The sequence below is a fragment of the Lactuca virosa genome, chromosome 1 (assembly GCF_052849685.1).
Source record: "Lactuca virosa cultivar CGN04683 chromosome 1, Lactuca_virosa_CGN04683_v6, whole genome shotgun sequence".
Lineage (NCBI taxonomy): Eukaryota > Viridiplantae > Streptophyta > Magnoliopsida > Asterales > Asteraceae > Lactuca > Lactuca virosa.
Genome location: NC_136426.1, coordinates 108,497,273 through 108,569,361, shown reverse-complemented (window position 1 = coordinate 108,569,361; position 72,089 = coordinate 108,497,273). Strand labels below are relative to the sequence as shown.

The window sequence follows — 72,089 nt, the reverse complement described above, 5'->3', positions numbered from 1 at the left end:
TGTAAAGGATAGGAAAGTTAAACCCACCCATGCAGGTATTTACACTATATTGTCTAATAACTCATTGAAAACTAACTCTTGTGTGCTTGATACAGGTTGTGGTATTCACATTTGTACTGATTTGCAGGGCCTAAGAAGAAGTGAGAAAGTGGAGCAAGGGAAGATAAACTTAATCATGGGGAATAGGAAAGCATCACCTGTTACCAAGATAGGAGTTCATATCTAACTTCAAGACCATCATACAATGGAATGTGAGCAATCGACGTCAAACCACTTTATAGATATAGATCAGGCCATGTCACAAAAACACGATAAACTGATGTTTTTAACATGTTGGAGACTAGTAAAAAGTCTTTTCATGCAATATTTTTTTTTATTCTATAAAAGAGATTTTATGACTTGAATCTACAACCAGATAAGCTCATTTGTAACTTGTTGTACCTCGTACACAAATTTCATATTCATTGATTTAATTATAGATATTCTTGATCTATGGTTGGCCTTTACAAATCTAGAATTCGCAAGTGTTCGGAGATTGGAGAAGCATAACATTTGAATCAAATTCCATATCATTATGGGGCTTTAAACCTTTGCCCTTGTTTTCTTTTAGTTGCATTTGTCATTCTGTTTTTGGATAATTATTTATTTGCATAAATAGAAAGAGAAAAAATTGGTAGAAAATTACAAAGGCAACTGGTTAATTGCCAACTTGTGTAGCGTTCATAGTATAAATCAAAATTTATAGTGTTATTATGTTTGTGTCTCTATTATCAATGATTTGCAAAAAATATTCATATTACTAGGTGTTGTAATTATTCATATTATTAGGTGTGAGATTTATGTATTATATGAGTATATATATATATGTATATATATATATATATACATATATATATATATGAAATCTAAACATTTGAAAAGTTTGAATTTATAAAAAAATGAGAAAAATATTGAAATAATAAAATTAAAGTGTTTTTCTCTTCTAAATTTAAACAAATAATTTAGATAAATAAACAAAGAAAACTAATAAGACTTTAATGTAGTAATTTTGAAATTAGAAGGCAAGTCCATTGATAAAATTAATATACATTTATTATTACATTTAAATACCATGTGTATTTTAATAAAATGAAAAAAAAATCATAATATGACATGTGGATAAAAAAAATAAAGGGAAAATAATAAGAAAAAACCATGTGACATAATGCATTAGAAGATGACAAATCGCAAAATTATTTTCATTTATTAGGGAGAATTTATTTTAACAAAATTATTATATCTTGTCATCATCAAATGATATTAAGTAGTTTGTATTTGAAACATCCATATGATCAACTTTGGTTTCCATGGAAAGGGAACGGCCAATCTAATCTTCTGTTTTTTCAACTTAAGAAGTGATATAAATGTGTGATCTTTTATTCTATTGGATAAGTTTGCTTTAAAAAATTATAAATACATGCATTGTATGTATAACGTCCAGAAAATCCAAGGTAAAATTTTTATTTTTAACACAATAATTTATATAACAAATTGTTCTCAAAACCATTCAAGATAAAAATAGCATTTAAACATCAGAGTAAAATTTATCAATGCGAAATTAAACTATGGGGGATGTTGTGCAGTCACACCGGGTCATTCCCTTTCGAACCGGAAGTACCTGAAACCATAAACATAAACCGTAAGCCCAAAAATTAGTGAGTTCCCCAAAATACCACATACCATACATACCATTGGGCCTAGCCCTCACGTTGGGCCCATCCCACCATAATGGGCCTAGCCCTCATACAAATGGCCCAGCTCGACATACCATACAAGAGTAATAGAGACAACTAGCATCCTACATAACATACATTGGGCCTAGCCTTTCCTGGTCCATAGGCCCAGCCCATCATACAATGGGCCTAGCCCAACATACCATGCAAAAGTCACAAAGACAACTAGCATAACAAATCCTAGTAGGTCGACATTGGTGCCTTCGACCCACGAGTACAGTGAGGAGACTCCTCTCAATCCAAGATGACCAAAACACACGCGTTGTTGTTACCGGGATCCTCACACTGAACACAACCAATTATCCCTAATGAATACTTATGATAATTTTCCCAAAATCTAAGGTCCAATCCATATTCTATCATTCCGATGGGTAAAATACCATTTTCCCCTTCCCATATCTAACCCAACACCTCATGGCCCACTTCCCAAAAGACCCAAGGACCAAAAGTCCCAAAAGGAGTATCTCCAGAGTACGCCCTACATACCACACTCGTATGCAGTCACACCCCCAAACCGAAACGGCGGAAACGTTCGGGGGCGGAGGACGTCATGTTAAGTATCACAACACATGCATCATAGTAATCAAAGTAACAACAACCATTGTATTAATAATATAAAGTTTACATTATGTTCAAAACATTTCATGATTTACATTATAACAAAAGATAAGACGTAATGCTCCGTCTTCGCAACACTTGAGAGGGTACCTGTCTACTAACATTCCTGAGAATACAAGTGGTTTGAAAAAGTGTCAATATTAAAGTTGGTGAGTTCATAAGTATTTTTTTTATAAAAAGTATACTCTTTGTTCTTTGGAAAATTTCGCATGTTCCTCCAGAAAATCCTATATTTTCTTAATGAGTAATATGACCATAACCGTTCCTTCTGCGATCATTTAGTGAATACAAATTATATATAATATAGATCGAATAGACAGTTGAATGTGTGGATCTGCCCTAAGCCCACAACCAAACAAGGAACAGGAAGTAAGGCGGAAGTCACACATTCCACTGTCTACCGGATCTTCATTATATATAACTCTAGCGTATTCACCAAGTAATCACAGAATTAACATTAATGATTCTTTTAGATATGATGAATGTGTTTCTTTCACAAAATCCTATATTTTCTTGGTAAAATGGTAACCACAATAGTTCCTTCTACAATAACTTAGTTTATACTAACTATATATAATCTAATATCGAACGCACAGTTGAATGTGTAAATCTGCCCTAAGCCCACAACCAAACAAGGAACAAGAAGTAAGGCAGACGTCACACATTCCACTGCCTATTAGATATTATTTATATATAACTCTGATGTATAAACTAAGGAATTATAGAATTAACCATTAAAGGTCTTTTATGTTATACTAGTTTGTAAATAAGTGTTGAACCTTTTGTAAATATGTTCCTAGTTCCACTTACTCTATTGTAGAACATTGTTTTCAGTAATAATTGTTATTGTTTTCAGAAAGTTAAATCGAAAATTATTTACCTTTGAAATAACGATGTTTATCATAGAAAATCCTATATTTTCTATAAAACCAATTTGTAGTCTTTATCGTTCCAAGACCGAAAAGCACAAGTATAATTACTATGCTTTAATGATATCTAGTTTTGTTGATAAGTTAAACTAGCTGAAGATTTGTTTGCCTTGAAAACTCGATGCGACGATACTACCCTCCTATGATCACTTAGTGCATACGAGTTGTATATAACCGAGATCGAATACACAGTTGAATGGGTGAATCTTCCCTAAGCCCACAACCAAACAAGTAACAAGAAATAAGTCAGAAGTCACACATTCCACTGTCTACCGGACTTCAATTTTATCTAACCCTATTGTATATACTGAGTAATCACATAGTTAGTATCCCTTGAGACTGTTTAAGAAAAAGTATATCTTTACGTAAATAATTAGTTAATAATTATTGTGAATATTCATTATAACCATACTAATACATAGTATGAACTCACCTTATGTGTGGTTACAGTTTTGAATACGGAATAGAAACGGTGACCTTCGGGCTAGATTACGGGAATGATGTTGTGTTCCTAATAGTTTTAAACACATAATAATATATGTGAATAAGATGATCTTTGAAATATAAGTGTTTCATAAACACTAAATAATAATTATAATACTTACATAAGCTTGTAATTATGTTAAGTTGAAGATCTCCTGGAGCTTGAAATAGAAAGGATGGAGGAAATAGGTATGATACTTGAGAGAGAATTGCGAGGAAATAGTTTACTGAATGTGAGAAGTGTAACATATGATCTCTATTTTGTATCTTAAGTATGAAGGAACTCATGACGCGGTTGTAAGTTTTACGGATCTAATCTCATCAGGAAGCTAAATTAGATAAGCTATGATATATTTTAAGGGGTTTACGCCCAATATATGATCTTTGGTTTGTGTTCACGGTCACCTCTTGGCCGTGAACACCATTTAAACCATTAATTCAATCCGTGAACACTCATTTGATTTAATTCCCAAGCCGTGAACACATTATTTATTTAATTCCAATCCGTAAACATCAATTGTTCAAACCTTAAGGCCGTGAACTACATTTATTGATTCATTTTCCAACCGTGAACTCTTGTGGTGAATTTATTTCAACCGTGAACTCCATTTGGCATTAATTCCCTTTAACTACTTTGGGTGAAAACTCATTTAATGAGGTTTATTTATGTTTTAAACCCATAGACTTTTAACTTATGCTCATTTATAACACTCCAATTTAGTTTAAGTTTTTAATCCATACCTCTTTGTTAATTCTTTAAACAGGTCCTAAGGCTATAGATGATAAAATGCAACAAGGATTGCAATGAAGTTTCACTTGTACTAAGTTAGGGTTTAGACCTTATTAGCTCTAAAATTTTCGGATTGTGACATTATCCCCCCGTTAGAGGGAATTTTGTCCCGAAATTCGAATTCTAAGTGGCTATCAGTAACTAGGAAAGAGGTAGGTGTTGGATATAGTGTCTAAGTCCATAACTATATTTGGTATGTACTTGACCCGACACGACATGGTCCATTTGGGTTACATGGCATTGCAATACTTGGATAGACCAAAATGAGAGAAATGATACTTAAGGTTTATTAATATATTATAAGTACTAATATATTAATAATATTATTTAATTAGTATTGATCAAAGAATTAATCTTGAATTAATTAAGTGATCAAAAAGAGACTAATTAAATATATGGGGTTGATTATGTAAATTATCTATTCTTGTATAGTGGGCTAATGATCCATGGTTTGTATTGATTGGGTTAAAACCCATAAGGTGCTCCATGGATAGTCCATGGGGGTTACAAACCCATGGATCATGGAATATGGAAAGCCATGACAATTAGGGTTTACATGGTGTAACGGTTTACATGGTGTAACCCTAATTGTGTCACAACTATATAAGGACTCCTTGTCTAGCAAAATGGGCACTACTACAAGCAAGTAAGAGGGCTAGCCGAATTTTGAGTATAATGAACTTCTCTCAATGTTATTCCAAGAATTGTGGTGTTGTATGAAGCATTTGAGGCATCACATTTGGGGTGCTAGGCTCACAAAGTCATCAAGGAATCCAAGCTTCTAAAAGGTATGTTATTCTACTTGAATTTTGTATTACAAGTTCCCCATAACATGCTAGATAGGAAGTAAACCTTGGAAAATCAAATTTGCATGTATTTAGATAAAAAAAATCCAAGGTTTCTAGGGTTTCATGTACACCATAGGAGTGTTAGAATGCTCAAAACCCAACAGTGGTATCAAAGCCTAGGCTTGTTTTCTTGATACTTGATGCAAACTTGTTGAAAAAGCTCAAAAAACTAGACTCTGCAGCATGAACTCGCCGAGTCCATGGGGGGCTCGACGAGTCCATGAGGAAATTCATCCTAGTCGTCGAGTAGGTTCTTGCACTTGACGAGTAGGAGCCCCTGAATGCAGATTTTCGAGTTTTGCTGCTGGAAATGGACTAGAAACATTACCCTAAACTGTTTTGGTGTTTTAAAACTTGTTTTAGATGGTGTAATGCTTATGCTAATCCATTTACAATGGCTAATATCACAATTCCATGTTTTATATGTGTTAATATGATTCTTGAAATTTTGATATGAATGTTCATGTTCTTATGAGTTTTAGAAGATCATGGGAATTATGTGTAACTTGCTTGTAAGTATGATTATTGATCTTAATGGCTAATCATGGAGTCCATAACTTGTCCTCAAGTTATGGATAACCAAAAGTCACTTCTTTAAAAGTGTCATTAAAGAATAAGAGGTTAAATAAAAATGAAGAGTCTTCATTTTAATGAACCATTAAGCTCATAAGTTATGAAATGAAAGGTCTTGAATAGTTTCAATACTTGCCCTCAAGTTTTGGAATTTGTAAAGTCTTAAACCCTAATACTTTAATTTCCAAATTGAACCTTAGAATTTTAAAAGTTTAAAATTCAACCCTTATACTATTATTATATTAAAAGTTTAAATATATAGATATGTATAAGAATAAGTCAGTCTTACCGTTAGTAGGCCTCATTCACAAAGCCGGTCTATAAGGGGGGTATAAGGTCGTTTCCTATAAAATGGCAGCTTAATGAGTGTCCACTCTCACCCACCGCTTCCTTGACTGGTGGAGGGTCGTTAGCCGAACGGGTAGGACAAGGACTTTAAATCTTCATTACAAGTATAATGAAATTATAAAGTAACTACACTTTAATAATTCTCAATCTTAGTTACTTTAGGAAAATGTGAAATAGGTGTTAACCCATGAGATTACACTTTGTACCTTACCAAGTTGTTAGTGGAGCGCGTGTGGTTAACCGGCACACTAACAAGGACTAGTAAGAGTGACAAAGGGTAACTTAATTTTATCATAGATCGGTGGAGCGTGTGTGGTTAACCGGCACATCGATTAGGTGATAAAAAGTTAAGGGTACCAAGTTAATTTTCATGGTTATTCACACCTTGTTTGTGATCCTCGGCATCCCAGTCACAAACTTGAGAGGGCACAATCGAGATTCAAACATGCCATTGAAAGTTCAATGTATCTCAAAATATCTAGGAATTTCAAATCCAATAAAACTTAATAATCTATTTTGTTTTCGTGGTGGAAATTGGTAAATCGTCATTTACCTACCTTCAAATATTTTATAGCTTGGATTACGGCATCCCTCTTCCAACTATAAATAGTTTGTTGGGTCCTAACCTTAATACTTCATTTGGGTGACTTATTAAGGACTCTTTATCTAATAAAACTTGTCTTTCTTTCTTTTCAGATGTCTTCCAACACTGCTACTGGCTCAAACCCTAAAGGCTCCTTTTCCCTAATGAACTTGTGTGGGAAAATCATTTTTGATGGTTCAAATTTCAATGAATGGATTAGGAACATCAGAATGATTACTCGCTATGAGGGCAAAGAGTATGTCCTCGATAAGGAGCTAAAGGTTATCGATGAGTTAACTGCTACTCCTAAGGACATTGCTGAGTACACTACCCATGAGAAAGATGCCACTAAGGTGTCTTGCATCATGTTGGCCACAATGACAACAAAACTCCAGAAATCCTATGAAGATTTCTACCCTTTTGAGATGCACCTGGATCTAATGGATAGGTACCATCAGAGTGCTCGTCAGGAGAGGTATGAAATCATTTCCTCCATGATAACAGCTAGGATGAAAGAGGGAGAATCCCTCACCGGTCACTTGCAGAAAATGCAAAGGTTCGTGGACCGGTTATTAAAGCTTAATGTGGACTTTCCTGAGGACATGGCGATTGACATCATTCTCATTCCTTACCTCCAAGTTATGATCAGTTTCGTATGACTTATCATATGAACAAGGAGGAAGTCACACTAAGTAAGCTTCAAGGACTTTTAAGGACCACTGAAAGTGGCCTTAAATCAGCTATTACTCCTACTCCTACTACTGCTCCTGTCTTGGCAATTGGGCAGGGAAATGGGAAGAAGAGAAAGACCCATTTGAAGGGTACCAAGGGAAAGTCTCTTGATGGCTCATCTTCAAGTGGAACCAAGAAAGGTTCCATTCCTCCTTCTTCAAACCCAAAGGAAGGTCAATGCTTCTACTGCCAGGAAAAGGAGCACTGGAAGCGAAGCTGCCCCAAATACTTGCAGGATGTAAAGGATAGGAAAGTTAAACCCACCCATGCAGGTATTTACACTATATTGTCTAATAACTCATTGAAAACTAACTCTTGTGTGCTTGATACAGGTTGTGGTATTCACATTTGTACTGATTTGCAGGGCCTAAGAAGAAGTGAGAAAGTGGAGCAAGGGAAGATAAACTTAATCATGGGGAATAGGAAAGCATCACCTGTTACCAAGATAGGAGTTTATTCCTTATTGCTTAATAATGGGTTAATGTTAGATTTGAATAAATGTTGTTACTCGTCTGAAATGGCGAGAAATATTATTTCCTTTCATGGCTTGTACAAACAAGGGTTTTCCTTTTCATTTGATAATGATAATGGTGCTATTAATGTTTATTACAATGATGTATTTTACTTTAAAGCATTACCTTGTGATGGTGTATATGAAGCTGTAAATGTTGTAGATAATCTTGGAAATAATGTGTTGTGTATTGATTCAAATAGCTTAGACAAAGCATCCTTGTGGCATTGTCGTCTTGGACATGTCAACAAGAAGCGCATAGGCCAGCTCCAAAAGGCTGGAGTTTTGGAATCATTTGACCTAAAGTCGAATGACAGTTGCGAGTCTTGTTTTCTTGGAAAATGACAAAGTCACCCTTCACTGGTACTTGTGAGAGGGGTGAGGGTTTGTTGGACCTCATACACACTGATGTGTGTGGACCCTTCAAAATCGCCACAACAGATGTTAATCGGTATTATGTGACTTTTACTGATGATTATAGTAGATATGGATATATCTATTTAATCAAGCATAAGTCAGAGACCTTTGAGAAATTCAAAGATTTTAAGCAGGAAGTGGAGAATCAACTGGGCAGGAACATCAAGATGCTCTGATCCGATAGGGAAGGAGAGTATCTTAGTATCGAGTTCTTTGACTATCTTAAGGAATGTGGGATTGTCTCACAATTGACACCTCCTAGGGCACCACAGCTGAATGGTGTAGCTGAGAGGCGCAATCGAACCTTATTGGACATGGTTCGTTCCATGATGAGTCAAGCTTCGTTACCAATCTCATTCTGGGGGTATGCCTTAGAGACTGCCGCCCATATCCTGAATCTAGTCCCTACTAAAAAGGTTGCCAAAACACCTCGTGAGATGTGCACGGGGAAAGTTCCCAATTTGGACCACATCAATATTTGGGGTTGCGAGGCATCCGTGAGGCGCGAGTCTCATGATAAGCTCGAACCTCGAAGTGAGAGGTGTATTTTCATCGGCTACCCACAAAGATCCTTTGGTTACCTCTTCTACAGACCTAGTGAGAATGTGGTCTTTGTAGCTAGAAGATGAGTCTTTCGTAAGAGAGAGTTCATAAGCCAAGGAAACAGTGGGAAGCAAATTGACCTTGAATAAATTCAAGAGTCAAGTGGTGAAAGAACCTAAAACCCTAGTAATCAACCTAAGGAGGAAACTCCTGTTGATCCGACTGATGAGCCCATACCTCTGAGGCGTTCCACGAGAGTTAGGAATGCACCTGAGCATTACTATGGTTTCCATATTACTACAGAAGGTGATACACTTATCAGTGATAGTACACTGGTAGGTCTGGATGAACCTAACAGCTACACGGAAGCCATGGCAGGCCCTGAGGCGGCTAAATGGAAAGAGGCTATGGACAACGAGATACAATCCATGTATGACAATCAAGTTTGGAACTTGGTTGACAATGTACCAGGTCGTAAGACAGTCAGGTGCAAATGGATCTTCAAGAAGAAGACCGACATGGATGGTAATGTACACACTTATAAGGCGCGACTGGTTGCAAAGGGCTATTCTCAAACTCCGGGAGTTGATTATGGTGAGACCTTTTCACCAGTAGCAAAGATTAAGTCTATTAGGGTTATGTTAGCCATTGCTGCATTTCATGACTATGAAATATGGCAAATGGATGTCAAAACCGCTTTCCTTAATGGAAAGTTGGTTGAGGATGTTTACATGAGTCATCCAGAGGGTTTTGTCAGCACAGAGTACCCTAATAAGGTGTGTAAACTTGAGAAATCCATCTATGGATTGAAACAAGCACCTCGCAGATGGAATCTTTGCTTCGATGAGAAAGTCAAAGAGTTTGGCTTTTCAAAAAGTGAGGATGAGTCCTGTGTATATGTTAGGACTAGTGGGAGTATAGTTAGCTTCTTGGTGTTGTATGTGGATGACATACTACTCATAGAAAATGACATCCCAACCTTGCAGGAGGTTAAGTCCTGGCTTGGGAAGTGTTTCGCTATGAAGGACCTTGGGGAAGCTGCTTATATCCTAGGGATAAGGATATTGAGAGACATGAGTAAGAGACTAATTGGACTTAGTCAGAGTACTTACTTGGATAAGGTACTGAACAGGTTCAGTATGCAGGATTCCAAGAAAAGGGAATTACCAATCCAGAGTAACGCCAAACGGAGTAAGACTCAGAGTCCGAGTATAGAGGTTGAGATAGCTGAGATGAGTCATGTACCATATGCTTCTGCTGTGGGCTCAATCATGTATGCTATGACTTGTACTCGCCCTAATGTGGCCTTTGCCTTGAGCATAGTCAGTAGATATCAAGGGAACCCTGGCAAGGCTCACTGGACTGTGGTAAAGAACATTCTCAAGTATCTGCGAAGGACTAAGGACTGGGTCCTTACCCTTGGTTGCAGTGATGACTTGAGAGTGGTAGGATATAGCGATGCTAGCTTTCAGACTGATAGGGATAACTTCCGCTCTCAGTCAGGCTGGGTCTTTATCCTAAATGGAGGAGCAATTACTTGGAAAAGTTCCAAGCAGGAGACGGTAGCTGATTCAACGTGCGAATCAGAGTATATAGCAGCAAGCGAGGCAGCAAAGGAGGCAATATGGCTAAAGAACTTCATTGGAGACATTGGAGTTGTACCAGCTATAAAAGAGCCAATGGAAATTTTCTGTGATAGTGAAAATGTGGTTGCCTTAGCTAAGGAACCAAGGGATCACGGGAGATCCAGACACATTGACAGAAAATACCATTTCATTAGACATCGTATAGAAGAAGGACTCATCGTGGCTAAGAGGGTATCATCAGATGAGAACCCAGCAGATCCCCTCACGAAGGGACTGACTAGGGTTAAGCATTTACAGCATGCGAGGCACATCGGGCTGAAGGATGATATTAGTTTTAATAATTAGATAGTTTTGAAACTTTTAAAATGTAATTGACATTTGATGATTAAATAAAAGTTGTTGTTTATTTATGAGTAAAGTGTTACTATCTTATGTTAATCGTTTACTATTGTTTCAATTTTGCATGTTTTGACTTCCAGGATAATTATATTATCCAAACTCTCCACAGTCAGTCATAGTTTGGAAGTAGGTATTGAATTAATATTATCACTTGTATCACTTCATGAAATTTATCTTGAGTGATCGTGAGACGGTAATATCATATAAATCTTCAAACCTAGAGATATGAGTTGTTGACTATGAATTGGTTATACATTGATCGTACGAAAACGCATTGGTAACTCGATGTTATAAAACGTGCTTTTGTGCATAATTCAATAAGTAGTCAGTACAAGCATATGAGTCGAAGTTTATCTGTTCCATCTAGGATTAGAAGCGATATCTGGGCCCCTCGATGATTTTGTTTTCACCTATGTACCGGGCCCGGTCAGAACTAATTGATGTGTTCAATTTAGTTCTATGTCAAACAGATCAGAGATCGAGAAACAACTGCTGGACAATAAGTATGACATTGTTCCATGTATTTGTCCGGCTGATATCTTGAGAGCAAAGGATTATATGATCACTTATCTTAAATGGCGTATCATCATCATCATCTTAGTTCCAAGAGACTTTGAAAGAGCTACGATTGCTAGTCGGATTCTGAAGTCATATTTGCAACTATAGTTATTAGACTTATCCAAGTGGGAGACTGTTGGATATAGTGTCTAAGTCCATAACTATATTTGGTATGTACTTGACCCGACCCGACATGGTCCATTTGGGTTGCATGGCATTGCAATACTTGGATAGACCAAAATGAGAGAAAGGAAACTTAAGATTTATTAATATATTATAAGTACTAATATGCTAATAATATTATTTAATTAGTATTGATCAAAGAATTAGTCTTGAATTAATTAAGTGATCAAAAAGAGACTAATTAAATATATGGGGTTGATTATGTAAATTATCTATTCTTGTATAGTGGGCTAATGATCCATGGTTTGTATGGATTGGGTTAAAACCCATAAGGTGCTCCATGGATAGTCCATGGGGGTTACAAGCCCATGGATCATGGAATTGTTGGATTAATGTCTAAGTCCATAACTATTATTGGTAAGACTTGACCCGACCCGGCATGGTCCATTTGGGTTGCATGGCATCATGCATTTGGATAGACTATAATGAGAGAAATAACACTTAAGGTTGGTTAATATATTATAAGTTCTAATATATTAATAAGGTTATTTAATTAGTATTGATCAAGAATTAATTTGGAATTAATTAAGTGATCAAAAGGAGACTAATTAAATATATGGGTTGATTGTGTAAATCATTCATTCTTATATATGTGGGCTTGTGATCCAAGATTCCTTATGTTGGACTAAGTCCATGGGGTGACCCATGGATACTCCATGGAGGTTAAAATCCATGGAGCATAAGGAATGGGTAAAGTTATGAGTTACATGGTGTAACCCTAATAGCCACCATATAAAAGAATCCCATGGCTCAAGAAATCGTGCACTAATGCGTGAGTGTGAGGGCTAGACGATTTCAAGGAGTGTTCAAGTTTCTCTCAAGTTATTCCAAGTGTATTTGGTGTTGTGTGAACCATTTGAGGTGTCACACTTGGGGCACTAGGCACTCAAGCTTCATGAAGACATTCTACATCAAAGTGGTATGTATTCTATCTTGTTATATTTATTATTTTGTATGCTAGATTAGGATAATACCTTGGATGTTCATAATTGTATGTATAATAGAGAAAACATAGATCCAAGGTATTTAGGGTTGCATGTACACTTAAGAGTGTTAGAATGCTCATAACCCAACAGTGGTATCAGAGCCAGGTTTGTTTTCTTGTTATACTTGCAAAAGTAGCTGAAAAATCGAGTTGGATGCATATATTCGATTGTTTTGGCTGGAATTGGACTAGGAACATTACCCTAAGATGTTTTTGGACTTATAAACTTGTTTTTGATGTGGTAATGTTCATGCTAATCCAATTTCTAAGATAATTGTCATAATTTCAAGATTTGTATTAGTTTGTATGTTCATGCTAATTTCTTGAAGATTGATGATTTGAATTATCTTGTTCTTATGAGGTTCTTAGATTAATAGAAAAGTTGTGTGAAATAGTTGTTTTCAATCCATTTTAATCTAAGAGTTGATTCCAAAGTGTGTTTTTGTAACTTGTCCTCAAGTTATATGAAAAGTCACATTTAAGAATCATAAAACTCATAAAAGTTGGCAAAGGTTACAAAATGAAGAGTCTAGTTCTAATTAAATGGTTTTATGACTCCATAACTTGTCCTCAAGTTATGGAGGTTCAAGAGTCTCTTCATTAAATTAAAAAAAAAAAGTGTAACCTTAATTAGTTCCATAAGTTACAATAAAAAAAAGTTATTTTTTTTATTAATTAGTTTAAAGTCTTCCATAACTTGTCCTCAAGTTATGGAACTTGAAGAGTTTTTTTTTAATTAAAACTACTTTAAACTCATAAGTTATGGAATTAATTAGTTTTGAATAGTTTCAAAACTTGCCCTCAAGTTTTGGAATTTAAAAAGTTTTCACTTATGAATACTTTAATTCCAAGTTAGCCCTTAGAATTTTAAAAGTTAAAATTCAACCCTTATACTTTATAATATTATAAGTTAATAATATTTATATATATGTATAAGAGTAAAGTCAGTCTTACCGTTAGTAGGCCTCATTCACGAAGCCGGTCTATAAGGGGGGTATAAGGTTACTGCCTATAAAATGGCAGTTTAATGGGTGTCCACTCTCACCCACCGCTTCCTTGACTGGTGGAGGGTCGTTAGCCGAACGGGTAGGACAAGGACTATAATTCTCCTTTCATTAAAAGTATTAATGATAAATACTAAGTAACTAAACTCTTATTAATACCCAATCTTAGTTACTTAGGAAAATGTGAATTTGGTGCTAACCCATGAAATTACACTTTGCACTTTGCTTAAGTCGTTAGTGGAGCGTGTGTGGTTAACCGGCATACTAACCTGGACTTAACAAGGTAGGCAAAGGGTAACTTAATATTTATCATAGTATCGGTGGAGCGTGTGTGGTTAACCGGCACACTGATTAAGGGGTAAATATTAAGGGTACCAAGTATATTTGCATGGTTATTCACACCTTGTTTTGTGATCCTCGGCATCCCAGTCACAAAACCTGAAGGGCACACTCGAGATTGAAACATGCCTTTGAACAGTTCAATGAATCTCAAAGATCTAGGACTTTCAAATCCAATTAAAACCTAATAAATTATTTCGTTTTTCATGGTGGAAATTGGTGAATCGTCATTCACCTACCTTCAAATATTTTATAGCTTGGATTACGGCATCCCTCTTCTAAGTTATAAAATAGTTTGTTGGGTCCTAGCCTTAATATTTCATATTGGGTGTCATATTAAGGACTTTAAATCAACTATCTTGAATATCTCCCAAAAAGATGTCTGGTCTAGACATTTATGATCTTCCCAAATCTCTTGAAACAAGCTTTCCTAAATGAAGATGATGTCCCATGGATATCATACTTCTTTCACCTCCTCCAATTATTCTCCCTAACCCACAAGTTCCTAAAAAGTTTAAGGTCACTCAAGCCCTATTGGCAAGGCAAGGTCTAGGTGTGATCACATCTTGGAGATGTAGTCACATATTGACAAGCGGGGAGAGTTGGGTGTCAAAGTCTTGAGAAAGTTGGTGGCTCAACTACTTTCTAAGTCACATAGTGAGTTCTTTTGGGAATCCTATGAAACAGACTAAGACAAGACCCTTAATGATCTTATCTATTTGCTAAGATCAACTTCCTAAAACGCTATGGACATTGACAATGATGACATTGGATATCCAGTAAAGCTCTCTCTTCCCAATGGAAAGGGATCGGCCATAGTCAACTCGGTTGACCCAATGGTAAAGAGAGAGGCGAAGTCTGAGATAGTCCCATTATCAAGGGTCCATAGGTAACTATTGCCAAAGGAAGGGGCATTGGTTACGAAGCTGCCAAATTTACCTAAGGATGTTAAAGTCAATAAGTTTGGCTCTACTTCAGGTAAAGTCCATTGTCTAACTCTATTAAGTACATGCTGATTCTGATCGCGAAGATGGATTTCAATCGCATGGTTCGGTGATCAGAATTTTGGGCTATTACTTAAGAGTTATGATATTTATATTGCTTAGGAATAGATAACAACAAGGTTTTCATATGGATTGTAAGGATATGTTTTTCCGCAAAGTTTTAAAATAAAAGAAAAAGGTTTTTATTTTATTTATTTTAAGTATCCTTACAATGGCATTTGTGAAAAGTTGTTGCTTATAAGATTCCATTGATAGCAATATTGGAAAAATGGATTTGATTCTTTCGGTTGTGGTAGTGTCTAATATTACCAAATAAGGAAAGATTCTCATCACCCAAGGTTCAATTGGACCGAAATTTGGAGTCATGCAAGTTGTATAGTATGATGAATGAGAACTTTCAGTTTGGAAAATTAAGACTAATTCCTTATGTGAATAAGGAAAGGACTAAGGGATCGAGTACACATTCTTGTGCACTGGTCAAGTCCACCACAAAAGATCAAGAAGACTATTCGTCATGATTTACTTAAGTTCAGTAAATATGGTTATACTTATAAGTTTAAGTATAAGTTTGTAGCATTGGAGAAGTTTCAATGTGAGACAGAACGAATAAGAAGAATCAAAGTATGGCAGAAAGATAAAAGTTTCTCAAATCTAAAAAGATGGGAGAGTACTTTAGTATCATGTTTATGATCATCTTAATGATTAAGATACCATATCACAATTGGTCCTCTAAAGTGATCTTAGTGCATTCTTATGACTAAGAAGAGGAGTCATGAATTGTTGAAATGGTTAAATCAAAAAGATGAGTCATACTTCGTTCCAAAACAATTCTTAGAGTCATACTCCAAGATTGTAACTTGAGTGACATATCTTAGATAGGGTTTGTTAACACTAGTCAAATGTAAGAGTAAAAGGTTATCTACTCTTGTACATTTGAAATTGGTAAGTTGTGATGTTTTGGATAAAACAGAGACCAACTTAGGCCAGTTGTGTAAAGTGTTAGTCTTGATAAAGAATCCGCACTATCTCTTGAATATTTGACAAGGGAGTCTTATATGTCAAGAGGACAGTGGGAGTCTTAAAGCTCTTGAAAGTTTCAAGACTTAATCAAGAATAAAACCTAAAGTCCTTCACTAGCACACGACTTGAGGTTTATAACCTATCGTGTTGAAATTTTTGTGCCTATTCAAGTTGGCTTTGCATAGGAGTTCTGAGAGATCTCAATTGGTTGCACAACTACTTGGAAGCAATGGCAGGCACCTGAGCTGCCAAATGGCAAGAATTTAAGATTGCACAAGTTTAATCAATATGAGTTTGGATTTGTCACTAACCTTGTCTTGTGATTATGGTTTTGACAAATTCACATGGATAAGAACACATACACTATTAAATCTAAGTGTCATAAGGTTTCTCTCCGATTCATGAAAATGATGGTGAGGAAACACTTTCACTAAGTAGATTTTAGCTAGATAGAAATTGTGATATTTGCATTCTCAAAGTCGTTAGTGGAGCGTGTGTGGTTTACCGGCACACTAACATGGACTTGTGAGAAGTGGCAAAGGTCTAAACAATTGAGACTATGATTACGACATCCCTTTTCATAGTTCTAAAATTGTTTAGACACACATGTGAGCTATCTAAGAGAGGTGTATGATTTTGATAAAGTTTTATCAAAACAATCTAGTATCAGAAATCTGAACTTTGGTAAGAAAGTCAGCTGATTTCTGAGTACATGTCAAAGCTAGTGGGAGCATAAGTGTTATGCTAATAATCATCATGTTAGTGGTAGCATGATAATTATGACAAATGTTGCAAGTTAGCAATGTTAATTATAGAAAACAAAAGTTTCAATTCGTGAGGTTGCAGGGGTTGAAAAAGTTGTTTTTCTATAATTAAGGGAGAGGAAATTATACTTCATTTCAATTCTAAAAGCTTAGATTGAGATTTTAATCGTATTTAATCAAGGATATATATATGAATTTCATGTTGGAATGGCTCAACATAAGGAAATTCTATATATGGGTCCATTATTTGCGTTCTAAAATTCGATTATGATTACGGCATCCCTTTTCATAATCTGAATTTTGAGAACTTGGCAAATTGAAATGGAAATATTATAGCAAAAGACTGGTTTAGTCTTTATGTGAGACATCATGAATCGTGTCCCATATGCTTCGGATATAGGATCGATTACATGTGCTATATTCATCCTTTCTAAAATTTTCCAAATGCCTGGGGCATTATGAAGGGAAAAGGTCTAGAATTGGATATGACTAAAATGATTAAGCAATTGTCGAGGACAATCTAAGGTTTACCAAAGATTGGTTGCTCAAGGACAGTTGGAAGTATAATGTTAATTCTGGAAGGACCATATTGACATAATCTGTAAGGAGGCAACTCTTGTTCAGAAGTGATAGTCAAAATGGAATATGGAAATGTTTCAAAGTTAGAAATTATTCAATCTGTGTAAGATTAGGAAACTTAATGAAAGAAGGATGTTTCCAAGGAGCTGATCTCCTTTGGAATGCTCTGTAATGATTGTTGTCAAGTCTTTCTGACTTCGTGCATAATCATTAAGAGGATCAATGCATATAAGTTTAGAATCTAACAGATTTCAGTAAATGGCATGAATTTGGAATTCTTGCATTTGCAGTAAGGATTTGGGACTCTGAAAAGAGGATCATTGGAGTGATGTTCAATTGATCTATTTTACAAAGTAAAGATCATAGAAAAACATAGTATGCATACTTGGTGTATGGCATGACTAGTGTTTAGAAAACATAGTGTACATGCTTGGAGCATGGGACAACTATTGTTTTAAATTCAAGTATAAAGTTGATAAAACTGAAACAATGAATAATGAGTAATCAGTATGGTGATAAATAAAAGTGTTTATTTATATTCATAGGGTTTGATACCATATTTGATTCATTTATTCTTGTGTTTCACTTTGCATGTTATGACTTCCAGAATAACTAAGTCGCTCTTCCTGAATGATTAAGTTATTCAAACCATCCACAGTCGGTCATATGTTGGAAGTAGATATGAATCAAGACTGTCATGGGTTGGTTTGTAGAGGTCCAAGTTGGTGGACAAAGTGGTGCTACAACACTCATGAGTGCTCATAAGTTCTGAGTATTGGATTCAACCCGTGCTCATTTGAATCACTTCATGGATTTTATCACGAGTGATCATGAGACGATAATATCTTATATTCTTCAAACCTAGAGATATGAGTTGTTACTATGAGTTGGTTATACATTTATTGCACGAAAACGCATTTGTACTCGATGTTATAAAACGTGCCTTTGTGTATGATTCAACAAGTAGTAGAACAAGCCATATTAGTTGAAGTTTATCCATTCCTTTTACCTTCAGGATAAAAGCGATATCTGTGGGCCCCTCGATGATTTAAAGATGATACATGTGAGTGCTTGGCCAAGCCAGGACTGATTTGATTTGTTCAATCAGTCAGTCACCATGAATCGGAAATCGGGAAACAACAAATGGACAGAGAGAATGATTGATAATCCATGTCTCAGTCCATATGATATCTAGAATAGAGGAATATATGATCCCTTATCTAATGGATAAGTCATTGACAAAGGTCAGAGTTCATCGACAAGGTCAGAGTTCGACAGAAGCTTTTGAGAGCTACGATTGCTGATCGGTTCCTGAAGTCATACGCAATAATAGTTTTAGACTTATCCAAGTGGGAGACTGTTGGATTAATGTCTAAGTCCATAACTATTATTGGTAAGACTTGACCCGACCCGGCATGGTCCATTTGGGTTGCATGGCATCATGCATTTGGATAGACTATAATGAGAGAAATAACACTTAAGGTTGGTTAATATATTATAAGTTCTAATATATTAATAAGGTTATTTAATTAGCATTGATCAAGAATTAATTTGGAATTAATTAAGTGATCAAAAGGAGACTAATTAAATATATGGGTTGATTGTGTAAATCATTCATTCTTATATATGTGGGCTTGTGATCCAAGATTCCTTATGTTGGACTAAGTCCATGGGGTGACCCATGGATACTCCATGGAGGTTAAAATCCATGGAGCATAAGGAATAGGTAAAGTTATGAGTTACATGGTGTAACCCTAATAGCCACCATATAAAAGAATCCCATGGCTCAAGAAATCGTGCACTAATGTGTGAGTGTGAGGGCTAGACGATTTCAAGGAGTGTTCAAGTTTCTCTCAAGTTATTCCAAGTGTATTTGGTGTTGTGTGAACCATTTGAGGTGTCACACTTGGGGCACTAGGCACTCAAGCTTCATGAAGACATTCTACATCAAAGAGGTATGTATTCTATCTTGTTATATTTATTATTTTGTATGCTAGATTAGGATAATACCTTGGATGTTCGTAATTGTATGTATAATAGAGAAAACATAGATCCAAGGTATTTAGGGTTGCATGTACACTTAGGAGTGTTAGAATGCTCATAACCCAACAGGAATATGGAAAGCCATGACAATTAAGGTTTACATGGTGTAACCCTAATTGTGTCACAACTATATAAGGACTCCTTGTCTAGCAAAATGGGCACTACTACAAGCAAGTAAGAGGGCTAACCGAATTTTGAGTATAGTGAACTTCTCTCAATGTTATTCCAAGAATTGTGGTGTTGTGTTAAGCATTTGAGGCATCACATTTGGGGTGCTAGGCTCACAAAGTCATCAAGGAATCCAAGCTTCTAAAAGGTATGTTATTCTACTTGAATTTTGTATTATAAGTTCCCCATAACATGCTAGATAGGAAGTAAACCTTGGAAAATCAAATTTGCATGTATTTAGAGAAAACATAGATCCAAGGTTTCTAGGGATGCATGTACACCATAGGAGTGTTAGAATGCTCAAAACCCAACAGTAGGTACTTCGGTTCTATCTGATCTTCTGTTATGTTTGGTAGAGAGTGTGCGAGTTTGGCTTACTTGACTACGTTTATCCAACTCGTAGGATGTCCACTCGTAGATCTAGGCAGCTTTTGTCCTGAAGTTCATGGTAGAAGTCATACTTGGATCATCTACCATCACCTTATGTATACAAGTCGTATATAATTAAGATTGAAAAGACATTCGGATGGGTGGATCTTCCCCAAGTCCACAACCAGACAAAGAACAGGAGGTAGGGAGGAATCATACATCCTAAATCTGATGAATCTTAATTATATACCACCCTTGCGTATACACTTAGCAGTGATAGGTTAACCGCATGGGTCTTTAGTCTCTATTCTCGAACTTGACTTGATGTACGAGTGGTACTCCTGGGAGATCTATTGGAGATACTTCGGGAGGTTACGAACTTTTGAAATATCATCGGTGTGTTTCACTTTAAGTTTCTTGTCTATGGAGTAAGCTTAGAAAGGCGTGGTACCCCTCGCATGGGTACTTCTGGGTTTTAAAATGAGAGACGATATGGAGGTTCATGTTGGGTTTGTCGTTTAAGGCGAAGGGTCTTTTCGTAGCACAGGAAGTTAGTATGGTGAGGAACAAGCCAATCCATTTTCAAAGATGACATCGGAACTTCTTATCGTAACAAATGTTAAGTCGATTTGGAAGAAGTGATGGTTAGAACGATGAACTATTCTATGTAAATGTTTTCAGTGCCTTCCAGTTTTACCCTTGTTATTACTACTGCGAAAATTTTATACCGCATTTAGCGAGTATTAGCAGTACGAGTGTTCTGATAATCGAAAATAATTAACTTTCATAATATAATCCCTACCAGGTCCTTGTATAATTGCTTGGTGTATACAAGTCATGTATAATTAAGATTGGAAAGACAATCGATTGAGTGACTCTTTCTTAAATCCACAACCAGACAAGGAACAGGAAATAAGGCGGAATCACTCACTCTAAGACTACAAATCTTAATTATAAATGACCCTAGTGCATACATTAAGCCATCAAAGCTCACGTGCAAGGGTTCTTAGTTTTTATATGAATGATATGTTTTGTTCGAACGAAAGTGTAATTTATAATTATTTATAAATAGTTTTAAGTTTTAAATATTTTTATTGGGAAATCGTACCGCTGTTCACAGGGGTTCCGGGACAGTCTCTCCTGCGGTAATCATTAACACTCTTCCATCTCCGCCAACATTCTTTGTTATTGGACAATCCCTCTTGAAGTGTCCAATTTCACCGCACTCATAACATACCGAGTTTACTCGAATACCGGGGAGTTGGTTGAGGGGTTGTGTTGGTGCTCTATAGAAACGGGTAGTGTTCCCCTTCCTGTTACAATTTCTGCAGTGTAACTCTCGGCAGGCTCCATAATGATGGAAGTTACACTTGTTGCATTTTGGGCGAATCCCCGCATATTGTCGTGATGGCGTTGGCATGGCAGGTGTTGTAACAGCATGAACAGCAACAATTTGTTGTTTCTTCGAGGGTTCTTGAGTTGGTTGTCCCTTTTTCCTACTCTCAGAGCTTCGTTTATGGTCTCCCCCTTTTGGTGGTCCAGGAACGGGGGTCATTATTCGTTGGTGAATCCCATGGTCCACGAGTGTCTGTGCCAAACACTTGCCACTGTCAAACGTGAGAGATTTTGTAGCTATTGCTTTCCGGGGCAACCATCCCGGGGCATAGTATCGCTAGATCACTAAATTTATTAGTGTAGGCTACTATGTCTGAACCTGTCATGGTAAGCTCCCACAATTCTTGCTCCAGTTTTTTCACTTCGCCTCCCCGGGCAGTACTCCTCTAGCATCATTGTTTTTAGGCTTTCCCAGCCTATTGAGTTAGCCACTGCAAGGGTCAGTGACTTGACATAGCCATTCCACCATGTCAGGGCCCTATCGGAGAAAGTGCAGGCATCAAACTTGACTTTGCTCTCTTCTGAGCACGTGCAAATTTCGAAAACTGATTCTGTTTTCTCGAACCATTGCATTAGAGCAATGACTTCTCCATTTCTACTAAAGGATTTGGGTTTTCAATTCATGAAATCTTTATATGTACACTCCCTAGGATGTATGTGGCTATTTCCGTGGTTAGATGGGTTGACACCACTTCCCGTCCCGTTAGTACCACTTGCGTGGATATGAGACATGGCGGCTGCTACGGTGGCAGTCACCGCAGCCTGGAACATAACTGGGTCATATTGTGGAGGTGGCGGTGGTGGATTTGTTGTCGTGTTGTTATTATGCCTGATATATCTACGATGTGGCATCTTTCTGTCATAAAGTTTAAAGATGAAAGATTGGTAAGATATCGGTAGTGGTTATAAATCAAATGTCATACAGACTAGTTTATTGTAGTTTGAGTGTATCATGCTTCGAAAGTGTTGTGTAATCAATTCATAATAGAAGTTTATGTGAAAAATAAACTTATGAATTTTCAATAGAGACTACCCTCACTGAAATTTTGTGACTTGATTTGTAGTTATTAGTTATGATGAAAGACATGCTAAACCTAACACATAGTGTGAGTAGTGTAGTCACTAACTCACTAGGTTATATCAGTTTCTTAGTTATTAGTGTGATGCATACGTTACTCTCTAGTTCGTTTCTGATAGGGTAAGTTTTGTTAACGATGTATCTAGTGCCTTTCTCTTCGTCTGATTCTTTCTCAGAATCCTCCTTGTGAACCCTCTTTTGGTTATGCCTCGAATCCTCTATTGGCTGTTTGCGATATCTAGGTGATTCGGTTTTCCGACAATGGGAGTGTCTAAAGAATCTATGAGACTAATAAAACATTTCTATTAAAAAATATTTTTACGAAGATGATCCTTACCGGGTCTTTCTATAATCACGTAGCGTATACAGATTATATATAACCAAGATCAAATAGACCTTCGAATATGTGTTCCTACTCTAAGTCCACAACCAAACAAGGAACAGGAAGTAGAGCGAAGATCACAAATTCTAAGTCTATAAAATCTCAATTATATATAACCTTAACGTATACACTCAGCAACTATAGACCTACCAGTAAAGGTCTTTTAGTTTTCACAAAAGTTATTTATAGTACCTAAAATACTCCTATAGTATTTTAAACTTTATGTTTGGTTCTAGTATTCCTTTGTATATAGGGTTGGTAAGTTTTAGACTTGTTGTAACACCACTATCACTCCCAAACACATGTTGGTCGTATCTCAGATAAATATAGTTGATCAGGCTATATTTATCCCAGATATGATTACATAACTGTCTAGGTTTGACTGTAGTGTCCAACATCCAAATACTCTTATTTTGTTCTTCTTGTGATACTTGTTCTAGTATATATATATATATATATATATATATATATATATATATATATACTTTTATAAAATATTGTTATATTTTAAAGTATAATTCTTGGTAGAGTGTTTTAGTCCCATTGTATATATAGTTGTATATCTTTTATTGGTTGATATACTTAGTTCACTATAAACAGTGCTCTGATACCAATCTGTCACACCCCAAACCGGAACGATGGAAACGTTCGGGGGCGGAGGACGTCATGTTAAGTATCACAACACATGCATCATAGTAATCAAAGTAACAACAACCATCGTATTAATAATATAAAGTTTACATTATGTTCAAAACATTTCATGATTTACATTATAACAAAAGATAAGACGTAATGCTCCGTCTTAGCAACACTTGAGAGGGTACCTGTCTACTAACATTCCTGAGAATACAAGTGTTTTGAAAAAGTGTCAACATTAAAGTTGGTGAGTTCATAAGTATTTTTCTTATAAAAAGTATGCTCTTTGTTCTTTCGAAAAGTTCGCATGTTCCTCCAGAAAATCCTATATTTTCTTAATGAGTAATATGACCATAACCGTTCCTTCTGCGATCATTTAGTGAATACAAATTATATATAATACAGATCGAATAGACAGTTGAATGTGTGGATCTGCCCTAAGCCGACAACCAAACAAGCAACAGGAAGTAAGGCGGAAGTCACACATTCCACTGTCTGCTGGATCTTCATTATATATAACTCTAGCGTATTCACCAAGTAATCACAGAATTAACATTAATGATTCTTTTAGATATGATGAATGTGTTTCTTTCAGAAAATCCTATATTTTATTGGTAAAATGGTAACCACAATAGTTCCTTCTACAATCACTTAGTTTATACTAACTATATATAATCTAATATCGAACGCACAGTTGAATGTGTGAATCTGCCTTAAGCCCACACCAAACAAGGAACAGGAAGTAAGGCGGAAGTCACACATTCCACTGCCTATCAGATATTATTTATATATAACTCTGATGTATAAACTAATGAATTATAGAATTAACCATTAAAGTTCTTTTATGTTATACTAGTTTGTAAATAAGTGTTGAACCTTTTGTAAATATGTTCCTAGTTCCACTTACTCTATTGTAAAACATTGTTTTCAGTAATAATTGTTATTGTTTTCAGAAAGTTAAAAATTTAAAACTGTTTACCTTTGAAATAACGATGTTTATCATAGAAAATCCTATATTTTCTATAAAACTGATTTGTAGTCTTTATCATTCCAAGACCGAAAAACACAATTATAATTACTATACTTTAATGATATCTAGTTTTGTTTAGAAGTTAAACTAGCTGAAGATTTGTTTGCCCTGAAAACTCGATGCGACAATACTACCCTCCTATGATCACTTAGTACATACGAGTTATATATAACCGAGATCGAACAGACAGTTGAATGGGTGAATCTGCCCTAAGCCCACAACCAAACAAGGAACAGGAAATAAGGCGGAAGTCACACATTCCACTATCTACCGGACTTCAATTTTATCTAACCCTTGTATATACTGAGTAATCTTATAGTTAGTATCCATTGAGACTGTTTAAGAAAAAGTATATCTTTACGTAAATAATTAGTTAATACTTATTGTGAATATTCATTATAACCATACTAATACATAGTCAGTCCCGTATAGATCTATACACAAACTCACGCTCTCCCTTAAGGAGCTCTGGTTATGATTAGGATTCTAACGGGTACCATGAGTGGTACATCAAGCGGTTCACAATCCTGTATTAATTAGTTTACATAAAGTGAAAACCTTTTTGTAAATGACATATGATTTTGTAAAAAGATCCCTTTGTTCCATAACCTATACCTATTATAGTTTATAAGTTTGTTTTCATGTTTTAACAAAGTTTCGTGTTTAAAAACATATTGACGGTAAGAAAACAAAATAAGTAAAACTATATTTTTAAACACAAGATTTCTTGTGTTTTACTTGTATCCCCCCCCCCTCTAAAAACATTTAAAAAGCTTGGAAAAATATGGGGGTATGAACTCACCTTATGTGTGGTAATAGTTTTGAATACGGAATAGAAACGGTGACCTTCGGGCTAGATTACGGGAATGATGTCGTATTCCTAATAGTTTTAAACACATAATTGAAGGGTTTTGAGCATTCTAACACTCCTAAGGTGTACATACAACCCTAGAAACCTTGGATCTATGTTTTACTAAGATACATGCAAATTTGATTTCCAAGGTTCTTAACCTATATAGCATAGCATGGGGAACTTTTAAACATAAATGCTAGAAGAGGAACATACCTTATTGTTGTTTGGATTCCTTGAGAAGCTTGTGAGCCTAGCACCTCAAGTGTGATGCCTCAAATGTCTCACACAACACCACAACACTTGGAATAACCATGAGAGAAGTTCACTAGCACTCGAAATTCGGCTAGCCCTCTTTACTTGCTTGTAGTAGTGCCAATTTTGCTAGACAAGGGGTCTTTATATAGTTTTGACACAAGTAGGGTTACACCATGTAAGCCCTAATTGTCATGGCTTTCCATATTCCATGATCCATGGGTTTGTAACCTCCATGGACTATCCATGGAGCACCTTATGGGTTTTATCCCAATCCATACAAACCATAGATCATTAGCCCACTATACAAGAATAGCTGATTTACACAATCAACCCCATATATTTAATTAGTCTCCTTTTGATCACTTAATTAATTCCAAATTAATTCTTTGATCAATACTAATTAAATAATATTATTAATATATTAGAACTTATAATATATTAATAATCCTTAAGTGTCCTTTCTCTCATTTAGTCTATCCAAGTGTTGCAATTCCATGCAACCCAAATGAACCATGCGAACCGGGTCAAGTACATACCAGAAATAGTTATGGACTTAGACACCTTATCCAACAGTCTCCCACTTGGATAAGTCTAATAACTATAACTGGAAGTATGATTTCAGGAACCGATCAGCAATCGTAGCTCTTTCAAGGTCTCGCGGAACTGAGATGATGATGATACACCATTTAAGATAAGTGATCATATAATCCTCTGTTCTGGATATTAGCCGGACAAATACATGGAACAATGTCTTACTTATTGTCCAACAGTTTGTTTCCCGATTTATGATTTGTCTGACATAGAACTTAATCGAACAAATCAATTTAGTTCTGACCGGGCCCGGTACATAGGTCACAACAAAATCATCGAGGGGCCTAGATATCGCTTCTAATCCAAGAAGGAACAGATAAACTTCGACTCATATGCTTGTTCTACTACTTGTTGAATTATACACAAAGGCACGTTTTATAACATCGATTTACCAATCCGTTTTCATACAATCAATGTATAACCAACTCATAGTCAACAACTCATATCTCTAGGTTTGAAGACTTATATAATATTACCGTCTCACGATCACTCGAGATAAATTCCATGAAGTGATACAAGTGAGCGTGGGTTGAATCCAATACTCAGAACTTATGAGCACTCATGAATGTTGTAGCAACCCTTTGCTATGTCAAACACTTTAGACATCTACAAGCCAGCTTCATGATAGTCTTGATTCATATCTACTTCCAACATATGACCGACTGCGGAGAATTTGAATAATATGATATACCATAACATAATTATTCTGGAAGTCAAAACATGCAAAATGAAATGATAGTAAACGATTGACAGAAGATAGCAACACTTTACTTATAAATAAACAACAACTTTTATTTATCATCAAATGTCAATTACACTTTACACATTTCAAAGCTATCTAACTACTAAAACTAATATCATCCTTCAGCCCTATGCGCCTCGCATGCTGGAGATGCTTAACCCTACCCAGTCCCTTCGTGAGGGGATCTGTCGGGTTCTCATCCGATGATACCCTCTTTGCCACGAGTAGTCCTTCAATTTGATGTATGATGAAATGGTATTTTCCGTCGATGTGTCTGGATCTCCCGTGATCCCTTGGTTCCTTGGCTAAGGCAACTGCACTTTCACTATCACAGAAAATCTCCATAGGCTCCTTTATAGCTGGTACAACCCCAAGGTCTCCAATGAAGTTCTTTAGCCATATAGCCTCCTTTTCTGCCTCGCTTGCCGCTATATACTCTGATTCGCAAGTTGAATCAGCCACTGTCTCCTGCTTGGAACTTTTCCAAGAAATTGCTCCTCCATTTAAGGTAAAGACCCAGCCTGACTGAGAGCGGAAATTATCCCTATCAATCTGAAAGCTAGCATCACTATACCCTACTACTCTCAAGTCATCACTCCCACCGAGGGTAAGGACCCAGTCCTTAGTCCTCCACAGGTACTTGAGAATATTCTTTACCGCAGTCCAGTGAGCCTTGCCAGGGTTCCCCTGATATCTGTTGGCCATGCTCAATGCAAAGGCCACATCAGGACGAGTACAAGTCATAGCATACATGATCGAGCCTACAGCGGAAGCATACGGTACTCGACTCATCTCTGCTATCTCAGCCTCTGTACTCGGGCTCTGAGTCTTACTCAATCTGGCGTTACTCTGGATTGGTAACTCTCCTTTCTTGGAATTCTGCATGCTGAACCTATTCAGCACCTTATCCAAGTAGGTACTCTGACTAAGTCCAATTAGACTTTTACTCCTGTCTCTCAAAATCCTTATCCCTAGGATATAGGCAGCTTCTCCAAGGTCCTTAATAGCGAAACACTTCCCAAGCAAGGACTTCACTTCCTGCAAACTTGGGATGTCATTTCCTATGAGTAATATGTCATCCACATACAATACCAAAAAGCTAACTATACTCCCACTAGCCTCGATATATACACAGGACTCATCTTCGCTCCTCAAAAAGCCAAACTCTTTGACATTCTCATCGAAACAAAGATTCCATCTGCGAGGTGCTTGTTTCAATCCATAGATGGATTTTTCAAGCTTACACACTCTATTCGGGCACTCTGTGCTGACAAAACCCTCTGGCTGACTCATGTAAACATCCTCAGCCAATTTCTATTAAGGAAAGCGGTTTTGACATCCATTTTCCATATTTCATAATCATGAAATGCAGCAATGGCTAGCATAACCCTAATAGCCTTAATCTTTGCTACTGGTGAAAAGGTCTCATCATAATCAACTCCCGGTGTTTGAGAAAATCCCTTTGCAACCAGTTGCGCCTTATATGTGTGTACATTACCATCCATGTCAGTCTTCTTTTTGAAGATCCATTTGCACTCGACTGTCTTACGACCTGGTACATTGTCAACCAAGTTCCAGACTTGATTGTCATACATGGACTGTATCTCGCTATCCATAGCCTCTTTCCATTTAGCAGCCTCAGGGCTTCCGTGTAGCTGTTAGTTTCATCCAAACTTACCAGTGTGCTACCACTGATAAGTGTATCACCTTCCGCAGTAATATGGAAACCATAGTAATGCTCAGGTTCATTCCTAACTCTCGTGGAACGCCTCAGAGGTATGGGCTCATCTGTCGGATCAACAGGAGTTTCCTCCTCAGGTTGATTGCTAGGGTTTGAGGTTCCTTCACCACTTGACTCTTGAATTTCTTCAAGATTAATTTGCCTCCCATTGTTTCCTTGGCTTATGAACTCTCTCTCACGAAAGACTCCTCTCTTTGCTACAAAGACCACATTATCATTGGGTCTGTAGAAGAGGTAACCAAAGGATCTCTGTGGGTAGCCGATGAAAATACACCTCTCACTTAGAGGTTCGAGCTTATTGTGAGTCGCGCGCCTCACGAAAGCCTCGTAACCCCAAATCTTGATGTGGTCCAAATTGGGAACTTTTCTAGTCCACATCTCGTGAGGTGTTTTGGCAACCTTTTTTGTAGATACTAGATTAAGGACATGGGCGGAAGTCTCTAAGGCATACCCCCAAAATGAGATTGGTAGCGAAGCTCGACTCATCATGGAACGAACCATATCCAACAAGGTCCGATTACGCCTCTCAGCCACACCATTCAACTGCGGTGTCCTGGGAGGTGTCAATTATGAGACAATCCCACATTCCTTAAGATAGTCAAGAAACTCTGTACTAAGATACTCACCACCTCGATCGGATCAAAGCATCTTAATGTTCCTGCCCAACTGATTCTACACTTCCTGTTTAAACTCCTTCAACTTTTCAAAAGTTTCTGACTTATGCTTGATTAAGTAGACATATCCATATCTAGTAAAATCATCAGCAAAAGTCACATAGAAGCAGTTAGCATCCCTTGTGGCGGTTCTGAAGGGTCCACACACATCAGTATGTATGAGGTCCAACCAACCCTCACCCCTAGCACAAGTACCAGTGAAGGGTGACTTTGTCATTTTCCGAAGCAAACAAGATTCACAACTATCATCTGACGTTAGGTCAAATGACTCCAAGACTCCATCCTTTTGGAGTTGGCCTATGCGTTTCTTGCTTACATGTCCAAGACGACAATGCCATAATGATGCTTTATCCAAGCTAGAGGAAGAATCGATACACAATACATTATTTCCTAGGTTATCTACAACCGACACAGTTTCATACACACCATCACAAGGTAATGCTTTAAAATAAAGGACATTATTAAAGAAAGCATTAATACCACCACCTTCATTATCAAATGAAAAGGTAAAACCTTGTTTGTACAAACTATGAAAGGAAATAATATTTCTCGCCATTTCAGACGAGTAACAACATTTATTCAAATCTAATGTTAAACCACTACTTAGCAACAAAGAATAAACTCCAATCTTGGTGAAAGGTGTAACTTTCCTATTCCCCATGATCAAGTTTATCTTCTCATGCTCCACATTCTCACTTCTTCTTAGTCCCTGCAAATCAGAACATATGTGAAGACCACAACCTGTATCAAGGACCCAAGAGTTAGAATAGGGTGAGTTATTAGACAATATAGTGTAAATACCTACATGGTTGGGTTTCACTTTCCCATCCTTAACATCTTGCAAGTACTTTGGGTATTTTCGCTTCCAGTGCGACTTTTCATGGCAATAGAAGCATTCAGCCTCTTTAGGGTTGGCAGAAGGAGTGACGAAACCTTTCTTGGTTCCACTTGAAGAGGAGCCATCAAGGGATTTTCCCTTGGTACCCTTCGAAGGGCTCTTCCTATTCTTTCCTTTGCCTTGCCCGATTTCCAAGACAGGGGCCACGGTAGGAGTAAGAGTAGTAACAACCGACTTACCTTTAAGACTACTTTCTGCGGTCTTCAAAAGTCCTTGAAGCTTGCTGAGTGTAACTTCCTCCTTGTTCATGTGGTATGTCATTCGGAATTGATCATAGCACGAAGGTAAGGAGTGCAAAATGATATCAATTGCCAACTCCTCTGGGAAGTTCACATTCAGTTTCAGCAAACGGTCCACATACCTTTGCATTTTCTGCATGTGGCCCGTGATGGGTTCACCATCCTTCATCCGGGTTGTTATCATGGAGGAGATGATTTCATACCGCTCTTGACGAGCACTCTGATGGTAGCGGTCCATCAAGTCCTAGTACATCTCAAAAGGGTAATGGTCCTCATAGGACTTTTGGAGCTTAGCTGTCATTGTGGCCAACATGATACATGCCACTTTGGTGGCATCTCTCTCATGTGCCTGGTATTCAGCGATCTCCTCAGGAGTAGCAGACGACTCATCAAGTTCCTTAAGCTCCTTATCGAGGACATATTCTTTGTCCTCATACCGAGTGACCATCTTGATGTTCCTGATCCAATCCATAAAGTTGGATCCATCAAAGATGACTCTCCCACAAAGGTTCATGAGAGAGAATGAGCCTGTAGGGTTTGAGCCAGAAGCAGAATTGTTGGAAGACATCTGAAAAGAAGAAAGACAAGTTTAGATTAGATATAAAGCTAGTCCTTAATAAGACACCCAAATGTAATATTAAGGCTAGGACCCAACACAATATTTTATAACTTAGAAGAGGGATGCCGTAATCCAAGCTATAAAATATTTGAAGGTATGTGAATGACAATTCACCAATTTCCACCATGAAAAATGAAATAGATTATTAGGTTTTAATTGGTTTTGAAACTCCTAGATTCTTTGAGATTCGTTGAATTTTTCAATGACATGTTTCAATCTCGAGTGTGCCCTTCAAGTTTTGTGACTGGGATGCCGAGGATCACAAAACAAGGTGTGAAGTAACCATGCAAATTACTTGGTACTCTTAATGTTTATCACTCAATCGATGTGCCGGTTAAGCACACGCGCTCCACCGACCAATGATAAACCTTAAGCCACCTTTTGCCTACCTTGTTAAGTACATGTTAGTGTGCCGATTAACCACACACGCTCCACTGACGACTTAAGCAAAGTGCAAAGTGTAATTTCATGGGTTAGCACCTTATTCACATTTTCCTAAAGTAACTAAGATTCGGAATTTATAAAAACATTTAGTTACTTTACATTCATCATACTTTTAATGAGGATTAAAGTCATTGTCCTACCCATTCGGCTAACGACCCTCCACCAGTCAAGGAAGCGGTGGGTGAGAGTGGACGCCCATTAAGTTGCCATTTTATAGGCAATAACCTTATACCCCCTTATAGACTGGCTTCGTGAATGAGGCCTACTAATGGTAAAACGACTTGATCTTATACATATATAATTATTATTAAACTTATAATATTATAAAGTATAAGGGTTGAATTTTAACTTTTAAAATTCAAAGGGTTGGAACTAAAGTTTTAAGGTGACTTTACATGTTCCAAAACTTGAGGGCATGTTTTATAACTTTCAAAACTTTTCATCTTTCATAACTTATGAGTTAAATGGTTTATTAAAATGAGAGACTTTTCATTTTATGTAACCTATGTGTTTCATAATGGACTTTAAAAGAGTGAGTTTTGGTAATCCATAACTTGAGGACAAATTATGGATTCCATTAAAACACATAATGATCAAGAATTAAACTAACAAGCAAGTTACAAATAATTCCTATGATCTTCTAAACTCGTAAGTTTATGAACATGCATATCAACAATTTCAAGAATTATAAATAAACCATATAAAAGTTGAAATTTTGATAATAGCCATTGAAAATGGATTAGCATAACCATTACACCATCTAAAACAAGTATTATAAGACCAAAACAGTTTAGGGTAATGTTTCTAGTCTATTTCCAGCAGCACAACACGAAAAACTGCTCACTAGATGACAAACTCGTCGAGTTCTCAAAGGAACTCGTCGAGTTCATGTATTAACTCATGAACTCGGCGAGTTTTTGGCCAGAACTCGTCGAGTTTTCTCGTCTGCGCAGTTTTTGGCTTTTGAAAAACAAGTTTGCTTCAAGTATCAAGTAAACAAGCCTAGGCTCTGATACCACTAAAGGGTTTTGAACATTCTAACACTCCTAAGGTGTACATACAACCCTAGAAACCTTGGATCTATGTTTTACTAAGATACATGCAAATTTGATTTCCAAGGTTCTTAACCTATATAGCATAGCATGGGGAACTTTTAAACATAAATGCTAGAAGAGGAACATACCTTATTGTTGTTTGGATTCCTTGAGAAGCTTGTGAGCCTAGCACCTCAAGTGTGATGCCTCAAATGTCTCACACAACACCACAACACTTGGAATAACCATGAGAGAAGTTCACTAGCACTCGAAATTCGGCTAGCCCTCTTTACTTGCTTGTAGTAGTGCCAATTTTGCTAGACAAGGGGTCTTTATATAGTTTTGACACAAGTAGGGTTACACCATGTAAGCCCTAATTGTCATGGCTTTCCATATTCCATGATCCATGGGTTTGTAACCTCCATGGACTATCCATGGAGCACCTTATGGGTTTTATCCCAATCCATACAAACCATAGATCATTAGCCCACTATACAAGAATAGCTGATTTACACAATCAACCCCATATATTTAATTAGTCTCCTTTTGATCACTTAATTAATTCCAAATTAATTCTTTGATCAATACTAATTAAATAATATTATTAATATATTAGAACTTATAATATATTAATAATCCTTAAGTGTCCTTTCTCTCATTTAGCCTATCCAAGTGTTGCAATGCCATGCAACCCAAATGGAGCATGCCAACCGGGTCAAGTACATACCAGAAATAGTTATGGACTTAGACACCTTATCCAACAATAATAATATGTGTGAATAAGATGATCTTTGAAATATAAGTGTTTCATAAACACTAAATAATAATTATAATACTTACTTAAGCTTGTAACTATGTTAAGTTGAAGATCACCTGGAGCTTGAAATAGAAAGGATGGAGGAAATGGGTTTGATACTTGAGAGAGAATTGTGAGGAAGTAGTTTACTGAATGTGAGAAGTGTAACATATGATCTCTATTTTGTATCTTAAGTATGAAGGAACTCATGAGGCGATTGTAAGGTTTACGAATCTAATCTCATTGGGAAGCTAAATTGGATAAGCTATGAGATATTTAAAGGGGTTGACGCCCAATATATGAGTTTTGGTTTGTGTTAATGGTCACCTCTTGGCCGTGAACACCATTTAAATCATTAATTCAATCCGTGAACACTCATTTGATTTAATTCCCAAACCGTGAATGCATTATTGCTTTAATTCCAATACGTAAACATCAATTGTTCAAACTTTAAGGCCGTGAACTACATTTATTGATTCATTTTCCAACCGTGAACTCTTGTGGTGAATTGATTTCAACCGTGAACTCTTGTGGTGAATTGATTTCAACCGTGAACTCCATTTGGAATTAATTCCCTTTAATTAATTTGGGTGAAAACACATTTAATGAGGTTTATTTATGTCTTAAACCCCTAGAATTTTAACTTATGCTCATTTATAACACTCCAATTTAGTTTAAGTTTTCAATCCATACCTCTTTGTTAATTCTTTAAACAAGTCCTAAGGCTATAGATGATAAAATGCAACAAGGATTGCAATGAAGTTTCACTTGTACTAAGTTAGGGTTTAGACCTTGTTGACTCTAAAATTTTCGGATTGTGACATACGCCCCGCGTAGGGCTCGCCGATGCATAAGGTACAACTTGTCGAAGCCTAAAATGGGGAATCCATGCATTACGTTTAGCATACGCATACGTACACCCAGCATATGCCGCATGTGTCCATTTCCCATATTAAGTACTTAATGTTTAATACCAAACCGTCCAAACTAACATCTAACCTCTAGATAAGGTCTTAATCCATAAAGTTTCCAACTTTAACCCTTTGCATGACTTAATGGGACCCAAAACCCGTTTTTAACCACCTAAGTCCATAATATAAACACCAACTCTAACATGATTCATCAAAACCCATCAAGATGACATTTTTATGCACCAAAAACCTCATAAATGCTAAGATCTAACATTCTAAGCTCCTGGAGTAGCTCATACTCATAAGGATGACTCAAGAGACCATAATAAACCCAAAACAAGCCCTAGACTAGATCTAACACCAAGATTCATCAAGTTAGAAGCTTTATACCTCCTGGAAGTTGATGAAGATGATTAGAGCTTGGATCCACAAGCTTCAAGCCATGCAATGCTTCTTACAATATCTCATTCTTCTCCAAGGCACACCAAAAATCACACCAAGGCTTGAAATTTACACATGAGAGGATAGGGGTTTCAAATTTAGGGTTAGATGGGATGGAAGCTAAAGATAAGAGGGTTTGAAAATGATTTAAGGCCTTTAAATAGGGTCCAAAACCCTAAATTATTCCAGTACACCCAACGTACTCAATAGTGCATCCACGATCACTTAGTCCAGTACACCCAGCGTACACCTCTATATGCCCAACGTACTAGACTAACCCATAATCCTCCTAACTTCCAAAGGCCATAACTTCTTCATTCTAACTATGATTTCGATGATCCTTATATCCACAGAAAGGTAATGAGAAGCTCTACAATCCTATCAACTCTCCTTTTCCTTAAAACTTTCCGAACTTAAATCCAAAATTAATGAAAGGACTAAACCATCACTTTACTATTATATATTTGGGATCCAAAGCACAAACCGAACTCTCGGTACCCACAACCGACATTATCCACAACCAAATATATCTAAATATATTTTTCACCAAGACCCAAAGCCTTATGATAATTGATATTCGGATCAAACGATTCGAAACAAGGTGTTACATTGTATATATGGGCTCACAAGTATAGATAATGATCAGTTATAGTAAAGCATCTCATAGAAGATGAGATTTAAATACAATATTACTTCTTACTAAGCATAATTACTCATATTTATATATTAAAAATATGTTCATTACTTATCATTTAAGTTACTAATAATCAATCATCTAATATAATATTCGAACAAAAAATTTATAAATAGAGTATATAAGAAATTATCATTTTCCTGTAAATATTATGCATTCCGGTATGGATGCCACAATACATTTTTTCCTTTCTTTACTACACAAATCATAATATATTTACATACAATTTCTTACTCCCTACCATGGAACAATTTCCACAACCATCAAATTTCCAAACCGAACAACCTAGGGAGAAAAAGGAAGAAACTGGTTTAGCTCCCTACCATGTAACGACCCAAGTTTTTCCTTCTAAAAATTCTAGAGATATCAGAGTTTTCTAAACAAATGGGGAATTTTACTCTTAGAAAAACACTTTACATCCCAGGGTTAATCTTAGGTTTAGGATAAAATCATAATATAAAGCAAAAAAAGATATACTAAAAATAAAACTACTTCTAGTCCAAGTTCTTGTGCTCCTATCTCCTCTTGTACGAAGGATACTACCTGAACCTTTAAAACATGAAAATATCTACGACGTCATACCAAAGGACCGGTGAGTTATATTCTATATGTTTTCATGTTATCATAATCTTCTTCGAATCTTTCTATCTTTCCATACTCTATCTTTCTGTTTTTCTATTCCTCACACTCTATTCTGTTCTCATTCTTTCTCATCTATCACTTTTATTCTCTTCTCATGTCATCTATCTCCTCTTCTCCTTACTCATCATTTCTCTTCTCGTATATCTCATCTTATGCCTTCTCATCTTTTCTCATACTAATTTTATGCTCTATCTTCTTCTCTTCTCATCTATCTCTTTTCATGCCTTCTCCTCTCTTCTCATACTCTATCTTTACCTCTCCTCATATACATTTCTCTTTATGTCTTAACCTCTTCTCAGGTTCATCTATGTTTCTTTCTTAAAGTCTTCCAGGCTTATCTCTCTACATTTATTCTCTTGTCCCATACGCTTCTCTCATCTCGTCTTTTTATTTTTATCATAATTTTTACATACCCTTCTCATACTCTTACTTTGTTCTTCACATATCTCAGACTCTTAGCATGAATTTCTCATACTCTACTTACTATGCTTACCTCTATATTCTCAACTTCTTATGCCTTAGAATTCTATTTTCGTCTAGATCCAACGGTCCCATCTTATATGATAGCCTCATGTATCATCTAGGGGAACCAACATCACACTAAAGTTACTTGGTATACTCATCCGGACTTAATCCCCTTCCTTTGATCCCTCGTGGATCCTTCCACATTCTTATTCTCTTAAATCCCTCACGGGTTCCTTACTCTTACTCCCCTACAAATTATATCTAAGTTCTTAAAAGAACTCTATTGCTTTGTTCCATTAATGGAACCCTTTCTTACCTTCTTTAACCTCACACAATATCATTCCTGCATGAGACTTCTATATATATTCCCGAAGGAATAATAATCTTCTTCCTGTAGGAATCATATCTTATTCCCGTAGGAATCTCTATCTTATTCACGAAGGAATCATCTTTCCACTCTTCTTTAAATCTTTCTCAACGCTTGTCCCATGGACATTCTATCTCTTTATCTCATCAAGAGATCTTTCCTACTCGTATAGTATTTAACTCATTAAGTACTTAATCTCTATCTTCATCTAATAACATATATGTATTCTCCACAATACCATTACCATCTAGCATACACACGTACATTTAAACATATATATATATATATATATATATATATATATATATATATATATATATATATATATATATATATATTCATACACAAGGATATAAAGCATATAAACATTATCTAGAAAGAGAGTGAGAGCTATAACTCACCTTGTTAGTTAGTGAAGAACAACTACAAATTTCTCTTTAATTCTTCCATTGATGCATCTTGATCCATCTTCTTTGCTCAAGGCATATCCATACAAAACATCAAGTTCCTTAGAACTTGTCTTAGCCTATTATGAGCATAATCCCTAACTTATTTCAAAATGACCTCTCAGTGGATCATAATTCTATCTTTCTATTTTTTATCTCGAAAACTAGTCCAACAAATGGATTAAGAACCCCATAATACCTAATTTAGTATACTCTAATCTCTAATGCATCAATCATCATCCTCTCTAGTTAGGGTTTCAACCCTAAATCTCAATGGATTGATTTCACCATGAAAATCACTTCCAAAGCTTATTCAAAGCTTCTAGAGACTCTCAATAGCATCATAATCGATCTATAAGTCGATCAATTCAATCATTCTAACCAAACTTACATATTCACCATTAAAGCTCAAAGCTTAATAAAATGGAGAAATCTTTAGTTTAATGTGGAGAGGATGACAATCCTACAAACCCACCGTCTCTAGCTTGTCTTAGCATCACCTTGGCACCAAAATCACTGCTCTTCAGCTCCCAAACAATTTGGGAGAGTTTTGGTTCGAGAATGATTCATTAATTCTTTTAATTATGTTCTCTGATCTGCCTAACAGCGCCGTGGTGACTTTTCTACTACGTCGTGATGTGCGTAAGTAAGTTGCAGTCATCCTCTAACAGAATTGCGGTGCCCTTCCCCCATAGCAACCTACTTTGGCCACCGTGTCATGGTACCCACATACCACGCCGTGGTGCTAAATACATTGCATTTCACTTACAACGACACTCTCGTCTAAATCACCATCTCACTTCACCACGTCGTGGAAATCTCTTCACCATGCCACGGTGGATGCATATCAGCAGCCTCCTTAGGTGATTCCATTCCAGTTTTGGGACGTTTTCTTCCAACCTTCATGTAATACCGTGCTTTTTCACCCAAAATTTTCTTTTTATTTAAAATATTTTTTAAGTATAATACATTAGTGGAAGTCCTATTTTAAATAGTATGAAAACATCACTAATGTTACTTTATTACCAAAAACAACCTTCATCAAAATTAAAGTTTATAAACCAACCCAAAACAAGTTCTAGTACCATTGCAAGGCAAAAACAATAAGCAAAAGGACAATTGTCAGCATACGCTAAGTGAGTCAGTCATAGTACAATGTTATTATGGAATGCACATATCTCAAACGGGTCAAAATAGGGGTACAAACGAGCCAAGTTACTCATGAGCTACTCGGGATCGGCTCGTTAAAAGCTCGACTCAAAATCGATTTTAAACAAGCTCAATCCGAGATTGAGTTTAATATTAAGCTTGTTTATTACACGAGCTCGGGCTCGAGCCTATGTCACTAACCTTGATCAGGCTCACGAGCCTAAACGAGCCTATATATAATATAGTTTATTATTATTTTTATATATTAAATAAAAACATATTTGGGGAATTAGAGATTTAGGTATTAGTAAACGGGCTTCTTAAAGAGCTCGAACCGAGCTTAATCTTATTTAGACACGCTAGACAAAAAACGAACCGAGCTCGAGCCCAATCTAAGCTTGTATAATTCTTGACAAGCTCGAGCCAAGATTAATACAATAAAGCTCGAATCGATCTGAGCTCGAGCACAAGCCTCTTATAACTTAAACGAGCCCGAGCCAATCCTGGCCAGGCTCGATCTCAAATCGGCTTGTTTGCACCCCTAGGGTCAAATGAAACATCATATAAACATGCATTCAACCACTCACATAGCCTGATATCAAATACATCACATAACCATCACAATAATGCTCATTAATATATAATTCTGTGTTAGAGACTTTTAGTTACTTTTCATCATTCATCTTTATAACTAATTATTACTACATTCATCACTATAATATTATTGAATAATATTAATCTTCGTTTTCATCATTAATAATTACACTACTCTATCACCTTTATAATCATCATAATAATACTTCCTATGACAGGTCTATATGTTCTTCGCTAACCCCAAGACAAGTATCTCATTCGCTACTAACGTGACCGACATGACCCAACGCACTAAGTGAGCTGCGAATCTCACCCATAACACTGCTCCCGGTTTGTTAAGTTCTACTCTGACGTTGCATATACTAGTACACGTGTTGTCGTTAAGGATCGGTACAAGCAGTTCCAATTCCACCATGTTACTAAACATGTTGAAGTGGATTTTCAATTTGTTCATGAACGAGTGGCTTCTTGTCAAGTACATGTTCAATTTATCTCCACTACTAATACGTTGATGTCTTTACAAAGCTGTTTCCCTCTTAAATATTTATCTTTTTGCGTTCCAATCTGTAGGTCGCTCCATTCCCTCAGCTTGCGGGGGAATGATAGACTAAGTTTAGTATAAAATATTACATTTTTTATATTAAAGGATAACTAATTGTATTTCTCTAGTATTAAATATACAGGATCATGTGTAATCGTTTACTTAATAATAGAATCGCGGTTTATCCGAGTAAAATAGGTTTGATGCAAGATCAAATAGCATAGAAAGTGGATTGAGGTTAGATGCTAGCAATCTCACCGAGTGAGTACATATGACATTTTCCTACTTTTGGGGGGTACATGGAAAAATGATTTCTATATGATTTTGAATGATACATGTTGTACGTGTCTTATGAATGCTTTGAGCACTTATATGATAATACTTTTGTTTGTCAAAAGTTATGTATATGGTTTTTATGCAAGTAAACAAATGTGTTATAAGTTATGGTTATAGCTAATACATATCATGACATTGTGTGTGAATGACTTGCATAAAAGAAAAGCGGTGATCATGCATACGTGTAGAAAGGATAGGAAGTAGCAAGCAAAAAGCTTTTGTAATATTTTTCAAGCAAGGTCCGGACATGTCTCCGTAATGGGACAAGAAGACTCTACCAGGATGGTACCTCACTTCACAATGTAGATGTCTTAAATGGAAAAGATAGCCAAGATGGGTTGATTTGTTCCTCCCATTTGGTCTGGACTTGGAGTATCACTAAAAGTGATTAGAATCTAAGTATAAAAAAACTAGAATTCACAGTTAACTGATAGTACGTACAAAAAGAGTATAAATGAAAAGCGCTACTGTTATAACATGCATTACATATATAATATTTGCATGATTTGCAAAGTAAAGTAAATGGGGTTGGTAAAAGCTTTTTGAAAGTAATGTATATTGTTTGTAATTTCATTTGAAAGTAAAGTTTTGAAAATATAGTAAAGTATATTGCTTGTAATAGCATTTGAAGGTAAAGTTTTGAAAAGATAGTAAAGCTTTGGAAGTAAAGGATATTGCTTGTTATAGCATTTGAAAGTAAAGTTTTGAAAAGATAGTAAAGTCTTGGAAGTAAAGTATATTACTTGTAATAACATTTGAAAGTAAAGTTTTGAAAAGAAAAGTAAAGTACGTTACAAGTTATTAGATGAAGTTTTGTTTCTAAACCAATATAGCTTATGAGACGTTTTCGTCTTTTGCATTTTATTCCATGTATCATGTACTCAAGATTATAAGATGATAGTTGAAATATTATGTGCACACTAGAAAAAAGATGGAGTGGAGTTCTTATTGACTCCGATCTTTGTTAAATTCTCATTTTCTTGTTATGGTTTGTGTTGATATGAATTTGGTAACACCTATTTATAAGAATACAAAAAAAATTATTTATGACCATTTTTGCAAAACATAACCAAGTCTCATCAAGTGTTTTTAATAAAACCATAGCATAAAAACAAAGAAAAGTTTGGGTGTTACACAAAATGCTCACCTATAAATACATCCACTTTCTTACTTACTCTCGAACTCCTCACTATGCTCTTACTTAGCACTAGGGATGACAAAAAAAACCCTTCCCTGATGAGGAACCCTATATTGGAACCTGTTTTCACTAGGGATTTCTTGGATTTTTTATCAAAAAAAAAGATTTTAATAAACAAATCTAGCAAGAAGCTAGGAAACAATTACAAAAGAGTGTTCAAAATTAAGTTTTGTAACCAAGAAACCCATTTAATCGAAACTTTTATATTTCTACTAGTATGCCACTTAAAATATTTATCAATTATAACTTCCATAATCTACTTATTATACTTTCCTCTATTTGAAAAAACAATCGAGTTTTGATGTTTCCACAACGCATAACATGTGATCATACAAATTGAATCCAACACCAACTTCTTGTTCCATGAAATTTGTTGGTTATCCACCCATTGAAATACCTCATCAATCGAATGTAAAAGAGGGGGCTGCAGGTCCACCCATCTAAAAACCTCATGACAAGTCCTAGTTGCCACCTCGTATTTAAGAAATATATGTTTTCTAAACTCCAAATATTTCATGACAATTGGAAAAAGAAGGCTCGTGATTTCCAAGCCATTTTTCGATAAATTTAGATATGTGGGGATTCTATCCAAACAAGCTCTCCACATGAAGATATTTAATTTACGTAGGACAAAGTGATTCCATCTAGTAATCACTTGAGTAGATGGAAGACTAACATCATCAATATAATGTATAATCTCCTTGACTGTAAACTCATGATCCCCATTTAGGCACCATCTCCAATAATTCATCTCATTATTCAACATAACATCTCTTAAAAGATCACATAAACCCTCGAATTGCAAGGCCCTCTCATCCCATATATTGTAGATCTCCAACCCCAATGCCACCCATTATTTCATCTTTCTGAAACATTACAATGAGGATCTCTATCCAAGTAATATAACCGAGGAAATCTGTTCTTCAACATCTCATCACCAATCCAATTTTCCTGCCAAAACTTTGCAGTATCGCCCTTTCTGCCTTTTTTTGGAACTAAGGAAAGGTTAATAACATTTTTTTTCATGCATAGTATTAATAGGGGTTGTTTCCATAAAAAAACTTATATTTTGATTTTTTTTTCTTTTTAGACCTAAAACTTTTAGTTTTTCTGAAAAAGACCCAAAGTTTACTGGAAACTTGTTATTTCGGACCCTAACAGGTCACCAACAGGTAAACTAACTAATTTTTTTTTCATAAAAGACCCTACATTTTGTATTTTTTTCCGGTTTAGACCTAAAATGTGTGTTTCTTTTTCAAATTAATCTCAAATACTATTGTTTTTGCTTTATCAAGTTGTCTCCATGAAATGTTATGTGCTCATTAAAAGTCGTATTTCATTGGATTTGGATGATCATTTCGATTCTCTGTTGGAGTTATGTCATTTGTCTAAATTTTTTATGGTTCGAAGAATAAAAAATTCGAACCCTCCTCGCTATGATCCTAAGTAACATCTATGAACTAAATTTGTACATTTCTCATTAACTAGACATATTGGGGATTAAGACTCAATAATAAAAGATTTAAAAATGCATCATTTATAACAACTTTCTAGAAAACATTTATCGATGAAGTAGTGACGTTGTTAATGTAATATAATTTAATTAAAACTTCATTTTAAAATAAATTAGATGAGGTAAGAATAAAAATTAAAGAATAGAGAGAGTACCCTTTCAGAAACATCATGATATGATCAAAACAGGTAAATCACCTACACTCTTCGAGTGAGTGCCGACAGAATAAAGAGAGAAGATGATGACTTAATTTTCCAAAACCTTTATTAACAAAAACTAGTCTACCTCTCTAATAAAAGAATCATTTATAGCCACGTGTCACTTTTCTAAACCCATTAAATGTCACATGTCATTCTCATATGATCCCTCAATTTTTTATTTTCTGCTCATATTTATTATCTCAATCTCAATTTGGATACAAGTCATATCCCGAAAAATCAGCTAACAAATTTGAATTTCATTTATATTAGTTATTCAAAAAACGTAGAATCCTAATTTCAAATTTAAACAAAGTTAGAGTAAGGTTTTTAGTTCCATCTTACTCTAACTTTGTTTAAATTTGAAATTAGGATTCTACATTTTTTGAATGACTAATATAAATGAAATTCAAATTTGTTAGCTGATTTTTCGGAATATGACTTGTATCCAAATTGAGATTGAGATGATGAATATGAGTAGAAAATAAAAATTGAGGGATCATATGATAATGACATGTGGCGTTTAATGGGTTTAGAAAAGTGACACATGGCTATAAATGATTCTTTTATTAGAAAGGTAGACTAGTTTTGTTAATAAAGGTTTTGGAAAATTAAGTCATCATCTTCTCTCTTTCTTCTGTCGGCACTCACTCGAAGAGTGTAGGTGATTTACCTGTTTTGATCATATCACGATGTTTCAGAAATGGTACTCTCTCTATTCTTTAATTTCTATTCTTACCTCATCTAATTTATTTTAAAATAAAGTTTTAATTAAATTATATTATATTAACAACGACACTACTTCATCGATAAATGTTTTCTAGAAAGTTGTTATAAATGATGCATTTTTAAATCTTTTATTATTGAGTCTTAATCCCCAATATGTCTAGTTAATGAGAAATGTACAAATCTAATTCATAGATGTTACTTAGGACCATAACGAGGAGGGTTCGAATTCTTGATTCTTCGAACCATAAAATTTTTAGACAAATGACATAACTCCAATAGAGAATCGAAATGATCATCCAAATCCAATGAAATACGGCTTTTAATGAGCACATAACATTTCATGGAGACAACTTGATAAAGCAAAAACAATAGTATTTGAGATTAATTTGAAAAGAAAAAAACACACATTTTAGGTCTAAAGTGTAAAAAAAATACAAAATGTAGGGTCTTTTATGAAAAAAAATCAGTTAGTTTACATGTTGGTGACCTGTTAGGGTCCGAAATAACAAGTTTCCAGTAAACTTTGGGTCTTTTTCGAAAAAACTAAAAGTTTTAGGTCTAAAAAGAAAAAAAAAATCAAAATATAAGGTTTTTATTGGAAAAAACCCTATTAATAGAGCCAACAATCCTAGCCAAAACACCTTGACCATTTTTACACAACCCACCACTCAACTTCCATATATGCCATTTATCACTTTGACCCAAAGTGGCTCCAGCTTAGTCACATATCTCCAACGCCATTTTCGAAATAAAGATAATTTTAATTCTTTAAGAGCAATGAAGCCCAACTTTCCTTTACCTTTTGAAGCCAACACTAAATTCGAACTAACCCAAAGTATTTACAAGTCATATCTACCCCCCTCCCTAAAAAAAGAGTTTGGCCTGAAGAGATTCAAGCAGTTTTTTAATTTTTTAACTGGCATTCGAAAAATTGACATATAGAATATACCCATCGAGCCCAAGACTGAGGTAATCAGAGTCGAATGACCACCAATGAAAAGCATGTTAACTTTCCATTTAGATAGTTTTTTTCGAAATTGATCTATAAGAGGATTCCAAGAAGTGACTCTCTTCATGTTAGAACCTATTGGAAACCATGAAACTTATATGGTTTACATCCCATGAAGAGCGCCATATTTCGAACCTCAGCCTTAGTAACTCCAACGACATAAATATTAGATATACTAAGATTATTATTCAATACGGAGACATAATAAAACAATTTAGCACTCGAATGGGAACTGAAATGTTTTCTTTTGAACACACCCCAAACAATAACATCATCTACATTCAAAATGTGAGAAATCATACAACCTCCGATTGACACCCCTGGAAAGAAACCCGCTACCATCAAATCTTAAATAGCTACATGTAACCCCTCCATTTCCAATATAAATAAGAATGGGGACAAGTGATCTCCTTGACGTACCCCTTGTCCATGCAAAATCCTTAGAAGGAAACCTATTTATTAAAATTGAATTTGTAGCATATTTCAACCACCTATAAATCCTTTTACACAATTTATTTCCAAACTCCATAATCATTATCACTTGCTGGAGGTAACTCCAACTCAAAGAGTCATATTCTTTGGCAAAATCAATTTTGTTGATGAGAAGCTTCTTCCTATTTTTCTTGAACCAGTCAATCAACTCACTAACCATTAAATGCCCATTTAAAATCTGCATGTTCTTCAAAAAAGCATATTGTTCGGGGCTTACGAATACATCAACCACACGAGTAAGCCTTACTGATAAAATTTTAGCAATCATTATTGGCTTGATTAGGGATGGGGAATATTCGAATTGACGGGGATACCCTAGGTATAAATGGCCCCAAACTAAGGCCGGGATATTTATATATATCTGGTATACAAAAATAAATATAGATTATATTAGAATACCCAAAATTCGACCCGCCACATAGTGACATTTTTTCCTGATTTCACTTTATGGTTTGAGGAGGGTTTTTCATCTAGTCATCTTCTACACCAATGAACTTATACACCAATTACATAGTACTCGACGTCGTTTATTGTTAGCCAACTACACAACTGAACGTACTCAATGATTCGTGATAACTACTTAGTTTCGTACTTACACAGTTACATGAAGATTTCATCGATAATTACAACTCGGCTCCAAATCGCTTTGTGATACTTTATTTGGTAAGAGGATGATAAGAAGTTCGTGAAGGAATTGTGAAGATAACATGAGGTTAGACCGAAAGGAGTTGGCTCTTATCGAGGACAAAACCTCATATAAGAGGGTATATATGCATGTTAACATTAGGGTAGTAAAGTAGTGTATGAGTAGTCTAGGTGCTTGTTTTCATTCAACTCTTTGTGCTTGTCATACAATATTTACAATGTTACTATTGTCCCCTTGATGTTATGGCTACTACCACTTTCTGTTTTATTGATAATATCCATTTTAATTGTTTGCGTTATTTGGAAAATATCCTACCCTTTTACTTTCAAGTTATGTCTAGTATATTTTGCTTCTTTAGAGTACACACTAGTGATTATTTTACATTGCAGTCTGACATTTTATATAAAGGAGATCTAGTGTAGTATTGCATTTTACTTATGCCAAAGGTCATCAATATGTCATTAGTGGAAGCAGTGTTCCTATCCTCAGTAGATGATCCACCTCAGTGTATACAATTTACACCCCTTACCCCATTATTATGTGACTAAGATATTGTTGTTGATTAGAACATTATGAAATTGAAATTTGTTTTGATGATGATCATTCAATTGGTTAATTCTAATTTCGATAAGATTCATTAGTTGCTCCAAATGAGAAACAAGATAGTGGTTGATAGTCACCACTGAGATGATTATTCGGTTTTTTTTTTGTGATCATTGAATTGAGTTTGTTAAGATTAAATTTGTGATTTTTTGAAGTAACCATGCTTACCTTAGTATGTGTTTGTTCCAAATGAAAAATAGTCAAATTTTCCTTTTCATTCTGCGTGTTTGATTTTTTTTCGTGGAAATATACTATTTCAAATCATATTAATTGAAGCTAAAAATGATATATTAATTATCTTTTGTCTTTGTTAGACATATTATATGTATTGTATGTCGTTAGCCCACTTTAGTTGTTAGCCCATGTACTTTTTGGTATCCTATTTTGTATCATTATGTATATATTTCTTTGGAAAGGCTATATGCCAGTTATGGGAAATATACATTTGACATCGTATCAATCTTGTTAGAACGTTTAGTTAATTAATTATAATTATGATAAACAGAGGGTACTTAATTGTAATATTCATCTCTATATATAGAGATCATATGCAATCCTTTTCTGGTAATACAAACTCGCGTATTTACTTAGTATCAAAACCAAGTTTCAGCTGCCCCAAAATCCTAACCCTAATCCATCCAAACACAAAGTTGCAATTGCTTCAATCGATCATGGAAACTATCATCACCTTCACTGCTGCAAAGAAAACAAGTCATAATACCCACAAGTTTTCCTTTACCCTTTCTCCTATTAATTATGGATTTTGGAAAGAAATGGTTGAACCATTCCTTATCACTAATCATCTGATCAGTTATGTGGATGGTACTATCCAATGTCCAAAACCGAAAAGTACCACAAAAATTGTTGTAACAGATAACCCTAGTTATCATCGCTGGGTTGCCAATGATGCACATGTTAGGATATTAATTCTATCAATCATCTCTGAAGCTTCTTTTCAACATGTTCAACGTACGTCTTCTAGAGACTTGTTGTTGTCGTTAGAACGTGCATATGTCACCAATACCACCTCAAGTGAATACACCTTAAAAACCTAGCTTATTCGAATAGATATGAAAAGTGACGAAACACTACTTAAATATCTTAGTTGCGCAATGGAATACGTATCTGCTTTGGCCAATATCGGGCAACCCATGAAGGACAAGGATCTGGTAATGATTACCATCTCAGACTTACGAGATGAATACAACGGTTTAAAATCATACCTTTGGCTCGACAACCACTTGTCACCATCAATGATCTGCATGGTCCATCATCTAAGCATGATTATATGATCAACAAATCAGACTCGTTGCCCACTTCTGCATCACCACAAGTGTTCACTGCCCATTCAGGAGGAAATTTAACTAATCCTTTACCTGATCTTACAACAATCCAGTTACAATTCAGCAGTATACATTGTTGGGTTTTGAGCATATCTGCATTCCTATGTGATTATGCAACCCTAGTTGCTTTGGATCTAAGTTTTTCTCTATTGAACATAAAAATTGAATACCAAAGCAATAATCCTATATACTAGCATACAATTTCGAAATTCACATATGAAATAGGATTAGAATATTACCTCACTTGTTATATTATAATAACAAGACAATCCTTGACGTCCTTGACTTTTGAAAGCTTAGTGCTCCAAGTGTTGCACCTCTAATGGAGTCACAAACACCCAATGCAAAGGATGAGTTGGAGAGACAAGGAAATCGGCCACACTAGGGTTTCATAAGCATTGGCCGAAATCCGTATGCCTAGGGGGTTCCTTATATAGCTATGGGCTACCAGGGTTTCTACAGGAAACCCTAATTCCTACTTAAGGCTTAAGCAGCCCATGGACTCCTCCTTGAGAGGCCTTGGACGAAATCTATAGGGCTTCCCCATAGGATTTCGTCCACTCCTAACTAAGGAGTCCAATAGCCCAGTTCTGCAATTATCAGTCATTTGCAAAACAGCCCCTTCAATTATTAATCAGTTCCTTTAATCCCAAAATTAATTTCAAATTAATTTCTGACTAATTACTAATTAATAATATGATTTCCAAATAATATATTAATCTTGTAATATATTAATAAAATCATTTTGAGTATCAATGTAACGTCCGTAGATCCGGGCTAGTCAATTTAGAGATAATAGAGGGTCGAAAACGACTTTTCGACAAAAGATTATTTAGAATAAATAATCTTAAACAAGTTGTAGAATATGTCTCAAGGGTTCCGTACATATAAAGAACGCATAAATCCGAGTTATAACGAAGAAGTTATGACCCGTCGAAGTTTCGCGACGGAACCGGCACGGCATCGGGAAGCGTAAATAGCGAATTTGCGATAGAGGACTTTTTGGCCTTAGTAATATAAACGAAAGTCATAGAATATGTTAAACCGAGAACATCCATAAAAAGAACGCCCAAATCTGACTTCGTATGAGGAAGTTATGATTTTTCTAAGATTCGGCTTAGCAGTGCAAGACCCGAAACTCGAATTTTAGTTCGAGCGGTTTTTGGCTTACGCGACCTAAATGAGAGTTGAAGATCCCATTAATAGGAACTCAACGGTAAAAAGGCAAACGAAAACGGATTCCATATGAAGGAGTTACGAATTCTCCGCGGTCATTTAACAATCTAAACTCCTCCTACTGTTAAATTTAAGATCGGTTGAGAATTAGCCGACGGAGTCTAAATGAAAGTTTTAGATCTTGTTTTTACCTACGCGTGGATATAAATAATGTCGAGAGTAGAGCTCGTATGTTAAAGATATGGACGAAACTTGGTCCCTACTCTTCGAGCGCGATAAATTCGATACAGTTTTGTAAATCTGAGATAGAATGAGAATTAGCTGACGGCGTCTAAATGAAAGTTGTAGTACTCGTAAATACCAACGCGTGGATATAAAGAACGTCAAAAATGGAGTTTGTATGAACGAGTTACAAATTATAATAGCATATTTACGTATTAAAATAAAGTATAAATCATATATACGTACACATATATATACAAATGTATATATCATTAGAAAGGTATCGACGATGCGGTTATTATAAGACTAGTGCTGAGTACTTTCGATATTAGTTTAGTACAAATATCATTAAATCTATTTAAAATGGTATTATGAAGGGGTGTTTAGTCGTTTATATAACTATAAGGTCATTAAGTAATTATGGAGGGTAGTTTTTGTAAATTCAATTACTATAAATAAGATGTTTGGGCTCTCATATTTCTTGCACCATTCACTTGATTCAAGAGTCTTTCTCTTCTTATCCCCCGAGCATTTCGGTCCCTTGTGATTCGACTTCTCTTTCTGTAGTTTTAGTATAGCAAGGTGAGCATTGAAGCGCTGCACGAATCTTTCTTAGAAAGATTCAGCGACGAAGTTCTGCCCCTGCAGAGCCCGACTCGTAGCTAAAACCCCCTTGTAAGTAAGTTATGTTTACCTATTTTAATATAGCTTATATTAAAAATTAGTATTGTTATTATGAACTTATAATAAATATTTGAGCTATTATTATGACTTATATAAGTGTCGTTATAATATCTTTTTAACTACTCGCGGTACGAGGAATCTGGTTTAAAGGGCCGCATAGGGTTGTTGGATTTCAGAAGTGTTATATGCCAAAATGGTCCTGCCCTCCGGTGTTTTATGTATGGCCCCTGTCTGTACATAGTGGTTGGAAAGTATTGTTTAAACGCCTATATAATAATAATAATAATAAGACTAATAATTAGTCACGGTAAATATTAGACTAAAATCTAGTGGTAATAATACTAGGTTTCGTCGAAGGAAATTATTTTAAAGTAAACGAAGCGTTGTCCGAGTACCGAGTCACCACCTTATCAAGTGAGTGCATAGTTACTTTCATCTTACACATAGATATGAAGTATTTTATATAAACTACGTGCTATGTGTGCATATTATCTGAGTACTTGCTGTCTATGTTGGATGAACGATTTTATACATGTTTTAAATGATTTAAACTGTATATATATATATATATATATATATATATATATATATATATATATATATATATCTACGATAATATGTTGGGTAAAACATGGGTAGATGTAATAGATGGAATATAAGTTGGATGATGAGTTGAGAGGTGTTATAGACCACGAGGTGAGTGTGAGAGGTGGACGATGTGAGAAGCCTTTCCCAAATGATGGCCCCGTCATCTAGCAGAGTATGGATGACAACCACAGATTATTCTAGACAGTCCAGTGGAACACTAGTAGGCTTGCAACCTGTAGGTGTTGTGAACGATGTGTTCACCCGGTGTACTCTAAACCCTGGCGATCATGCAGACTTGGTGCCTAAACCTTGGCGATCATGCAGACTTGGTGCCAAAACCCTGGCGACTATGCGGACTTAGTGCCTGTTGTATAAACCCTGGACACTATGCATACTTAGTGCCAAAAACCTAGCGACTATGCAGACTTAGTGTCTGTTGTATAAACCCTGGCGACTATGCAGACTTAGTGCCTAAACCCTGGCGACTATGCAGACTTAGTGCATGTTGTATAAATCCTGGCGACTATGCAGACTTAGTGCCTAAATCCCGGTGACGATGGACTTCGTGCCGATTCCTTAGGATGATCCTTAGGAATGAATGAACGAGGAATAGTTGATTCTTAGGGTAGATCCTTAAGAGTAAAGAAGATAATGGGGATGGGTAATTGGGTTGATTGTTTGATGTTTAAACATAATAATTATATTATTGTGGGTTGAAAACCCTATGTACTCACCAGGTTTTCCAACCTGACCCACTCCAGCTTATTTCTATCACAGGTGTCGATATGAAGTTACATTACACTAAGAGATTAAAGAGGTGTAGATCACTAGTGATAATGAATGTAAGTTCTGTTTATGCTTATGTTTCTGTATTGACGATGGCATCCCAAATGTTTTAAAATGAATAAAAATACATTTCTTCGGAAATGCTTTGATAACGTATTTATTATGTTTTACTGGGAACAAATTCCGCAACATTTTTATCAAAAGAAGTACTCTAATTTTTATAAAGCATAAACAAAATCGGTCTTTTCTGGCCGTGAAAATGGGGATGTCACAACCAATTTATTGTTTCATATAATAAATTTTACTCTCTCTCCACTTGTCATCCTATCAAGTTGCATGATTGAAGGCAACCCAAAAGGACCATGCTACATATCAAATCAAGTACATACCAATTATAGTTATGAGCTTAGACACCTAATCCAACATATTTGTTAACCTCTCAGTTAGGGTATCAACTAAACCCCGTTGGCTCACAAAACACTCGACCACAAGCCAATTATGTCTCCCGGCCTTCAAACAACCGAAACAATCAAGGAAATTATCGTGGGAACTCACGAGGTAACTTCTCTAACCGTGATCGTGACAAGAACTCCTCAAGTCGCCAATTTCAATGGGCTTCAACTCAGAATATAGTATATGGGCATTGCATGCGATGTGGTATATGTCACCTGCTGTCTCAGTGCCCAAATCAGTCCCGGTCTAACCCTTAAGCTAATTTTGCCAACTGTTCAAAATGTGGATCCACTTCAGTAACTACTTGGTGTCCCAATATTGGCACTAGTAATCATGTTACTCCTGACTTATCAAATCTTGACAAATACGATGCATATCATGGTAATGAATCACTTCATGTTGGTGACGGTAATCCTCTCCCTATTTTCATATTGGTTCATCAAAAGTATTCTCACCCACCAAAACTCATAATCTTATGAATATTCTTCATGTACCTCAAATTCAAAAGAACCTTTTATCTATTAAACAATATTGTCGCGACAACAATGTTTATTTTGAATTTCACTCTTCTTATTTTATTGTGAAGGATAAGTCTACCCACACTATCCTTCTTTCGGGTCCAACTGACAACGGCCTCTATTCACTCTGTCTTCCCCAACTCAAGTCCATTCCCAAGATTGCCTTCACAACATCCATAATCTCTTCAACTGTCTGGCACCAATGCCTTGGTCATCCACACCAATGTGTCTTCAATAATATTATTTCTAGTTGTTCTTTATCTGCTTCATCTAAACTTAGTTCTTTATATACCTCTTGTCAGTTGCGCAAATCTTCAGAACCTCCATTATATAGCTCTACTATTTGTAACAATAAAATTTTGGATTTAGTTTATTGTGATGTGTGGGGACCCTCTGCCACTGTTTCTTTTGATGGTTATCGCTTTTTTCGATGTGTGGATCATTATTCTCAGTACACGTGGTTTTATCCTCTTACTCACAAATCTGATGTTTACTCCACCTTTACAAATTTCACCACCATGGTCAAACGTCAATTCAACACCAAACTCAAAAATGTTCAATCTGATTGGGGTGGAGAATTTTGCTCTCTCACTCCTTTTTTTCACCAAACTTGGCATTGTTCCTCAATGCTTCTGTCCTCATACAAGTGAACAAAAAGGGATCGTTGAGCATCATCACCGTCATGTTGTGGAAACTGGCCTAGCCTTACTTCCCCAATCTTACCTTCCCCCAGCGCTTCTGGTCATTTGCTTTTGGCACTGTTATTTATCTCATCAATCGTTTACCGTCCTGAATTTCCTCAAACAAGTCCCTATTTTAGCAAGTTTACAATTGGAAACCCAATTATTTCTTTCTTCGGGTTTTTGATTGTCAATGTTTCCCTCCTCTTCGTCCATACAATTGTCACAAGCTCAATTTTCATGCCACACCATGCATCTTCCTTGGATGTATCCTTATCCATCATGGCTACCACTGCTTCGACCCTCAAACCGAATGCGTATATATCGTTCATCATGTTCGCTTCAATGAACACGTTTTTCCATTTCAAACCCCTTCACCACCAACACCCAACCCCTCTACTACTCCTTATATTTCTGTATTCCCTAACCCACCACCAATTGTGGTTCCTGATCCCCTTCCTTCAAATACCTCACCTTTATCATCTTCGCTCCACCACATCATCCTCCATCACCTCCACCTCCACCTACCTTTAGACCTCGGCCTCCTAATCTTTGTCCTAATCCTACATGCACCTCTCGATTCGACCCTTCTTCCTACACTTCTACCCGTGCTCCTACCCTTCCCACCGAACCCACTTCCTTTGTTGTTGCTAACAAATCTCTTAAGTGGCGTATTGCCATGAGTGAGGAGTTTCAAGCTCTTGAAAAGAATGGAACATGGTCATTAGTCTCGTACATTGTGAATACTAATCTGGTTGATTGTAAGTGGGTGTACAAGTTAAAGAAGGATCCACAAGGCCATATTACTCACTACAAAGCACGTATTGTGGAAAAAGGGTTTCATCAATGATTGTATGTTGACTATCATGAGACCATTAGTCCAGTAGTCAAATTCACTACCATTCGGTTCATTCTGTCTCTTGATGTGACCAACAACTGGGATCTCCGACAATTGGACATGCAAAACACATTTTTATACGGTGACCTACAATAGACTGTCTACATTAAACAACCTCCTGGTTTTGTTGATCCAACTAAACCGAACCATGTCTGCCTCCTGCACAAGTCACTTTATGGTCTTAAACAAGCTCCTCGGGAATGGTTTTATCGGTTGTCCACGGACCTCCTTCGACTTGATTTTTTAGGGTCCAAAATTGATCCTTCATTGTTTATCTTCAACTCTGGCGGTATTCTCATATATGTGCTTATCTATGTCGACGATATTATCATCACAAGAAACAACCAGCCAGCCATTGATCGTGTCATACATAGATTGAGCTCCACCTTTGCCATCAAATATCTCGTTCACCTTCACTATTTCTTGGGCATTGAAGTTGTTCATCATCAACGAAATCTGGTGCTTTCTAAAAAAAATATTATTGACATTCTACATCGGTCAGGCCTATCAGACTGCAAGCCTGTTAGCTCTCCGATGAGCTCTTCTCATCCATTAACCATTGATGACAACCCACATTATCACGATCGGACATTTCCTTCACTACATCGGATCCTACCATATATCGCCAGACTGTTGGAGCCTTGCAATATGCCACATTATCACGACCGGACATTGCCTTTGTTGTGAATCGTGTATGCCAATTCATGCATGCTCCAACTAAAAACCATTGGTCCGTTGTTAAACGCATCCTACGTTACTTAAAAGAAACAAACGACCTTGGCCTCTTTCTTCTTCATCAATCTGACTCCTCTCTACAGGCCTTCACTGATGCTTATTGGCAAAACTCGGCCACATCTCCCGTTCAAGCTTATTCTGGCTCCGATTGGGCTGGCTTCCCAGTCGATCGACGATCCACCGGGGGGGGGGGGGGGATTTCCCATCTATTTGGGATCGAATCTTGTCTCCTGGACTGCATGCAAAAAAAAAACGGTTTCAAGATTGTCTATTGAATCTGAGTATAAAGCCCTTATTGATACTATTGCAGAACTAATTTGGTTAAAGGCTCTTTTACATAAACTAGGGACAATAGTCACATCCCCTCTTGTTCTCTGGTGTGACAACCTAGGAGCCACCTATCTCTCAGCCAATCATGTGTTTCATCCCTACACTAAACACGTTGAGGTTGATTTCCACTTTGTTCGTAAGCAGGTAGCAAAAGGTCATTTGAATATTCAACTCATATCTACGAATGATCAGATTGCGGATATTTTTACGAAGCCTTTATCTTCTTAGCGATTCCATTTCTTAAGGTCCAAGTTCCAGGTCGTTCCTCACCCTCAACTTGCGGGGGAATGTTAGAACTTTAGTTAATTAATTATAATTATGATAAATAGAGGGTACTTAATTGTAATATTCATCTCCATATTTAGGGATCATATGTAATCCTTTTCTGATAATAGAAACTCATGTGTTTACTAGGCTAATTTCTCCAAACCCTAACCGATCCTGCTTCTTCCTGTTGTTTACATTCTCATACGTCGACCATCTTCTCCATATTTTCTTCTTCTTCACGCTTCTATCTTCTTTTATGGCGACCCCTTATTATAAGATTCAGGAGATTAACAACATTAAATCCTATGTACCTAATCTTTGACATGGATTGATTGAATTACAAGGCATAGGGAGAACTCTCCAAAACCCCATTGCATTGACTACTCCATATTTGATTATCTTGATGGCTTTTCTAACAAGTCAATCGATGCGGAATGGTGCAAGTTCGACTCGATTGTGAAACAATGAATCTATGTAACTCTTACTCAACCTCTTCTCCAAATGATTTTGACAAACGACTCCACCGCATCTCAAGTTTGGAAGGCCATTGAAGACCTTTTTCTGGAAAACAAAGACATCAGGACAAAGGAACTCGATAATGAACTTTGTAACATCGTCATTTGTGAGTCCACGATTTTGGAATCTTTCACACGAATCAAATCCATCTCCGACTTACTTGCAAACATTGGTTCCATCGTTTCAGAAATGAATTTAGTGATGTATGAAATCAATGAGTTATCTCAAAAATACGAGTCGTTGCCACCACTCTCTGTCACAAAACCCTGTTTCCAACCTTCTTAGAATTACGGTTATTCTTAACCTCTCGAAGAACAATGGATTCTTCAAAATCATCAATGTTTTGTGCAAGCCAATCACCTCGATAATGCCTCTTCTCAAACTGTTCTTAGTGTGAATCACCAAAATTGGAATCAAAATTCCAATCGTGGAAGGGGCGGTCGGAATCACCGAGGCGGCGGCAGGTCCAATGGTGGCAATAGAGCAGGTGACTGGAATAACCATCAACGAAATAACGGAGGTGGCTACCTTTCTGTTTCGATCGGAAATAGTAGCGGGAGTGTTGGGTTTTCATGCCATCATGTTTGTTCCAGATTCAACGACCAAACAACAATGTTGGGTCATGCAACCACCTAATTTGGTCCAATGGCCCCCTTACCAACATGCTTTCTCAAGGAAGCCACATTCATGTCCCAATTTGGTTCCTACATCCCAAAATCCATAGGATTTTATGGTTGGTCAAGCTGGACAACCAAATAACCTACAATGATTTTATTTTTCAGGCCTCAATGATCTAGCAACAACTTTATCACAATCCTTTAGCATTATGAACATTCAAGACCCTCAAAACACGAACTTGTATATTGATACTGGAGTAACTTCACATCTCCATGACGACTTAGGTATACTCAAATCTTTTAGTAATAAGTGCAAACATTTTTCTATATTAGTTGGTGATGGATCTCGAATGCGTATCACAAACACAAGTAACACAACTCTCGGTTATAATTCCTTTTGCACTGTCTTTAATAAACGTCCCCATAACTCCTCAAATCATTAAAAATCTCATTTATGTACGTCACATTACTCGTGATAACGAATGTTCTATTGAATTTGACGAATTTGGTTTTTTTATGAAGGATTACCGGACTCATCAAACCCTCCTTCAATGTGACAACTTGGGTGACATCTATCATGTTACTTATCCGACTTCTCAAATGTTCATCCTCATCCACGTGGCATCAAATACTTGGTCATCCCGGTCAACAAATCTTCAAGTTTTTAGTTTCCAAGAATTTTATTTCATGTAATAAAAATGATTCTCTTTTATTGTGTCATGTTTGTCAACTTGGCAAAGATGTTAAATTGCCATTTGATTTGTCTAAACCTAATGTTTCTTTTTCATTTTAAGTTATTCATTATGATGTTTGGATTTCTCTTTTGGAAAGTCATATTGGAATAAAATATTATGTCATATTTCTTTATCAGTTTTTTTTTTTTGGGAAGAGAGGGGGGGGGGGGGGGGGGAGGGGGGGGGTGCTTACCCGTTGAGACAAAAATCTATAGTGTTTTCTAAATTTCTTAGTTATGAGAATATACATTTGATAGTTTTCAACATTACAGAAAAGTATAATTAAGTTTATAAAGAAAACGTGTAATTTTTGAAAGATAGAATATACATTCATCTCCAAACCTTATTTTCTTGAGTTGTTGAGTTTCCATGGAATATGTCATCGGCTAGTTCCCAAATCCCCCGTTGGGGATGTGGATGGGGATGCATTTATATTTCCCTCACAGGGGACTCGGGGATGGGGTTCCTAAGTACTCTTCGGTCCAGTTGCCATGCTACTAATTGGCACTTAATATATAGCCCTCACTGATGTAACGGTCGGAGTGTACTCTCAGGTTCTCCCATTAGGTACGGCTGACCGTTCGTTGTGATTGTTACCAGGTAATCACCAGACCTTACTCTTACGATATTCTCTTAGTTTGTCATATACTCGGTGTGCCATCTGTGGGACCTCGAGTAAAACAAACATCCATTGCGCAAGATACTAGCTCAAAATTCTTGTTCATGGCATTAATGAGAAAAGATAATTCTGCATTCAAAATTACACCTTGTTAGTTACCAACTAACTCCATTCAGAAGTACTACTTGTGACTTGAAGCTACATGATCCCCATCATGGGCATTAAGGTCCAGTTTCTGTCCAATATATGGAAACTGAAACTTTTTTTGCCTCTCAATATTCTCTAAAATGACTTCCTCGTCCCCATACATAAATCTTTTTTCATTGTAGCTTCTACTGGTGTTCCATTCACTTCTTTTATGTCCCCCAACCGTCATAGACAGATCACTGTCAACCTTCTTGGATTCTAAAAAGGTCAAACCTATCATCTCTTGTTCACTTTGTTGACCTTCACAGTAAGTCAAGAAACTGTCGTCTGAACAATCTGTTGGCTTGTTTGTGTGCATCGACACATTTTTAATACCCGAAAATGTAGAATTTAGGCAGTGAGTGGATACTTTTGACTCCAATTCGGATAGTTGAACTTTTACAGCCTCAACTCCTACTTTACCTAGGTTTTGCTTTCCAAGAGTCTCTTGTGCTTTTTCAAGAACTGCTTGTAAGTATTTCCCTTGTGCTTCTATGCGAAGCTGTAAGTGTCTCTGTACCTATTTCGTATGAAAAGAATATATATTCATACTTTGAGAAAACACCTGGACAGATACATTTTTGGAATCTTCTTTTGTACCTCAAGTTGTTCATGTAGCCTTCTTTGAACTTCAATTTGCATCTGTATTGCTTCACTTATCTGCAAGTTTCTGAATGTATATTTGTATTACAAATTTAGAATCAACATTTGAGTGTATACCTGTCATTTACATTTATATGTACAGCTGAATGAATATCTCTTACTTGTTTGTTTGAGGGCAAACACTTGAACTGCTCATGTGGGTTCCATTTGTTTCACCATTGGCATCTCCTGTTGGTGCGATCATACCTACAGTCAGAATTATTTCTTATCATTGAATGATCATCTACTATAAATTCTCATAAAACATCTTAAAATGGATTCTTGGATTTCTTACCAACTTTATTTGTGTCACCACTATTAGTCTGCCTATATAGATTTTTACTGAGCCTGTACTTCTGCTAATCAAAAATGCAAAGTAATTTAGATTCTTTCAAAATATGTTAAAATGATAATTTTAAAAGGAAATCTCGTTGGCATGTGTCGCACCTGAAGATGACTCTTTAAGTGGTATAAAGTAAGCCCTTGAATTCCCATTAGCTTTAAAACTGATTTTGGAGTAGCCTCTATACAAAAATATAGAACAAATATTTATAAGCTTTTCTTTTCATTTCTTTTTTTTTTATTTATTTAATTTATATTCCCTTTTTTAAACAATTTTTTATAAATGCACTTACTATCTGCTCCTCCAAGCCGGTTGACTGCATCTATGAAGTGTTCATGGAGGTCTAGTGTCCATTTGAGTCTAGGCTTAGCATCAGTTGATAAAACAATTCCTGAATCGCCCCCACCTTGCAGAAATAAATGTCTTTCTGGTGTAATTGACATTCTTGATGAAGAATGAATGCTCTTTCCTTGATGATTATGATGATGATACATCTTTATACCCAAAAAAAGAAAAAAAAAGAGTGTAAATGGATTTTTTTTGTAATCAGGTATAATATCATTTAACTAACATACTGAATTTGGTACCTGCATACTTTATTGTCTACTGACTCTTGATCTTCTCACCCTTCAAATTATGAAACTTGACCCTTATGTATTCTGAAATATGCGTCTTGATACTATAATTATTACGTATATCTTATTGCCCTATCTGATCAACTCTTACATATCGATGTTTTGCTCAGCTTCAACTTATAAAGCAAATGGAGAATGGGTGGGGTGGGGTGGGGTGAGGTGAGGGTAGGGGTAGGGGTTGGTGTGGAGTACTTTCCAAGCGAAGCATAGGAACAACACTAAACTAAACTTCCACCGAATATCTGTGGTGACTTCTAAATACTTTGTTTTGCAACCTCTCTATTTTATTATTCTCAGACCGGAATAGTTTATTCCTTTGCACTAAAGAACTCTAAACACCTTCCAATGGGTACTGGAATAGATCCATAAAAGTTAAAAGAATCTTATTCCATGACTTTTCTGACCAGGATACTGGCTATCCACTATCTTGTTGTCTTGGGGACTTGAAAGACGTTTATATCCTTATTCATATCTCATTGCATTGGTCTTGAACTATTGATGATGATTATCCTCCATATTTCTGTATTTAGGATATAGATAACGACATAATGGAAATATGGAGGAAATGGAAGAAGATTATGTTGACTAAAGCATCCGCAACTTGGAATAGATACATACAAGAATAAAAGTAGAAAATTTGAGAGATGCTTCGGCTTGGAGGGCAGGAATGGAATAAGAACACATTCGTTTTGCCCCCCTTCAAGTTTGAGGCTAGATGGAAGTGGTCCCCTCAACCCAAAATCTTCCAATTCTTCAGGTGTTATAGGACAGAAGGCCTCCACGAATTTGAACTCTGGTGGGACCCTTTGAAAAAAAATAAAGATCAAATGATGGGTTGTACTTTTACTTGCCTCCATACTTTCATTTTATGAGAAGAAGCAAATCTGGTATGAATCTCCAGAGTCCAGATATCTAGCTTCCTCAATATTTGTTTGCAATAATCTATAAATTAATGTAGCACTTGTGTAGGTCTAACTCTCATAAACTGCGGTTGATATCTTCATATATATTGGTTTATAACATGCAGTGAATACAAAATACATTTATACACCAACAATATTTCTTATCTTTTGTCACAACTTTCACTTCATGTCATTGAAGACCAAATGATCATCTCTCCAGTAATAGTACATACAAATTACTAAGTACTTAAAAAAAAAATTATATTTCCATTGTTTTGCATTTAAAAGGTTTACTTGCATCTCTCTCTATGATACAAGCTTGTCATCATGCGGTCATGATAAAATATTACATAACTGGTAATGCGTAAAATACTATCCCAACCACTTATGCACAAAAAAAAATTGTCATAGTTTATTGATTAAAACAGTAATTACACCCATCTGTAGGAAAGTAGTAAGGTTTATGAAGCTGTTGTTTCTTTATTCCTATGTATATATTCTTTTCAACTTTGGAATCTAGAACATGGGTACTTGGTCTTTTTTTGTACTTGTATTTCCTTTTTTACGGCTCCGATGCTCTAAAGTCTTTTAAGTTGTCTTTTGAAGACATGGTGAAGCTCACGTAAAGGAACATATCAACGTATCATGGTTAAGTATCATATTCCCCCTTTGAAAATCTAGAAACTTAAAGACACGTGTTGGAATCCTATTGGCTGTGACTGTAGACCACATATGCCTGCTGGCACCCCATGGAAGAGAAAATAACAGAAACGACTTGGAATGTAATTCTTGATGGATAAAGGAAAAGGGAAGAATAGGAGTGATTCCACTGGAATAGAATCTTGGAATCATTTTTAAGTAAAGCCAATTACTCTCAGGTCAAGAATGTTGGGTCTTATTCCTTTCCACTCAAGGCCGCAAAAAATGGGTTCCCACCCACTCTCACTTCATACCTTTTACTACTTTTGGTTACATTAATTATACTCCATCCGACTCCATGGAAAATGGACATCCCATGTAAATTGAACTAACTTGTTAAAGCTAAAAGTTACCCATTTACCCCTACAAGGGTATGTAAGCAATGGCGGATCCGGAATAAAAAACCAGGGTTGCACAAATTTTTAGGGGGTGTCTCTACTAAACAAATTCATTTCCGAAGGAAGTTTCCTTCAGAAAATCGTCACTAAACTGACAAATTTACATTAAATTCCCAATTATTAGACTTTGTGATGGATTATCGACGGATTAGTGATGGATTTCAAAAGGATCTGTGACGGATTTCCGAAAAAAATCATTAAATTTACATTTGATGAGAAATTTGACGGGTAGCCCGGTTTACCCCGGGCTACATAGTAGCTCCGCCCTTGTATGTAAGTCTTAAGACAAGTCATAAACAAATATTGACTTGCATCAATCTATATGTGTGTTAGTTTTGCATGGCTTTAATAGTCATAAATGCTGATTAGTCTTTCAATGTTCAAATTTGGTCACATATAAACGGTACGATTTATGGTTTTGGAATCTTTTGAAAGAAATATATGTGAAGATTAATTTGATGTTTTTGGGTTTTAATGTTATGAGCAAGAAAGAGTTTAGATTAGATGTGGAGTGGTGGTCTTTTGTTGTAAAGGAATCATGTGCCGCCTTTCTGGTAAAGGGGTGAAACAAATTGGAAATAAGCTAGGCCCAAATTAAAGTATGCAATTTGATAAGTAAGTCTACTTGCTTTTGGATCTCTCTCTCTCTCTCTCTCCCTCTCTCTATATATATATATATATATATATATATATATATATAGAGAGAGAGAGAGAGAGAATAAACTCTCATTCTGGTAGAATACACTCTCGTTCTTCATGTTCCAACAAACTTTGTTGTATTTTGAGCGAGTGGGTCATAATACAAAATATGAACTCATACATGAAAACCTAGATGCGAATTCATTCTGAATGAATATTATTGTTGATATTAATGACGAATTTAATCAGTTTCCATACAAAATGAATTATAATTATGGATATCATTTAATATCTATAATTATGGAAATCATTTAATATATATTTTTATTTGATTAAATAATAATTTAATTTTTACTAAATTATTATTGGTGCATTCTAGCACACAACAGATGTGAGAAACATTTGAACCTATATATATATATATATATATATATATATATATATATATATATATATATATATATATATATAGCATGCATATTTATGAATCAGCAATTATATTGACTACGAATGCATGCTTATCCACAGTTATATGACTGTGGACATGTATACTCAACTCCTAATTATGAAGTTGGTAAATTCACATGTTTTTTTAGCTTTCACAATAACGCAACCCTATATATATATATATATATATATATATATATATATATATATATATATATATATATATATATATATATATATATATATATATATATATATATATATATAGAGAGAGAGAGAGAGAGAGAGAGAGGGGGGGGACCGGTCCAAGCTAATTTGGGCCCGAGGCAAATAAAAAAATGAAGCCCTTTAAAATTTAAAAATTAATATTTTTATGAACATCAAGAGATTTTATATATTAAAAGGCTATCATATACCTAGCAGATACAAAGACAATAAAATGAGAATGTTTTTGTGAATGGAGGGAGCTTCGTTTGCCTCTAATACATGTGAATGGAGGGAGTTTCGTAATATCTGGTTACCATCTTCTATTTATCCTGTTTCGGGTGAGGCAATTATAAGTGGGGGTGTGGTTTACTTCTTATTGTCTAACTATGACATTTTGCGATTCGATGTATATTCGGAAGAATATTTAGTGATATCCGCACCTTCTATTACTAATGATATCAACTCTTATACATCGAGGCTTATCGAGTTTGATGGAAAATTGGGATATTCTTCTATAAGTGGAGATCGTTCGTGGGCTATTTGAGTTTTCATTCAAAATCGGTGGGTTAAATTAGATATTACTAATTACAATGTCGGTGAAAATGAATGGTAGGATTATCAAAACAATCTCATTTATTTCTTTAAAGGAAATACGATTCAGCATGTCGTCCCGGCACATCATTCGCATGAAGTATTTTCATTTTGTTTAGATTTTGAGATAGTTACTATGCTAAGTAAAAATATGTGATTGTATTTATTTCATATTGCATTCGAAAACCGTTATTTTTTCTCATAAATATATTTTAATATTTTATATTAGTTTATGATTGAATATTTTGTATTTTTTATTTATAGTTTTAATCTTCAAGTCATGTTTTATTTTGTTTTATGATATTAATTTTTTTTTTAAATATGTATTCAAGAAGTTAATATTCATTTTAAGAGTTCTATGGACATTTGTATGTTTTTTATATGTGTTACCCCGCGTTTAACGCGGGTCATAATCTAATTTATATATTAAAGGGAAAATGACATAAAAACCCTTAAGTTTTCACAAAAATATCGGTTTTACCCTTGGACGTGTTTTATGTCCAATAAAGCCCGAAGTTTTGTTTAATCTATTCATTTTTACCCTTGTAGCCGGTTTCCAGGTAACCCACCGGTTACCTAGGTTACTAATGCCAGTAAAGCCCTTGAATTTTTAAAAATGTTCGGATTTACTCTTAAGTTTTTCAAAAATGTTCGGATTTACCCTTACCTTGATTGTTATTTTGATTATTATTATTATTATTATTATTATTATTATTATTATAACATTTTTAATTGTATAAAAATATTTTTTACATACATTTTTAAATGAATAAAAATTTTTCATACGTTTTTAATACATTTTTATACATATTATTATTATTATTATTATTATTATTATTAATACATTTTTAAATGTATAAAAATATTTTATACACACATTTTTAAAAATGTATTTATTTGTATTTAGTAGGTATAAGTATAAATATATATTTATTTCATATAAAAATATATTATATACATATAAATATAAAAATACATATTTATATGGTTTATATTATATAAAAGATATAATTATATGTATTTGTACATATTACCAAGTATAAATATGTATTTATTATCAAACATCATACTAAATAGATAAGTAAAATAAATATTCGTTAATTAAAAACATAACGTAACAATTATAAAACCCTCGTAATTAGAAAACCTCAATAAAAACACTCGATTACAGATAGGATTTAGTATAAAATTTGAAAAAACCTCTATTATTCAACTACATTAGGTTAATAGTGAGTAGATAACAATAAATGATCAACACATAACACTCGTAAATGGAAAATACATAATATAATTAAAAAAAACCCTCGACAAAAACACTTGATCACTGTAAAAATTAAGTATTATCAACTTAAAATCATTCATTAACTATTTTTATCTCAAAAATTGATAACGAAAAAAGATCACGAAATGCATCATTTTTTATATTGATCTGAAGCATTTGTTTTTGCAAAATCAGTCATTGACGACATTTTTTACTTTATCAGGCTTTTTCTGTTCGATTCAACAATTATAGATGAAGATCTAGGGTTTTCAAATGTATATAAATACTAAATAAAAGTACATATATTTTTAAAAATATATTTATATTAGTACAAAATATTTTTATACATTTAAAAATGTGTGTATAAAATATTTTTATACATTTAAAAATGTATGTATAAAATATTTTTATATAATTAAAAATGTAATAATAATAATAATAATAATAATAATAATAATAATAATAATAATAACAACAACAATCAATGTAAGGGTAAATCCGAACACTTTTGAAAAACTTAAGGGTAAATCTGAACATTTTTGAAAATTCAAGGGCTTTACTGGCATTAGGTAACCGGTAGGTTACTTGGAAACCGGCTACAAGGGTAAAAATGAACAAATTAACAAAACTTCGGGCTTTGCTGGACATAAAACACGTCCAAGGGTAAAACCGACATTTTTGTGAAAACTTAAGGGCTTTTATGTCATTTTCCCTATATTAAAAGACTATCATATACCTAGCAGATACAAGACAATAAAATGAGAATGTTTTTTGTGCATTGTAGGTAAAACGTTTAAGAAAATATCAAATATATTTTGATGTCAATAAACTTTAGGTTGTAAAATCCAATCATCTAAGGTATTGAAAAGAAAATTTTAAGCAAAAGTAGCCGTAATTGCACGTGTGCATATCCAAAACACATTGGCTATTGTCTTACACTTACAAGTTCAGTTCAACAATTTATGGTGCTTTGAGCTCCTGAACAACAAACAATGTGAGATAGAAAATGTTCTTAAACTTCCATTAGGATCCAAATTTTGAGCCATAACTACAATTTAATAATTCAATCTACCCGAATTGTTAGGCTGGAGGGAGTGGTGTCACACTCCCTCATTTTACCACACTCTCTTACCACACTCAAGGAGTGGTATACCATGGAGAGAGGAAAAAGAAAGAAGAGAGAGATAGAGAGAGAGAGAGAGAGGAAGAGAGAGAGAGAGAGAGAGAGAGAGGAGCGCTCCCAAGAATGGCCGCATTCCCAAACCGCATAGAGGGGGCGGTGCTCCGTATGCCACATAGGCGTCATGTCATCCTTACCGCACTCCACTCCCTCTAGTCTTATAAAAACATTAAACAAACAGCCAAAAGCTTAACTCTAAATTGTATAAGTCTCTCAGGCATTTTATCAAACATGTGGCGCCCATACCTATTAAAGGGAAGAACAAGCTTCAAGATGTCATTCTATCTTTCCTCAATGATGGTTATATATCTCTCATTTAGCCTATTCTAGTACCTCTGCCTCTCTACAATTTTCAATACCTGAAAATTAACAACTTCATATTATGTACCGATTTTCAATTTTTATACAACCATACGAACAAAGAAAAGCACATACACAAAAGTGAGTTTCAACAGTTAAACCCAATAGAACCTACAAACTACAACTCTTTGTAAACAAATCCATCTTAAGCAACCAAAACTCAAAACCAAGTTTGCATAAAAAAAACTAACAAACTTACAATCAATATTGTTGAAGGAATTATCAAACAAGATGGAAGGTTGATTGAGGATTTGAGGACTTTGATTAAACCCATTAAAGCTTGATTCTTGAAGGATGGCCTCTGAACGAAGAATCGATGGTGTAGTGGAAAAAAATACCTAGAACTCTAGGTCTGAAATCTGAATCGATAAAAACCAATAAAAGCATAACTCGTTATAGGAAGGTTGGTTCTTGAAAACTGAGAGGTCGGTTTAGGAATCGGGAGAACGTGAATATGTTATTGAAAACTGAGAATTCGCTAAAACATTCAAAAACTATGTCAAAACAATTAAAAACCAGGTTCGAACTAAAATCTACAACTCCAAATTTTTGTGCGCCTCAGTCATCTCAACTACAAATGCCTTCGGTATTTTTGCTACATAGTAATTTTATGTCTACTAAAACTATATATATATATATATATATATATATATATATATATATATATATATATATATATATATATATATATATATATATATATATATATATATATATATATATATATATATTAACCGCGACTCGTAAGGGGGACCCGAGATATGGTGAGGTCCGGGGCAATCAGCCAACTTGCCCTCCCTCTAGGGCCGATCTCGGAGAGAGAATCAACTTATCTAAAATTATTAGGAAAAATATTTTTCTTTAAATTAGTTGTTTTTGTAATGTTGTTGTCATGTTAATGTTTTTTAATATTAATAGTGAATTTTATGAATTTTATATCGTTGTGTCGATTTTTGAGTTAATTTTTATTATATTTATGATTTTGGGAACAGGTCTATTTTTTCTTTTCGTCATGGGCCACTATATCTTTGGATTTTGGACCGGCCTTGGGTGCACATTAATTTTGTAGTCATTGGTTGTATAGATATTTTTGATCTATGGTTGGCCTTTAACATAGTGTCGGATGTAGAATTCGCAGGTGCAAGTTTATGAATTGAAGAAGAATCAACATTTGAATCAAATTCCATAACATTATGGGGCTATGAACCTTTGCACTTGTTTTTTTTTCTTTTTTCTCTTTTTAGTTGCAATTAGCCTTCTGATTTTTGAATTATAATATATTCATATAAATTAAAAAGTATACAACAATTGGTAGAAAATAATAAAGATAACATTTTGTTCTTTTTGCAACGAACTTAACCAACAGAAAGTCCTTTCCTGATCTACGTGAAATCAATAAATGTAAACTATAGTTTTTTTTTTTTTCTAAATTTGTTCAATATACTTATACAGTTTTAGAAAACATATTCTCCAGAGTTGCTATTTTTATGTCTCTATTGTTAAACATGTCAAAGTATGCATGTTATTTTACATTAGTATACACAATTTTTATATTATATCATCATCAAATCATATTATGAAGTATATGTCTCAAATACTCTTACAATTAACTTCGGTTCCCTATTCCCATTGTATTATAGAGCGATAAATTCGATCATCTTTCTTTTTCGCATTGGGAACTGATATAGATGTATATTTCTATTTTATTGAAAAAGGAATTACAAATAAATTCACTGTAGTGTACATTTTGTAGTACAGACCACTAATTATACTCATGGGGTCATGGGTATAATGTTAATACTCATATTAGTATTTGATCAGAGATCCTTGGAATTACGTGTCCTCATACAATTTTATCACGACATCAATTAAGAATGAAATATTAAGTGGTTTAAAACACATATGAATTCATCATCGCCTGGAAAGTGAACATTCACACAATATGCATTGCTCACTTTCGTTTGTCTAAAGATATCATTTAGATGCAAATCATGTGATCTTTCTAAACTTTAGAATATATATATATATATATATATATATATATATATATATATATATATATATATATATATATATATATATATATATATATATAAGGCTAGGTTATTTTGTTTCTTACATTTATTGTGTGCTAGAATGCACCAATAGGGATTTAGTAAATTAAATAACTATTTAATAAAATAAATATAGATATTAAATGATTTCTATAATTATGTGTATATTAAATGATATCCATAATTATAATTCTCTTTTTATGGAAACTAATTAAATCTGTCATTAATGTCAGCAATAACATTCTTTCAGAATGAATTCGCATCTAAGTTTTTATATATGAGTTCGTATTTTGTTTCAGGACTCACTCACTTAAAATACAGTAAAACTGCATGGAAAAGCAATATAAATTATTTATTCTTTTACTCATTATAATTATTTGTTATGGGGTGTTTTTTAAACTATTGTAAAGAAAAGCAATATAAAACAATATAAAAGATACGTGGCATTGCAACTCTTCTTGCAGCAGTTGAAAGACAAAGAGGTAATATTAATGACATGGCACCTCCATTTCATTTGCAAGACATCTTTGAAAGACCGCTGTGGATGCACCTACATCGGTGCTTTTCAAATCCATTGCAAAGTGTCACTTATGTCATATTTGTGTGTCAGTTTATACTCTTCTTGCAACTGCAGCAAGCCTTTCAAATGGTGGGGCCCTTTGAAATAAGAAACACATATATAATTAATTTACGTATACCAAACTTGAAACTATAATATATATTCATCATCCAAAAATTTATGCAAACGTATAATCTATACTTCATAATCACAATGTAATATCCCAAAATTTCTAGATAAAATTTGCATTTCAAACATCCAGTAGTCATGGCAAAACAACCAAAAGTGTATCATAATGAAAATAATATCAGAGTACAAATCCCAAAATCACATAATGCGGAAAAACACAGGCGGATACGGTGTGATCAAGTCGGGCCCTTCCCTTTCGAGCTGGAAGTACCTGAAACACAAACTGAAAACCGTAAGCACAAAGCTTAGTGAGCCCCCCCCCCCCCCCCCCCAAAAAAAAAAAATACCTAATACCATACATACATAACAATCAAAGCATAATTAAGTCTATTTCAACCCCTTCGGTCTCTTTCAACCGGTACCAGTACTGGGTCTATTTCAACCCCTTCGGTCTCTTTCAACCGGTACTGGATCTATTTCAACCCCTTCGGTCTCTTTCAACCGGTACTGGGTATATCTCAAACCATTCGGTCTCTTTCAACCGGTACTGGGTATATTACAACCCCTACGGTCTTATTCAACTGGTATCGGGTCTATTTCACCCCTACAACTAACACATAATCATAACAGTAAGAGTCACAGAGACAACAAGCATATACAGGCAATACAGAAAATTGTCACGAAGACAATTATCTTCCTACCAATATGGTCCAGTGGGCCGGAATTGGTGTCTTCGACCCACGAGTAAATCGAAGGAAACTCACCTCGTTCGGAAGATATCAAATCACACTCAGATTGTCAAATCGTGAAGTCTTCTCACTAAATCACAAATAACAGAACCCTAATTAGCAATTAGGTCATTAACCCTACTCGAGAGTTTAAATCCCAAATCTCGGCTTCCAGCGTAAAAGGCTGCTTAACCCTTACCTAATTGGGCCTAACATACAAAGGCGCAAATCCAAACTAGCCAGAAAGTCCAAAAAGACATTCCAATCCCAATATAGGCCCAAATCCGTAAAGGCCCAGCACAGTAAGGCTTGCAGCCCAACAAGGGCCCAAATCCTTAAGCCCAAAAGTGGCCCGAAACTAAAAGTCCAAAAAACCTCTTTGTTGAGTATGCTAAGCGTACCATTTGTACGCCTGGTGTACTTGAGTGTTTCGTAAGGGTCGGGACTCCACGTGCGTACGCTCAGCGTACACCAACGTACGCCCTTCGTACGCCCCAGTTGGCCATGGTTTGCTTTTGAGGTCTTAATTTATTAAGACCTAACGTCCAAATTCAGATCTAAGCTCCTTGAAACGTATTAAGCCATAAAGTTTCAAACTTTATGCTTTTGCATGGCTTAAAAAGGTCAAATCTTGGATTTTAACATACTAACTTCATGATACAACCCTTAACCCTTGCATTGTTGAGCTTAAACCATAAAGACACCATTTTTATGCACAAACGACATCAGAAGCACTAAGATCTATCATCATAACCCTCTGGAAAAGCTTACACTCTCAATAAACACCTTAAGGGACCAAAATAACCCAAAAACCTTAACTATCTAGAACTAGAGATGAATCATCAAGGTAGGAACTTTATACCTTCAATTAGCTAGAAAGGGTGAATAACCTATGGATCTACAAGCTCCCTCTTGTCTGATGCTTCTCCACTAGTCTTCTTCTTCTTCAAGATACACCACACACACACACAAAACACACACACAAGGTCAATCTCTTTGGAAAATGGGTTAGAGGTTCGAGGTATAGCTCAAGAGGCAATGGAGGCTGATAAAGTGAAGGACTTTGGGGACTTAATGTGCTTAAATAAGGTGCAAACCCTAAAAATTAGGGTTTGCCCATGAATGACGTACGCCCTGCGTACGCATGGGTACACCCAACATGCCAGGGGAATATCCCGACTCATGCATGCTCACAAGTACGCCCGACGTACCTTACGTACAGGGTTCAAGAAAATATTTGGAATAATTGCTAAGAGTTTCACCTGACAAATCGGGTGTTACACACACACATGGTATATATGAAAACAATTCTTATATCATTTTTATGATTATATATATATATATATATATATATATATATATATATATATATATATATATATATATATATAAAGTGATGTAGCAGTGAGGACCCCACTGAAAGATGAATGATATTGCAGTGATGCATATGTTATTGGAAAAGCTGACGTGGCATGTTTGAAAGACTTGTAGCATTGTACGGATGTTGATGGCCTAAGGAGGATTCAAACTTGCATGTCCAGTGTTCAAGTGTTCAGGAAAGAGATGAGGCGCCTCAACCAAATGAACCACATGATTTTTATGTTAAAGTTTGAAGAAAATAATGTATATATTAACTTTTTAAGTAGATGATTTGGCTAAAACTTGAGCCTTATATTTTTTCGGAGCTTCTGCATTGCACACTCTGCACCCCAACCCTAACGATGACAATCTTTTAAAAAACACTTTCCAAAATTCTAAATTACAATATTTGTTGGAACTTTATTACAATATTTGTTGGAACTTTATTACGAAAGTTGTAGAAGAATGTATATAGACATAAATGGTGAAATCAATTTAAGGACGTCATTAAACAACATCCTTAAGGAATAGTAGCCCAAGTTAAAAACTTTGATGGATTATAAAATAATTTCCTCCCATAACCCCAAATAGAAATTCAAGTAGTCAACTTGAAACTCTCAATATGCATCTTGTTTTTGGTTGTATCAATTGTATAGATGATAAAAGAAATAATTTGAATTTCATCACTTTTTGTTGTATTTATAATAATATGACATTTAGTTATAGTTTAAACTTATTTGAAATAATTATTTTTCCAATCGGTAACTAACTTTCCAAAAAACTATCAAATAGATATACCAACCAATTCAAAAGATTTCATAAGAACTTTGATTAATTGTTGAGATGGTCTTTCTTAACATCTATTCATAATTTCCCTCCAAATTTATTCAATATTATCTAAATACCTTAAGATTATTGGCAAGTTTCTTGCCAATAGGTTGGCTCAGGTGATTGGTAGTATGATTAGTTTGGAGCAGTCTGCCTTTGTTAAGGGTAGACAAATCTTGGATGGTCTGTTGTTGCTGAATGAGGTTATTGCATGGAGTAAAGCTTCTCTTCAGCGGCTCATGATCTTC

At 35.4% G+C, this 72,089-nt stretch overlaps 1 protein-coding gene across 2 annotated transcripts; it reads right to left on the bottom strand.

Moving 5' to 3' along the window:
* Positions 1-57,271: 57,271 nt before the first annotated feature.
* Positions 57,272-59,613, bottom strand: LOC145156134 (myb-related protein 2-like). Of its 2 annotated transcripts, none has more exons than XM_079075656.1 (7): positions 59,453-59,613; positions 59,158-59,359; positions 58,970-59,046; positions 58,818-58,881; positions 58,645-58,729; positions 58,481-58,550; positions 57,272-58,400 (listed from the first exon to the last, which is right to left on the bottom strand). In XM_079075656.1, exons 1-7 carry the CDS (start codon positions 59,456-59,458, stop codon positions 57,876-57,878), a joined length of 1,029 nt encoding a protein of 342 aa, XP_078931782.1. In that variant the 5' UTR covers positions 59,459-59,613; the 3' UTR covers positions 57,272-57,875. The 2 variants fall into 2 exon arrangements, with proteins under 2 accessions (XP_078931782.1, XP_078931783.1); XM_079075657.1 differs by having other exon boundaries at positions 58,818-58,878; positions 59,453-59,610.
* Positions 59,614-72,089: the final 12,476 nt, after the last annotated feature.

Excerpts from the sequence above, each read along its gene's own strand:
- LOC145156134 (XM_079075656.1), bottom strand. Across the intron at positions 58,882-58,969 it reads ACTTAAAGAGTCATCTTCAG|CAGAAGTACAGGCTCAGTAA; the intron begins GTGCGACACATG and ends ATTTTTGATTAG. Across the intron at positions 58,401-58,480 it reads GGCTACATGAACAACTTGAG|GTACAGAGACACTTACAGCT; the intron begins GTACAAAAGAAG and ends CATACGAAATAG.